Genomic DNA, 68,419 nt, shown 5'->3' on the forward strand with positions numbered 1-68,419 from the left:
TTCATAAATGTGACATCATAGTTAGGTTACCATGCATGTCGAGACATACCCTAATCTAGGCTTATCACATGTTAATACAACGTTGGTTCGCCTTTATGATGGTGCGAACCTACATCGTGTGGTCTCATAGAATTATACGATGTGGGTTCACCTATATAATGGTGCGAAGCTACATCATGTGGTCTCATAGAAGCGTATGTGAACTCAAAGGGAAAACTGTGTAGAGTTTGGGTCAGGACCCAATCGGATAACGGATCAATAATAGTAAGTATCATAACAAATCTCATGTTATTGAGAAAGTTAAAGTGTAATTTTATCATTATACTAATATATCATTTCATAAATTTTTAAGGGGTTAAATTACAAATCTTCCATTTATAAGGGGCTAAGGACATTTCGTAGCCCTTTGCCTTCGTCCGTAACTTAATACAAGATTTATGCTTTTGTCCTTCCAAAAAAAATTTAGTTTTATTTTTACCCCTTTAACAAAAATTCTCTGAAAATTTAGTTAATCCGATTCGACTAATAATAAATTTACTTGTCAATCGAGTAATTAAAATTGTTTAAAAAAGTTTTATGTCATCACTTTAACGTTATCAACTAACAATATCATCGATATGGATCTGCTAATAACATTATAAAATCAAAAGAACAAAATAAAGTAAAAAAAATAGAATGCCGGGACTAAAATCATAATTAAACAGTTATTGTAAAATCTGGCGCCACTTCAACGACTTTCCTTTTTAAGTAATAATTTGCTTCTCTTTTACTTCAACGCCTCTCTGTAATTACTGACACCTATGGAGCCGCCATTTGAGACTCTCCTCGTGCTCTTCCCTTAGTTGAAAATCATGAACTTTCATTCAATTACCTTCATTAAATCATTATTTTTCTAGTGTCTATCATTTTCCTAGTGGAAAGTGAAATTTAACAATCATACCGTTGAAAAACTTGAAAATCCAAGCCAACATTTGCGGTGAACTGTTGTTTTGAAACCCACGAGAAACTGGGTTTTCATTTCTTTAAGCTTAAAAGAAATTCTGGGTTGTTTTTTATTGGCCATTTTGAGTATAGAAAAACATGGCAAAGTTTGAAAATTCGTCATCAATGGCGGTTTCTCTCATTGAAGCATTTCAACAGACAGATGGTGTACAATCGAAGAAGAAAAGAAATCTCCCTGGAATGCCAGGTGAAATTAAATAAACAAAAACACCCGATGTTTAAATTTCCATATATCTTCTTTCTTTGAATCATCTTTTTGAATTTTTGAATTATTTTAGATCCTGAAGCTGAGGTAATATCACTATCACCAAAATCCTTACTAGCCACCAACCGTTTCATTTGCGAGATTTGCAACAAAGGCTTTCAACGTGACCAAAACCTTCAACTCCACCGCCGTGGACATAACTTACCGTGGAAGCTCCGGCAAAGAACCGACGGCAACGAAACACGAAAGAAACGGGTCTACGTTTGCCCAGAAACGAGCTGCGTACACCATAACGCGGCTCGCGCCTTGGGCGATCTTACCGGCATAAAGAAACACTATTGCAGAAAGCACTGCGAGAAGAAATGGAGGTGCGAGCGGTGCTCTAAAACGTACGCCGTTAAGTCCGATTGGACGGCCCATTTAAAGAGTTGTGGCACCAAAGAATATAAATGCAATTGTGGCACTGTTTTTTCGAGGTATCGATGCGTTATTTTCATTTCATAATTGAGTTGTACGAACTTATGATGATGATGGTGGTGGTGGTGGTGGTGGTGGTGGTGTTTGTTGTAGGAGGGATAGTTTCTATACGCATAGAGCATTTTGTGATGCGTTGGCTGAGGAAAACGCCAGGGCTCAAGCGGCGACTTTTTCACCGCCGCCGTTAACACAGTCGACTACGACTATGGTTTCGCCGGGATTGTCAACTCAGAGTTCAGGTCAAATTTTTGTTATCTTATTTTATATGCGTACTTTAATCATTACATGCAGGGTTTCTACTAACGCATACATCGAAATTGAGATAACAGATTGGGTTAATATATCATTTGGTATTTGAGTTTAGTTTTACTATTCAATTTGGTACTTAAGTTTGTTTTAATTTGGTACTTAAGTTTGGCTTCAATGTTCAATCTAGTACCTAGACCAAACGATATCATGTGGCTTGATGAATATTTGACACGTGTTCTAGTAAGAAACATAGATAATTGGGACAAAAAAGAAAAGCTCAAGTACCAAATTGAACAATGAAACCAAACTTAAGTATTTTTCTAAGACAAAAAGACCTAGTATCAAATTAAACATTGAAATCAAAATCAGGCACCAAGTAGTATATTAACACTTGTTTTTTTAACATTAGCATTTTATTGAGTCGCCGAAGATAATTAACGGTGTTAACAATATGGACTAACCAATAATTTTATAAAAGGAAGAGGATCAGATTTGCGTAATTAAAATACAAAGATTAAATTCATAATTTCAGCATAGTAAAGGGACCAAAATCAGAATTTTACTTTTGTTCACTTATTCCACTCCATATATGCTTATACAGAAATGCTTGAAATTCCAATGGGACTTTCACCACCAGATCCACCACCGCCAACCACCAGCATCTCTGCTTCAAACGGCGACGTTTTAGTTACCATATTTGCATCAACACCACCCTTAGAGACCACATCTCTTTCTCTTTCCTCCCCTCTCTACCTCTCCAACAATAGCTCCTCCTCCATCTTCACTGCACCGTCACTTCAACCAGCCATGTCCGCCACCGCGTTGCTACAGAAGGCAGCCCAAATGGGTGCGGCGGCGACATCGAGCCCTTCACTACTTCGTGGTCTAAGCTTTGCAGTACCATCATCATCATCGACAACACCCTCTACGGGACACAAGCCTACGTCGACGCTTGATCTTCTAGGGCTTGGCATTTGCGGAGGCGGAGGCGGAGGCCGCGGTGGAACTTCAAATGGATTATCTGCTTTGTTCACTCAATTTGGAGGAGGCTTCAATGGTGAACCAGCTGCTACGACGTCGTATGGTGCACCCAATAGCTCATCGTTGCTTTAGAGGTACAATTTTAATTTTTAAAAAATTTCGGAGATCCGTACAGTTTCAATATCGGTTTGTATTAATATGCATTCTACAAAATTTTGATATTTTAAATTAATTTTAATATATTTTTTGTTCTTTATCATACTTTTTTTATATTAATATAAAAATAAAATATTAATAAAGTTATCATTTGAGTCTTAGTTCGATTGACATGAGTATTGTTGTTAATGTAGAAAGATTTGAGTTCGAGTGTGTTGAAAGTCATTATCTTCCTATTTATGGGTTAAGAAGAGATTATGAATAATTCTAAGTATATTTTAAATTAATCATTGATCTTCGAAACATTCTAATTAAATCCTTAAACTATCGATATTGTTAAATTACGTTATTGCCTTTAATATATATTATTAACCCAAATCCAAACATAATTATTGAGTCAAGCTCGAGCTTAAATATAAAAATTGGCAAACAAGCTTAATCGAGATTGAGTAGCTCGGTTTTATCTTGAATAGAGCTCGAGCTTAGAAATATATGTTCGATCAAGCTTGAGACATGTATCGAGCTCTGAATTTCGAGTCAAGCTCACTGCATGATTGCACCCCTATGTTAGATCCCATTTATATCTAACATGAATCATAATTTTAAACATGTGGATCAAATTATAAATACGCATATTTATATGAACAATTTGGATCTAACTGTTAAAAACAGTGTAAATAATTTTATATTTGTACAAAATATCGTAATATTTTTTGTTCGGATAACAAATTAAATTAAAATATAATAAAACAAGTAAATTGGTAATTATTGGACCATGCACTTAAAACTCCATTTGTTTGCATTTCTTTTTCTTGGAATCTAATTTGTTTATGCTTACCAGTAGCCTGACTCTTAGTGCATTTGTTTGCTGTCTGAATGTCAATTCATTTAGGCTGTTTTTGTGTATTTTTGTTCGGGTATAAATGAGATACTGATATTCATAAATTATTTGAGTTCAATCTGAAAAGAGTTTGAATTCAATTCGGTAATTATCGAGTTTAGCTTGATGCATCAATCGAGCCAAATTCAAGTTTAGTAATAATTTGTTCAATTAAATTAATCAAATTAATTGAATCATGAACCAGGAGCGACGCCGGGGGGTTGGCGGGGACCTTGCCCCCCTAAAATGGGAAATTTTGACTTTTGACCCTTTACAATTTATAAAATTTTAAGTTGGTATAGGTAAAATTACACTTTGACCCCCAAAATGACAAAATTTTGATTTGATCCTTTACTTTTGGGATTAATATGTATAGATATAATGAACTTAATTAGTGGGATATTTGTGCTTTGACTAATGTATATATTTGGTGTTTTGAACATACATATCTGCCTATGATTATTTTTAATGTATATGTTGTGTGGTTGGAATTGAATCGATTCGGTTGGTTAGATCGGAAATTGGTTAAAAATATCATTTTTAAAATTTTTTAAACACTTAGTTAAAAAGATCATTAGTGTATAGTAATACTATGAATGAACCAATATTGAATATTGGTAATAATATTAGCAAAAGAACGTTCTTCTGTGTTTCCAGACATGCCGAGCTCCACATATTCTTGTAGGGGATCGATTCTGTAAAAGATGGGATCAGTAAACGGGAATTCTTCGAAATTCAATTTTTATGAGATCGTTAATATTGTACCAAATATATTTTTAGAGCATATTGAATCAGTATAGTACCAAAAATCTTGTGTTTTAAAAGTTAAATTTTTTTATATATTTTTAAATTATTAATCTAATTTGACCACTGATCAAGTTAAAAAAACCTTAACGATTAGTATGGGGAACTACATTGTTACTATAATGGCTTTTTTAGAATGCCAATGCGATACAAACATCAATGGATACACGGCATAAGTCATCCAAACGTTGCTTTACACTACAATTAAGAGAAGAAAAAAAGGAGAGGGAAAAAAAAGTTGTCTCGAGTTTGAACTGTAATGGCCTGAATTTTTAGGGGTGTCGGAATGGTGATTTGAGATCACTAAATCCGACAAATGAGTAGAAAATATTATTAATTTAGTGAATATAAGTTAAATGTGAAGTTAGGAAAATTTTTGAAATAGTGAATAGTGCACTAGAAATAAATATTAAAATAATTAGAATAAAAAACGAGGTATCGAGACCTCAAAGATTTTAAACCAAGCCATAAATATTTTTATAAATATTTATGGAGTGTTAAAAATTTAGTATTAAAGTTTCGTCAAGAAATTTTAAAGTTCCGATAATTAATTGAACAAAAAGGACTAAATTGTAACAAATGAAAAATTATGAGAAATGATTAAATAGCTTAAATGATAAAAGAAAGAGGGCTTAAAAGGGAAATAGACCCAAGGTCTATTTGGGCTGGACGGCAAATGCATGAAATCAGCAAGAAAATAAGGAGAATTAATGGAAAAATTGGAATATTGCAAAATTTACTTAATAAAGCTAGGATCAAAGTGGAATTATCTAGATTTCTCTTTATTTTTATGCATTCTCATCAGCAAAAACACCATCGAAGGGTTTTCTTAAGCTGGTTCTTCATATATTTACTACAAGTAAGTTCAATTCTTGATTATTTCTTGAAATTTTTGTGTTTTTGTGACTTTTACAACTAGGCCCACTTGTTGAATTCATTAGTTTTTGATTCTATGAAAGAAATTGAAAGTTGATATGAATATGTGCTGGAAGTATATGATGATTTAGGATGAAATTAGAGCTTTAAATTGTTTATATGCCGATTTTATTGAAAGAATTGAATAGAAAGTGAATGTTTGGGACCTAATAGTAAAAGAGTTTGAAGTTAGAGTTTTATGTGGAAATTCTGAATTTCAATAGTTGTGAAATAAATTATAATGTCTAGCTAAAGTACTAATTGTGAAAAATTAGCTTAATTGAGGGGTTAATTAAACAAGGACTGAATTGTATGAACTGTGAAATTTGGGGCAAAATGGAAATCAACATTTTGCACTAAAATAGTTTTGGACAACAGCATTAGTCCAACTTTGAAAGATCACCAAAAATTGTGGGAATCGAATTAGAGGATCAATAAAATATGAAATTAAAGCTTATTAAGTCTAGTTTATTATAGAAGAAACGGTGTAAGCAATGGAATTGTAAATCATGAGATATAATAAATTTTGTGAGACAATGTCAGAATGATTTCAGGTTCCCCTATTCTGAATTTGGAAAATCATAAAAAATTGAATAAAAAATTATTAGGGGCTTAAATTTATATATTTAAAATTCTGAATGAGTCTATTTTCAAGAGAAACAAACATGAACATCATCCGAATCCCGTACGAGGAGATAATTAATTTTTAATGAAGAAGGGTCAGAACTGTCAGACAGCAGAACAGAGGTGACTTTAAAGAATAAACTGTACTTATTGGCTAAACAAAAAATTCTAAAACTTTTATGGTAAGAAGATATGTGAGTCTAGTTTCATGGAAAATTAGCGGATCCTAATTTGGAGTTCTGTAGCTAAAGATAAAAATAATTTAGTAACTATGACACGGATGGACAACATTGAATATACATAAGTAAATAGTGAAATTATAGATAATGTTGCTTATAAGCGGGTTATAAACATTAAGGATGTGAAATAGAGTGAAGGTGAAGTCAATACTGATAAGTGAATGATTTTACAATGATAGATCAAGAACCCGAAGCAAGTCGAGGAAAAGAAAAAGTAGCTGATTAGTCCCTGAACTTTCACAAATTCTGCAAATCGACTCGGGTAAGTTCATATGGCTGAAATTTAATGGTTAAATGTTAATTTCATGAATTATATAATGTATGATGAGATATATTTGTTGATGAATTGAGAATAAAATAACAATGAGAAAACTGAATAAATGATCAAATTGAGCGGAACGTCGAATTTGAGTACTTCTGATCAGTAACCAGTGACAAGATCTGATCAGTGACAAGTGACAAGTGATAAGTGTGACCCGTGTAAGACCGTGGCAGGGCTATGGCTTCGGAAAGTGATAAGTGATCATACGCAAGACCATAGTTATACTATGGCAAAGTGGAAGTGAAGTACTCAATTTTCTGTAATCGTTTCTTAATTTGATTAAGGATGGTAAGTGACAAATGGACCCAAAAAAATTATAGTAAATGGATAAGTAGTAGTGAGTTTATACTAGGGGACTCACCAGTGATTGTGGTTGACAGGTAAATTTAGTAATGGTGTATAATGTATAAGTGTATGAATGTTTGGTAAGATTTATGTTTTATGCCTATGAACTTACTAAGTTTCTATAAGCTTACTTGAGTGTATTCGATGTCACTTGTAGATTGACGTGAAAATATACGGAGGATCCGATCAACACTGAGGATCACACTATTCAGATTATCTCCGGTAGCTTTTGTAAATTTCCTTTTTGATTTATATGGCATGTATATAGTTTGATGATTATATAAATGCCAAAACTTGTTTAATGAATATGTATTAAAATAAAGAGTGATGAATATGCTAAATGGTATAATTATAATAGAAGTATGATTTGATATCAAATTGATTGAAATGGATTGGTTGGTTTGGATTAGTCTCGGTTTTAAAAAGTTGCAGGGAATGTTGGATATTTATAAAGGGATTATCTTGAGTTCATATAAAAAAGAAATTTGAGATTTTGCGAAAAATTTCCTATGGTTTCGATTAAATCCCGGTTTGGTCCCGAAGTATGTTTTGAGCTTTGGAGACCCATCTAAAGGACGTCATGACATGTTTTAGTAAATGAATAGTAATTAACTCGTAATAACAGAAAATTAATTTAGTAAAATCCGGTAATGCCTCGTACCCTATTCCGACGATGAATACGGGTAGGGGGTGTTACATGAACTTATGACCAAAGTTTTCAGAATCAGATCAACGATCAAATTGGTCTAGTTATTAATTTCATTGATTTGTATAGTTTGATTAAATAAATTATTGAAAAGTTTAAAATAAAAATAAAAATTCCTATTCAACCTGTGTTTTGCCTAGTTCAACCAATTTGTACCCATTCCCATGTCAACTAGTCTAATAACTTTTTTTCGGACCGGTGATCAATTGCTTAGGCTACCAATTCGTTGGTCCAATCAATTCAATTAAATAAATCATTAAAGATAAAACAAAATAAATCCATTCAACCAGTTCAATTGGTTTTTTGCCTGGTATTACTGATCTGTACTGGTTCCCAATTCAATCAGTCTAATAAATTTCTTTTGATCGGTGGTCAAATTGTTCAGTCCACTAGTTTACTGTTCCACTCAATTCGATTAAATAAATAATAAAATACATTAAAAATAAATATCCGATTCAACCACCCAATTCAATCAATTTTTTATTCGATTTAACTGATCCATATCGATCCTCAAATCAACCAATCTAATAACTTCATTCGTTACATCTTAATCAAACATCATTTTTGTTTTTAAATTTAAATCTCGTTATATGTTTTTATTATATCTGCTTTTTTTATACAATTCTAAAATTACCTATAGTCCCTTTTCAACTCTTAAATAGGAAGACTCGAACTTATATCTTTTTATACTGAAAATAATATCGATGCAAATTGTGCTATTCAAATATACTTTTCTATAAGAACCGAAGACTTGAAAAAAGGGCAGTAGGTTAATTGACAATAAATTAGTAACGTTGGTTTTCCGTTAACTTAGTACAGTCAACCAAAGAAAAAGACCGTAGAAAAGTCCTTAATCGTGAAACTCAAGGCGTGTACTTTGTTCAATCTTTTATATGCTTTTCTCTTCTTAGACCAGGAATTTTAACGACTTAAAAAGACTTTGAAAGTTCAAATTCTATTATTAGTCCTAGTAAATTATGGATTTAATCCTTATTTTATTTTTTTATCAATTTTAGTCCTTATATTTTTCGTATTTTAAAATTTCAGTCCTGACTTAAATTGCAGCCTTTACATCGACTAGGTAAAAATTCTACTATTAGTCTTGTTCTATGCATAAACGGTGGATTGAAATTCCAGTAATGGTTAAAAACAACCGTCACTAAATCCAATAACTAAAAATGTGGCTTTTTTGTGTGTGTGAATATTACGTGAAAATAACAATCAGGCATAACGTTGCACATATAATAATATAATTGGTGCATAATATTTTAAAAACAGTAAAATATAACGATTATTGTTTGGCCAAGACTAGAATTTTAAAATTAAAAAGTGAAGGTAAAAACAAGGGTTAAATATCAAATTTATACACGAACTTTGATCCAATATGTAATTTAATACATGAGTATTGATTTAGTGCATTTATACGTATGAAACTTGAATTGTGGTTTATATATATATATATATATATATGAAACTTTAATTTTGATTCAATTGTAAACTTTGATTTTGATTTAATTGTATACATTTTAAAAATGAATACAAACAATTATTTTATATTGGATTAATATAATTATTTGTGTATGTAATATATTAACATAAAATGATGCTAATTCGATAATGTTATTAGTGGTTCGTGAAAGTTAATCAAATTAAATTTTCATGTATATAATCACATAAAAATAATGTTCATGCATCAAATTGTACATTGCATCAAAATTCATGTATGATTTTAATATTTATCTCATCTAAAAAAGTTTAAGTACAAGGACTAAACCGATAATTTAGACTAATCCTCCTAATGCACTATTGACAAGGGATCGCATTTACATTTTTTCCTTACAAGCACAGAAAAAAAAAAAAAAAGGAAAGAAAAAGAAAAACAAGCTTTATCTTCCACTTTAATGGCGTTTCTTGTTCTTCTTCTTCTTTTAAATTTTGTACTTAATGCAACAAATGCTCAATCAACAAGCTCTATTATCAAACCAGGTTCTTCTCTTTCACCCATTAATAATCCATATTTGCTATCGCCGTCCGGCCAGTTCGCTTTCGGTTTCTACCGATACAAAAACGGCTACTCCGTAGGCATATGGTTCGAAAACATCCAGCAGAAAACAATTGTATGGACGGCTAACCGAGATGCCTCGCCGTACCCTAGCGATGTCACATTGGTTTTAACCACCGAAGGTACCCTTATTGTTCGACCAAAGCAAGGTCAAGACGTACTCATTGCCGATACTAGTAGTGATGACGTGTCACGGTTAGCAACTTCGGCCTCGATGCTCGATTCGGGTAACTTTGTTTTGTTGAATTCGAGTGGTGGCATCGTATGGAAGAGTTTTGATTTCCCGACCGATACCATTTTACCAGGACAACGTCTAGCGGTGACCGGTAAGCTCGTTTCGAGTGTTGCCGTGTCGGATCATGGTAGCGGAAAATTTCTAATTCTTATGCAAACTGATGGGAATTTGGTTCAATACCCTGTTGGAGCAGTGGAACTTGGTGCTGGTTATTGGGATACTGAAACATTTAATGCTGGAAATGGTGTGAACTTGAATCTTGATGGTAATGGTCACCTATATTTGTTAAATGATACCGGGTTCAACATCAAAAGTATTAATACGAACTATGTTAATGCCTCAGGTAAGTCCGTGTATCGTGCAACAATCGATACGGATGGTATATTTCGATTGTACTCACATAGTTCTAACCGATTTGATGATTGGTACACCGAATGGTCATCCTCTAATGATAGATGTAATCCTTTGGGCTTGTGCGGTGAGAATAGTTATTGTGTTATGATGGATGAGGAACCCGTTTGTCAATGTCCTCTTCATTTCGATTTTATCAACGAGAAGCGACAGGAATTGGGTTGCCGAAAGAACTATAGTTTAGTTGCTTGTGACACAAGAAATGACCAAACTTTTGATTTTCTTGAGGTGAACGATGTGTCTTGGAAAGATGATGCGTATTTGAGTCTCTCGTCGAAGACAAAGAACAGTTGTAGGGACGAGTGTTATCGAGATTGTAGTTGCGAAGCCGCTGTCTTCAAGAACGAGTTGTGCAAAATGATGAAGTTGCCGTTACGGTTTGGGAGGAGAGGATTAAGTGGTCAAGTTACCACATTTTTAAAGATTGGAGGAGAACTTGCTGGTGTTGAGACAAGGAAAAGGAAAAGGAAGCTAAGAATGGATATGTTAATCATTAGTGTTGCCATGGCATGCTTGACGCTTGGGTTTCTAGTTGTAGCAACGATCGGCGTTCGAAAGCATCGTGCTCATGTTCGAAAATACAAGCGTGTTTTGCGTTTGGTAAACAATCGAGTTGCTGAAGATGTTGCCTTGAAATCATTTTCCTTCGAGGAGCTTAAAGATGCAACCAACAATTTTGTGGACGTGATCGGTAAAGGAGCTTACGGGACGGTTTTCAAAGGGGTGATATTCGATGGCGAAAGAACAGTAGCCGTCAAGAGACTGGAAAAAGTGGTGGCCGAAGGTGAAAGAGATTTCCTGAATGAAATGAAAGCCATCGGGAAAACACATCACAAGAACCTCGTTCGATTGCTCGGTTATTGCTACGACGGGACTAATAGGCTTCTGGTTTACGAGTACATGAAAAACGGTTCTCTTGCAGATTTTCTTTTCAAATCGAGATTAAAGGTAAATTGGGAAGGAAGAGTCGAAGTAGTATTGAGTATAGCGAGAGGACTTTGTTACTTGCATGAAGAATGCGAGACTCAGATTATCCATTGCGATATCAAACCCGAAAACATCCTAATGGACGACAAAGGGTACGCGAAAATTGCAGATTTTGGATTAGCCAAGCTATTGATGCCTAACCAATCTAGGACATACACTGAAATCCGAGGGACGAGGGGATACGTTGCCCCAGAGTGGCATCGAAACTTACCAATAACCGTGAAAGCCGATGTTTATAGCTTCGGAATAATGCTGTTCGAGATCATTTGTTGTAGAAGGAGTGTGGAAGCGGATGTTCCGGAAAACGAACAAGTTCTTGCATACTGGGCACATGATTGTTTCAAGGCTAATGAAGTGGAGAAGCTGGTGCAAAATGAATTTGTGGAGAAGAGTAAATTGGAGAAGATGGTTAAGGTCGGATTATGGTGCACCCAAGATGAAGTATCGTGTCGACCGTCGATGAAAAAGGTTATCTTGATGCTAGAAGGGACGGTTAATATACCCGATCCTCCACTCCTTAGCTCCTTTGTTAGTTCTCCTTAGATCATGTTTGTGTCACAAGTTAAGACTTTAACTTTGCCAAGCGTAAAAACCATAGTATCCATGCTTATATAGTTGTGAATTACACTAATGAATCACAGCAGGTATATACATATTTATATATGTATATATTATCAGCCTGATGAAATTTACAGTGTAATCAATAAATTTTTCTATAATATTAGAACAGAGGAAGATGTTTAGATTTTGAATCTTGAATTTATTGAATCCTTCTTAAGAGGTAAGAATATATCTTCAGTTAATTCGGTTTTATATATCAAGAATCTAATGAACTAACTAAACTAATAAAATTGAATTAACCAAACTGAGTTGAATGATATTATCTTCCTATTTATGGGTGAGGAAGATATTATAAATAATTCTAAGCATATTTTAAATTAATCATTGATCTTCGAAATATTCTAATTAAATCTTTAAACTATCGCTATTGTTTAATTACGTTATTGCCTTTAATATATATTATTAACCCAAATCCAAACATAATTATTGAGTCAAGCTTGAACTTAAGAACAAAAATTGGCAAACAAGCTTAATCGAGCTTGAGTAGCTCGGTTTTATCTTGAATAGAGCTCGAGCTTAGAAATAGATGTTTGATCGAGCTAGAGGCAAGTATCGAGCTCTAAATTTCGAGTCAAGCTCACTGCTTGATTTCACCCCTATGTCAGATCCCATTTTAGATTCAATATGAATTATAATTTTAAACATGTGGATTAAATTATAAATACGTGTATTTATATGAACAATTTGGATCTAATTGTTAAAAACAGTGTAAATAATTTTATATTTGTATAAAATATCGTAATATTTTTTGTTCGGATAACAAATTAAATTAAAATATAATAAAACAAGTCAATTGGTAATTATTTGACCATGCACTTAAAATTCCATTTGTTTGCAGTTCTTTTTCTTGGAATCTGATTTGTTTATGCTTACCAGTAGCCTGACTCTTTGTGCATTTGTTTGCTGTCTGAATGCCAATTCGTTTAGGCTGTTTTTGTGTATTTTTGTTCGGGTGTAAATGAGATACTGGTATTCGTAAATTTTTTGAGTTCAATTTGAAAAGAATTTGAATTCAATTCGGTAATTATCGAGTTTAGCTTGAGGTATCAATCGAGATTTCAAGTTTAGTAATAATTTGTTCAATTAGATTAATCAAATTAATTGAATCATGAACCAGGGGCGACGCCGGGGGGTTGGCAGGGGCCTTGCCCCCCTAAAATGGGAAATTTTGACTTTTGACCCTTTACAATTTATAAAATTTTAAGTTAGTATAGGTAAAATTACACTTTGACGCCCAAAATGACAAAATTTTGATTTAATCCTTTACTTTTGGGATTAATATGTATATATAATGAACTTAATTAGTGGGATATTTGTGCTTTGACTAGTGTATATATTTGGTGTTTTGAACATACATATCTGCCTATGATTATTTTTAATGTATATGTTTTGTGGTTGGAATTGAATCGATTTGGTTGGTTAGATCGGAAATTGGTTAAAATATCATTTTTAAATTTTTTTAAAAAAAATATTTTTAAAAAATAATTTTTATAGATATCCGATCACACTTAGTTAAAAAGATCATTAGTGTATAGTAATACTATGAACGAACTAATATTGAATATTGGTAATAATATTAGCAAAAGAAAGTTCTTCTGTGTTTCCAGACATGCCGAGCTCCACGTATTCTTGTAGGGGATCAATTCTATAAAAGATGGGATCAGTAAATGGGAATTCATCGAAATTCAATTTTTATGAGATCGTTAATATTGTACCAAATGTATTTTTAGAGTATATCGAATCAGTATAGTACCAAAAATCTTGTGTTTTAAAAGTTAAAAATTTTCATATATTTTTAAATTATTAATCTAATTTGACCACTGATCAAGTTAAAAAAACCTTAACGATTAGTATGGGGAACTACATTGTTACTATAATGGCTTTTTTAGAACGCCAATGCGATACAAACATCAATGGATCATAAGTCATCCAAATTTTGCTTTACACTACAATTAAGAGAAGAAAAAAAGGAGAGGGAAAAAAAAGGTTGTCTCGAGTTTGAACTGTAATGGCCAGAATTTTTAGGGTGTCAGAATGATGATTTGAGATCACTAAATCCGGCAAATGAGTAGAAAATATTATTAATTTAGTGAATATAAGTTAAATGTGAAGTTAGGAAAATTTTTGAAATAGTGAATAGTGCACTAGAAATAAATATTAAAATAATTAGAATAAAAAACTAGGTATCGAGACCTCGAAGATTTTAAACCGAGCCATAAATATTTTTATAAATATTTATGGAGTGTTAAAAAGTTAGTATTAAAGTTTCATCTAGAAATTTTAAAGTTCCGATAATTAATTGAACAAAAAGGAGTAAATTGTAACAAATGAAAAATTATGGGAAATGATTAAATAGCTTAAATGATAAAAGAAAGAGGGCTTAAAAGGAAAATAGACCCAAGGTCTATTTGGGCTGGACGGCAAAGGCATGAAATCAACAAGAAAATAAGGAGAATTATGGGCAAAATTGGAATATTGCAAAATTTACTTAATAAAGCTAGGATCAAAGTGGCATTATCTAGATTTCTCTTTATTTTTCTGCATTCTCATCAGCAAAAACACCATAGAAGGGTTTCTTTAAGCTGGTTTTTCATATTTTTATTGCAAGTAAGTTCAATTCTTGATTATTTCTTGAAATTTTTGTGTTTTTGTTACTTTTACAACTTGGCCCACTTGTTGAATTCATTAGTTTTTGATTCTATGAAAGAAATTAAAAGTTAATATGAATATGTGCTGGAAGTATATGATGATTTAGGATGAAATTAGAGATTTAAATTGTTTATATGCCGATTTTTTGAAAGAATTGAATAGAAAGTGAATGTTTGGGACCTAATAGTAAAAGATTTTGAAGTTAGGGTTTTATATGAAAATTCTAAATTTCAATAGTTGTGAAATAACTTATAATGTCTAGGTAAAGTACTAATTGTGAAAAATTAGCTTAATTGAGGGGTTAATTGAGCAATGACTAATTTGTATGAACTATGAAATTTGGGGCAAAATGGAAATCAACATTTTGCACTAAAACAGTTTTGGACAACAGCAGTAGTCTTGAATAAAAATAATTAGGGGCTTAAATTTATATATTTAAAATAATGAATGAGACTATTTTCGAGAGAAAAACGGAAATATCATCCGAATCTCATACGAGGAGATAATTCATTTTTAGTGAAGAAGGGTCAGAACTGTCAGACAACAGAACAAAGGTGATTTTAAAGAATAAACTGTACTTATTGGATAAACCAAAAATTCTGAAAATTTTATGGTAAGAAGATATGTGAGTCTAGTTTCAGGGAAAATTAGGCGGATCCTAATTTGGAGTTCTGTAGCTCAAGATAAAAAAAAATTTAGTGACTATGACATGGATGGACAACATTGAATATACATAAGTAAATAGTGAAATTATAGATAATATTACTTATAAGCGGGTTATAAACATTAAGGATGTGAAATAGAGTGAATGTGAAGTCAATACTGATAAGTGAATGATTTTGTAATGATAGATCGAGAACCCGAAGCAAGTCGAGGAAAAGAAAAAGTAGCTGATTAGTCCTTAAACTTTCACAAATTTTGCAAATCGACCCAGGTAAGTTCATATGGCTGAAATTTAATGATTAAATGTTAATTTTATGAATTATATAATGTATGATGAGATATATTTGTTGATGAATTGAGAATAAAATAACAATGCTAAAACCGAATAAATGATCAAATTGAGCGGAATGTCGGATTTGAGTACTTCTGATCAGTAACAAGTGACAAGTGATAAGTGGTAACTTTAGCTACACTTATTTGATCAGTGACAAGTGACAAGTGATAAGTGTGATCCGTGTAAGACTGTGGCAGGGCTATGGCTTCGGAAAGTGATAAGTGATCATACGCAAGGCCATAGTTATACTATGGCAAAGTGGAAGTGAAGTACTCAATTTTTCGTAACCATTCCCTAATTTGATTAATGATGGTAAGTGACAAATGGGCCTAAAAGAATTATAGTAAATGGATAAGTAGTAGTGAGTTTATACCAAGGGACTCACTAGTGTTTATGGTTGAGAGGTAAACTTAGTAATAGTGTATAATGTATAAGTGTATGAATGTTTGGTAAGATTTATGTTTTATGCCTACGAACTTACTAAGTTTCTATAAGCTTACTTGAGTGTATTCAATGTCACTTGTAGATTGACGTGAAAATATACGGAGGATCGGATCAACACTGAGGATCACACTATCCAGATTATCTCCAGTAGCTTTTGTAAATTTCTTTTTTGATTTATATTGCATGTATATAGTTTGATGATTATATAAATGCCAAAACTTGTTTAATGAATATGTATTAAAGTAAAGTGTAACAGCTCGATTTCGATCCTATTCGGAATAGTGGTTTTGAAACCACAAATCCGAGTCAGAAAAATTTTTAAATATTATTTTCTGTGTCTATAATTCGTGAATTAATATTTCTAAAAATTTCGTGATTTAATTTTACTGTTTGTGTGCTTAATTTGATAAAAGGACTAAATCGCATAAAGTGTAAAAGTTCTATTTTACAAGCTAAAGGTGTCTAAAAGCTATAAAATATTAATTGGAGGTCCCTAATGTGCAACTAAGCCTTGTTTAGGGTGGTGGCCGGCCATAGGGACAAAGAAAAGATTTGGTCAATTGGTTAGGTAAAAATTTGGTGACTAAATTAATTTTTATCATAAAATAAAGAAAAGAATGATATCATCTTTTCTTCTCCACCTTCACCACCGAAAATTAGCAGCAAAATAGGGGTTTGAGAGCCAAAAATTTCGGCAAGCTTTTCTCCTTACAAGTAAGTGTTCTGATGACCATTCTTTGATAATTTTTGTACTTTTGGGAACCCTTGTAGCTTGAGCTAGCTAATGAGGGGACTATTTTGCAAAATGGTTGGAAGTCTAGGGTTTTGCCATGTGAGCCTTTATGTTGGTTGCTGCATTTTTATGGAAAAAAATGAGTCTTAGTTGTTAAATAAACAACTTTTGTGAAAGGTGTTATCATGAAAACACCTAAAAGGACCTTTTTGTAAAGGTTATAAAATAGGTGTTAAATATGTGAAATAAATGACATGTATAGTCTATACTACTTTTTGAAATATATTTTGAATGATGTATATATATATAATGAGCCATGCAAAAATGGCTTGTTTATTTTGATATGTATGGTTTCATGCTTGATTAAATAACATGGTTAATTGTTTGGATTGTGTTTCAAAAAGGTTGAAATAGGGAACTAAAGTTATTTCATAATGATTAGCTATTGAGATGGCTAATTAAGAATATGTTTAGTGTTATGTATGCCTAAATGCTAGTTAATACAAAGAAATTATGAAAGAGTAAAAAATTTGCAATGGAATAGTTTTTTTTCTTGGACAGGAGTAGTGATGTGATTTTCAAAAATTCATGAGGATATTAGAAATGGAATTAGAGAGTGAATTAGGTATGGAATTAAAGTTTATCGAGTCTATTTTCATATGAAAGAAACGGTATAGGCAAATGAATTTTATATTATGAGATATTTGAATTTTAGTGAGATAAGGTCAGAATGATTTTGTAATCCCCTTGCCTAACTTTGGAAAATTATTAAAAATTGTACAGAAAGAATTATGAGTTATAATTTATATTTCCTGATTCCTAAGTGCGTCTATTTTCAGTAGAAACAAGCGGAAGCACCATATAAAATCTGTACAATGAGATAATTAATTTTTAGTGACGAGAGATCAGAACTGTTGAACAGTGAAATATGGGAGATTTAACTAATAAACTGTATTAATTGGCCAACCCAAAAATTCTGAAAATTTTATGATAGTAAGACATATGAGTCTAGTTTTAGGGAAAATTTACGGATTTAAATTTCAATTTTTTTAACTCGAGTTATAATTAATTTAGTGACTACTGCGCAGTTGAACAGTTTTATTGTGAACAGTGAAATAAATTATTTTTAATTTGTTTAAGTATTTGGAAAATTTTTAATGTTCCCTGTTTGGACCCGAACAGTTTTCATTGCATGTTTTAGGGTCTCGATGATCCTTTTTAGGGATATATTGATTGAACGTGAGTGAATTAATTTTAAAAGAAAATTTTTATGCTCCAATTTAGTAAGTTAAGTTAGGTAACGCTTCGTGCTCGATTCCGACAACGGTCTCGGGTAAGGGGTGTTACATAAAGAGTGATGAATATGCTAAATGGTATAATTATAATAGAAATATGATTTGGTATCAAATTGATTGAAATGGATTGGTTGGTTTGGATTGGTCTCAGTTTTAAAAATTTGCAGGGAATGTTGGATATTTATAAAAGGATTATATTGAGTTCATATAAAAAAAATTTGGGATTTTGCAAAAAATTCCCTATGGTTTTGATTAAATTCTGGTTTGGTCCCAAAGTATGTTTTGGGCTTTGGAGAACCATCTAAAGGACGTCATTACATGTTTGAGTAAATGAATAGTAATTAACTCATAATAACGAGAAATTAATTCGGTAAACTCCGGTAATGCCTCGTACCCTATTCCGACGATGAATACGGGTAGGGGGTGTTACATAAACTTATGACCAAAGTTTTCAGAATCGGATCAAATTGATCAAATTGGTCTAATAACTTCCTTCGTTACATCTTAATCAAACATCATTTTTGTTTTTAAATTTAAATCTTGTTATAGGTTTTTATTATATATGTTTTTTTATACAATTCTAAAATTACCTATAGCCCTTTTTCAACTCTTAAATAGGAAGACTCGAATCTATATCTTTTTATACTGTAAATAATATTGATACAAATTGAGCTATTCAAATATACTTATCTATAAGAACCGAAGACTAGAAAAAAGGACTAGTAATAGTACAGTCAACCAAAGAAAAAGACGGTAGAAAAGTCCTTAATCGTGAAACTCAAGGCGTGTACTTTGTTAAATCTTTTATATACTTTTCTCTTCTTAGACCAAGAATTTTAACGACTTAAAAAGACTTAGAAAGTTCAAATTCTATTACTAGTCCTTGTAAATTATGGATTAATCCTTCTTTTATTTTTTTATCAATTTTAGTCCTTATATTTTTCATATTTTAAAATTTCAGTCCTGACTTAAATTGCAGCCTTTACATCGACTAGGTAAAAATTCTGCTATTAGTCTTGCTCTATGCATAAGCGGTGGATTAAAATTTCAATCATGGTTAAAAACAGCCGTCACTAAATCCAATAACTAAAAATGTGGCTTTTTTTGTGTGTGTGAATATTACGTGAAAATAACAATCAGGCATAACGTTGCACATATAATAATATAATTGGCGCATAATATTTTAAAAACAGTAAAATATAACGATTATTGTTTGGCCAAGACTAGAATTTTAAAATTAAAAAAGTGAAGGTAAAAGCAAGGGTTAAATATTAAATTTATACACCCAATATTTAATTTAATACATGAGTATTGATTTAGTGCATTTATACACATGAAACTTGAATTGTGGTTTATATATATGAAACTTTGATTTTGATTCAATTGTATACATTTTAAAAAATGAATACATATAATTATTTTTATATTGGATTAATATAATGATTTGTGTATGTAATATATTAACATAAAATGATGCTAATTCGATAATGTTATTAGTGGTTCGTGAAAATTAATGAAATTAAATTTTCATGTATAAAATCACATAAAAATAATGTTCATGTATCAAATTGTACATTGCATCAAAATTCATGTATGATTTTAATATTTATCTCATCTAAAAAAAAGTTTAAGTACAAGGACTAAATCGATAATTTAGACTAATCCTCCTAATGCACTATCGACAAGGGATCGCATCTACTTTTTTTCCTTACAAGCACTGCAAAAAGAAAAAAAGAAAAAGAAAAACACAAGCTTTATCTTCCACTTTAATGGCGTTTCTTGTTCTCCTTCTTCTTTTAAATTTTGTATTTAATGCAACAAATGCTCAATCAACAAGCTCTATTATCAAACCAGGTTCTTCTCTTTCACCCATCAATAATTCATATTTGCTATCGCCGTCCGGCCAGTTCGCTTTCGGTTTCTACCGATACAAAAACGGCTACTCCGTAGGCATATGGTTCGAAAACATCCAGCAGAAAACAATTGTATGGACGGCTAACCGAGATGCCTTGCCGTTCCCTAGCAATGTCACATTGGTTTTAACCACCGAAGGTACCCTTATTGTTCGACCAAAGCAAGGTCAAGACGTACTCATTGCCGATGCTAGTAGTGATAACGTGTCACGGTTAGCAACTTCGGCCTCGATGCTCGATTCGGGTAACTTTGTTTTGTTGAATTCGAGTGGTGGGATCGTATGGAAGAGTTTTGATTTCCCGACCGATACCATTTTACCAGGACAACGTCTAGCGGTGACCGGTAAGCTCGTTTCGAGTGTTGCCGAGTCGGATCATAGTAGCGGAAAATTTCTAATTCTTATGCAAAGGGATGGGAATTTGGTTCAATACCCTGTTGGAGCATGGAACAGCTTGGTGCTGCTTATTGGGCTACTGATACATTTACTGCTGGATATGGTGTGAGCTTGAATCTTGATGGTGACGGTCACCTATATTTGTTAAATGATACCGGTTTCAACATCAAAAGTATTAATACGAACTACGTTAATGCCTCGGGTAAGTCCGTGTATCGTGCAACAATCGATACGGATGGTATATTTCGATTGTACTCACATAGTTCTAACCAATTTGATGATTGGTACACCGAATGGTCATCCTCTAATTATAGATGTGATCCTTTCGGTTTGTGCGGTGAGAATAGTTATTGTGTTATGATGGGTGGGGAACCCGTTTGTCAATGTCCTCTTCATTTCGATTTTATCAACGAGAAGCGACAGGAATTGGGTTGCCGAAAGAACTATAGTTTAGTTGCTTGTGACACAAGAAATGACCAAACTTTTGATTTTCTTGAGGTGAACGATGTGTCTTGGAAAAATGATGCGTATTTGAGTCTTTCGTTGAAGACAAAGAACAGTTGTAGGGACGAGTGTTATCGAGATTGTAGTTGCGAAGCCGCTGTCTTCGAGAACGAGTTGTGTAAAATGATGAAGTTGCCGTTACGGTTTGGGAGGAGAGTATTAAGTGGTCAAGTTACTACATTTTTAAAGATTGGAGGAGAACTTGCTGGTGTTGGGACAAGGAAAAGGAAAAGGAAGCTAAGAATGGATATGTTAATCATTAGTATTGCCATGGCATGCTTGACGCTTGGGTTTCTAGCTGTAGCAACGATCGGCGTTCGAAAGTATCGTGCTTATGTTCGAAAATACAAGCGTGATTTGCGTTTGGTAAACAATCGAGTTGCTGAAGATGTTTCCTTGAAATCATTTTCCCTCGAGGAACTTAAAGATGCAACCAACAATTTTGTGGACGTGATCGGTAAAGGAGCTTACGGGACGGTTTTCAAAGGGGTGATATTCGATGGCGAAAGAACAGTAGCCGTCAAGAGACTGGAAAAAGTGGTGGCCGAAGGTGAAAGAGATTTCCTGAATGAAATGAAAGCCATCGGGAAAACACATCACAAGAACCTCGTTCGATTGCTCGGTTATTGCTACGACGGGACTAATAGGCTTCTGGTTTACGAGTACATGAAAAACGGTTCTCTTGCAGATTTTCTTTTCAAATCGAGATTAAAGGTAAATTGGGAAGTAAGAGTCGAAATAGTATTGAGTATAGCGAGAGGAATTTGTTACTTGCATGAAGAATGCGAGACTCGGATTATCCATTGCGATATCAAACCCGAAAACATCCTAATGGACGACGAAGGGTACGCGAAAATTGCAGAATTCGGATTAGCCAAGCTATTGATGCCTAACCAATCTAGGACATACACCGAAATCCGAGGGACGAGGGGATACGTTGCCCCAGAGTGGCATCGAAACTTACCAATAACCGTGAAAGCCAATGTTTATAGCTTCGGAATAATGCTGTTCGAGATCATTTGTTGTAGAAGGAGTATGGAAACGGATGTTCCGGAAAACGAACAAGTTCTTGCATACTGGGCACATGATTGTTTCAAGGCTAATGAAGTGGAGAAGCTGGTGCAAAATGAATTTGTGGAGAAGAGTAAATTGGAGAAGATGGTTAAGGTCGGATTATGGTGCACCCAAGATGAAGCATCGTCTCGACCGTCGATGAAAAGGGTTATCTTGATGCTAGAAGGGACGGTTAATATACCCGATCCTCCACCCCTTAGCTCCTTTGTTAGTTCTCCTTAGATCATGTTTGTGGCACAAGTTAAGACTTTTAACTTTGCCAAGCGTAAAAACCATAGTGTCCATGCTTATATAGTTGTGAATTACACTGATGAATCACAGCAGGTATATACATATTTATATATGTATATATTATCAGCCTGATGAAATTTACAGTGTAATCAATAAATTTTTCTATAATATTAGAACAGAGGAAGATGTTTAGATTTTGAATCTTGAATTTATTTAATCCTTCTTAAGAGATAAGAATATATCTTCAGTTAATTCGGTTTTTATATATAAAGAATCTAATGAACCAACTAAACTAATATAATTGAATTAACCAAACTGAGTTGAATGCTATTATTTTCCTATTTATGGGTGAGGAAGAGATTATAAATAATTCTAAGCATATTTTAAATTAATCATTGATCTTCGAAATATTCTAATTAAATCTTTAACCTATCGCAATTGTTAAATTACGTTATTGCCTTTAATATATATTATTAACCCAAATCCAAACATAATTATTGAGTCAAGCTTGAACTTAAGAACAAATATTGGCAAACAAGCTTAATCGAGCTTGAGTAGCTCGGTTTTATCTTGAATAGAGCTCGAGCTTAGAAATAGATGTTCGATCGAGCTTGAGGCATGTATCGAGCTCTGAATTTCGAGTCAAGCTCACTGCTTGATTTCACCCCTATGTCAGATCCCATTTAGATCCAACATGAATCATAATTTTAAACATGTGGATCAAATTATAAATACGTGTATTTATATGAACAATTTGGATCTAATTGTTAAAAACAGTGTAAATAATTTTATATTTGTATAAAATATCGTAATATTTTTTGTTCGGAGAACAAATTAAATTAAAATATAATAAAACAAGTCAATTGGTAATTATTTGACCATGCACTTAAAATTCCATTTGTTTGCATTTCTTTTTCTTGGAATCTAATTTGTTTATGCTTACCAATAGCCTGACTCTTTGTGCATTTGTTTGCTGTCTGAATGTCAATTCATTTAGGCTGTTTTTGTGTATTTTTGTTCGGGTGTAAATGAGATACCGGTATTCGTAAATTATTTGAGTTCAATTTGAAAAAATTCGAATTGAATTCGGCAATTATCGAGTTTAGCTTGAGGTATCAATCGAGCTGAATTCAAGTTTAGTATTAATTTGTTCAATTAGATTAATCTAATTAATTGAATCATGAACCAGGGGCGGCGTCGGGGGGTTGGCAAGGGCCTTGCCCCCCAAAATGGGAAATTTTGACTTTTGACCCTTTACAATTTATAAAATTTTAAGTTAGTATAGGTAAAGTTACACTTTGACACCCAAAATGACAAAATTTTGATTTAATCCTTTAGAATTATAAACATATGGACTATTAAAATGAAAAAAAAAATTACATTTTAACTTTCATAAAAATATACAATTTAATTTCGACTCTTCTAAAAAAAATTTTCTAGCTTCATCTCTACTGTAAATTAATAGTTTAACTGATCTGATTACAAATTCGATTTCGAAAATCTTGATCGTGTGGCATGTAAAGGTTCTCAAAGCATGAAACATGGATAAAAAATGACTTCCATGCATACTTTTGGGATTAATATGTATATATAATGAACTTAATTAGTGGGATATTTGTGCTTTGACTAATGTATATATTTGGTGTTTTGAACATACATATCTGCCTATGATTATTTTTAATGTATATGTTGTGTGGTTGGAATTGAATCGATTCGGTTGGTTAGATCGGAAATTGGTTAAAAATATTATTTTTAAAATTTTTAAAAAAAATATTTTAAAAAAATGATTTTTATAGATATCCGATCACACTTAGTTAAAAAGATCATTAGTGTATAGTAATACTATGAATGAACCAATATTGAATATTGGTAACAATATCAGCAAAAGAACGTTCTTCTGTGTTTCCAGACATGCCGAGCTCCACATATTCTTGTAGGGGATCGATTCTGTAAAAGATGGGATCAGTAAACGGGAATTCATCGAAATTCAATCTTTGTGAGATTGTTAATATTGTACCAAATGTATTTTTAGAGTATACCGAATCAGTATAGCTATCCTTCCTCGGACACAACAACACAATTTCAAATAGTGATAATTGCTTTTTTAATAAAAATCTTGTGTTTTAAAAGTTAAATTGTTCATATATTTTTAAATTATTAATCTAATTTGACCACTGATCAAGATAAGAAAACCTTAACGATTAGTATGGAGAACTACATTGTTACTATAATGGCTTTTTTAGAACGCCAATGCGATACAAACATCAATGGATGCACAGCATAAGTCAGCCAAACGTTGCTTTACACTACAATTAAGAGAAGAAAAAAAGGAGAGGGAAAAAAAAGGCTGTCTCGAGTTTGAACTTATGACCAAAATTTTCAGAATCGGATCAACGATCAAATTGGTCTAGTTATTAATTTTATTGGTTTGTATGGTTTGATTAAATAAATTATTGAAAAATTTAAAATAAAAATAAAAATTCCTATTCAACCTGTGTTTTGCCTAGCTCAACCAATTTGTACCTATTCCCAGGTCAACCAGTCTAATAACTTTTTTCCGGACCGGTGATCAATTGCTTAGGCTACTAGTTCGTTGGTCCAATCAATTCGATTAAATAAATCATTAAAGATAAAACAAAATAAATCCATTCAACCAGTTCAATTGGTTTTTTGCTTGGTATTACTAATCCGTACTGGTTCCCAATTCAACCAGTCTAATAAATTTCTTTCGATCGGTGGTCAAATTGTTCAATCCACTAGTTTACTGTCCACTCAATTCGATTAAATAAATAATAAAAATATTAAAAATAAATATCCGATTCAACCACCCAATTCAATCAATTTTTTATTTGATTTAACTGATCCATATCGATCCTCAAATCAACCAATCTAATAACTTCCTTCGTTACATCTTAATCAAACATCTTTTTTTTTTTAAATTTAAATCTCGTTATAGATTTTTATTATATCTGATTTTTTTATACAATTCTAAAATTACTTATAACCCCTTTTCAACTCTTAAATAGGAAGACTCGAACCTATATCTTTTTATACTGAAAATAATATCGATGCTATTCAAATATACTTGTCTATAAGAACCGAAGACTTGAAAAAAGGGCAGTAGGTTAATTGACAACAAATTAGTACCGTTGGTCAACCAAAGAAAAAGACGGTAGAAAAGTCCTTAATCGTGAACTCAAGGCGTGTATTTTGTAACGACTTAAAAAGACTTTGAAAGTTCAAATTCTATTATTAGTCCTTGTAAATTATGGATTTAATCCTTATTTTATTTTTTTATTAATTTTAGTCTTTATATTTTTCGTATTTTAAAATTTCAGTCCTAACTTAAATTATAGCCTTTACATCGACTAGGTAAAAATTCTGCTATTAGTCTTGTTCTATGCATAAACAGTGGGTTGAAATTCCAGTCATGGTTAAAAACAACCGTCACTAAATTCAATAACTAAAAATGTGGCTTTTTTTGTGTGTGTATGAATATTACGTGAAAATAACAATCAGGCATAACGTTGCACATATACTAATATAATTGGCGCATAATATTTTAAAAATAGTAAAATATAACGATTATTGTTTGGCCAAGACTAGAATTTCAAAATAAAAAAAGTGAAGGTAAAAACAAGGGTTAAATATCAAATTTATACACGAACTTTGATCCAATATGTAATTTAATACATGAGTATTTATTTAGTGCATTTATACACATGAAACTTGAATTGTGGTTTATATATATATGAAACTTTGATTTTGATTCAATTGTATACGTTTTAAAAATGAATATATATAATTATTTTCATTTTGGATTAATATAATTATTTGTGTATGTAATATATTAACATAAAATTATGCTAATTCGATAATGTTATTAGTGGTTCGTGAAAATTAATCAAATTAAATTTTCATGTATAAAATCACAAAAAATAATGTTCATGTATCAAATTGTACATTGCATCAAAATTCATGTATGATTTTAATATTTATCTCATCTAAAAAAAGTTTAAGTACAAGGACTAAATCGATAATTTAGACTAATCCTCCTAATGCACTATTGACAAGGGATCGCATTTACTGTTTTTCCTTACAAGCACTGCAAAAAAAAAAAAGCACAAGCTCTATCTTCCACTTTAATGGCGTATCTTGTTCTTCTTCTTCTTTTGAATTTTGTATTTAATGCAACAAATGCTCAATCAACAAGCTCTATTATCAAACCAGGTTCTTCTCTTTCACCCATTAATAATTCATATTTGCTATCGCCGTCCGGCCAGTTCGCTTTCGGTTTCTACCGATACAAAAACGGCTACTCCGTAGGCATATGGTTCGAAAACATCCAGCAGAAAACAATTGTATGGACGGCTAACCGAGATGCCTCGCCGTTCCCTAGCGATGTCACATTGGTTTTAACCACCGAAGGTACCCTTATTGTTCGACAAAAGCAAGGTCAAGACGTACTCATTGCCGATACTAGCAGTGATAACGTGTCACGGTTAGCAACTTCGGCCTCGATGCTCGATTCGGGTAACTTTGTTTTGTTGAATTCGAGTGGTGGGATCGTATGGAAGAGTTTTGATTTCCCGACCGATACCATTTTACCAGGACAACGTGTAGCGGTGACCGGTAAGCTCGTTTCGAGTGTTGCCGAGTCGGATCATGGTAACGGAAAATTTCTAATTCTTATGCAAAGTGATGGGGATTTGGTTCAATTCCCTGTTGAAGCAGTGGAACTTGGTGCTGCTTATTGGGCTACTAACACATTTAATGCTGGATATGGTGTGAGCTTGAATCTTGATGGTAATGGTCACCTATATTTGTTAAATGATACCGGGTTCAACATCAAAAGTATTAATAAGAACTACGTTAATGCCTCGGGTAAGTCCGTGTATCGTGCAACAATCGATACGGATGGTATATTTCGATTGTACTCACATAGTTCTAACCGATTTGATGATTGGTACACCGAATGGTCATCCTCTAATGATAGATGTAATCCTTTGGGCTTGTGCGGTGAGAATAGTTATTGTGTTATGATGGATGGGGAACCCATTTGTCGATGTCCTCCTCATTTCAATTTTATCAACGAGAAGCGACAGGAATTGGGTTGCCGAAAGAACTATAGTTTAGTTGCTTGTGACACAAGAAATGACCAAACTTTTGATTTTCTTGAGGTGAATGATGTGTCTTGGAAAGATGATGCGTATTTGAGTCTCTCGTCGATGACAAAGAACAGTTGTAGGGTCGAGTGTTATCGAGATTGTAGTTGCGAAGCCGCTGTCTTAGAGAACGAGTCGTGTAAAATGATGAAGTTGCCGTTTAGGTTTGGGAAAAGAGTATTAAGTGGTCAAGTTACTGCATTTTTAAAGATTGGTGGAGAACTTGCTGGTGTTGGGACAAGGAAAAGGAAAAGGAAGCTAAGAATGGATATGTTAATCATTAGTGTTGCCATGGCATGCTTGACGCTTGGGTTTCTAGTTGTAGCAACGATCGGCGTTCGAAAGCATCGTGCTCATGTTCGAAAATACAAGCGTGTTTTGCGTTTGGTAAACAATCGAGTTGCTGAAGATGTTGCCTTGAAATCATTTTCCTTCGAGGAGCTTAAAGATGCAACCAACAATTTTGTGGACGTGATCGGTAAAGGAGCTTACGGGACGGTTTTCAAAGGGGTGATATTCGATGGCGAAAGAACAGTAGCCGTCAAGAGACTGGAAAAAGTGGTGGCCGAAGGTGAAAGAGATTTCCTGAATGAAATGAAAGCCATCGGGAAAACACATCACAAGAACCTCGTTCGATTGCTCGGTTATTGCTACGACGGGACTAATAGGCTTCTGGTTTACGAGTACATGAAAAACGGTTCTCTTGCAGATTTTCTTTTCAAATCGAGATTAAAGGTAAATTGGGAAGGAAGAGTCGAAGTAGTATTGAGTATAGCGAGAGGACTTTGTTACTTGCATGAAGAATGCGAGACTCGGATTATCCATTGCGATATCAAACCCGAAAACATCCTAATGGACGACAAAGGGTACGCGAAAATTGCAGATTTTGGAGTAGCCAAGCTATTGATGCCTAACCAATCTAGGACATACACCGAAATCCGAGGGACGAGGGGATACGTTGCCCCAGAGTGGCTTCGAAACTTACCAATAACCGTGAAAGCCGATGTTTATAGCTTCGGAATCATGCTGTTCGAGATCATTTGTTGTAGAAGGAGTGTGAAAGCGGATGTTCCGGAAAACGAACAAGTTCTTGCATTCTGGGTGAATGATTGTTTCAAGGCTAATGAAGTGGAGAAGCTGGTGCAAAATGAATTTGTGGAGAAGAGTAAATTGGAGAAGATGGTTAAGGTCGGATTATGGTGCACCCAAGATGAAGCATCGTCTCGACCGTCGATGAAAAGGGTTATCTTGATGCTAGAAGGGACGGTTAATATACCCGATCCTCCACCCCTTAGCTCCTTTGTTAGTTCTCCTCCACTCCTTAGCTCCTTTGTTAGTTCTCCTTAGATCATGTTTGTGCCACGAGTCAAGACTTTAACTTTGCCAAGCGTAACAAACATAATGTCCATGCTTATATAGATGTGAATTACACTAATGAATCACGGCAGGTATATACATTTTTATATATGTATATATTATCAGCCTGATAAAATTTACAGTGTAATCAAGAAATTTTTCTATAATACTGAAATAGAGGAAGATGTTTAGATTTTGAATCTTGAATTTATTGAATCTTTTTTAAGAGGTAAGAATATATCTTTAGTTAATTCGGTTTTTATATATCAAGAATCTAATGAACTAACTAAACTAATAAAATTGAATTAACCAAAATGAGTTGAATGATATTTTTTTTTTTAAATTTATTTATAAAATTAATTAATTAATTAACTAAGATGGGTTGGGTTGGGTTGGGTTGGGTTCTATTGGGTAGGGTAGGCTTGTTTTATAGTTGGGCAATTTAATTGGGTTAGGTTATTTACCGAAATTAATTAATTGGGTTATTTTATATTTCACTATTTTTTATAATTAATTAATTAATTAATTATGTGGTTGGAGTTATTTTATATTTGAGTAATTTAATTGGGCTGATTTATTTTATATTTTGGTTGGCTCACATATGTATAGATTTATTTATGAGTAGGACCGATTTAAAAAGTGAGAGGGTTTGAGAAAAATATAAGTTAAAAAAATGGGTTTTAGCAAAAATATAAGGCCTGTTTAAAAAACGGGTCAAGTCTCGGATAAATTTTTTTAATCCATTTAGAAAATGGACTGCTATTTTCCCACTGTTTCGCTATTATGTTGGTACTATTTTATTGTTATTATTTGGATATTGTATAACTTTTGTTTTATTGTTAATTTTGCTATTATTGTAGAGACAATTGCTTGTTAAGTTGTATCCATCTTAGTGTTATTTAAGTATAACTAATTTAATTTAATTTAATTTAATTTCAATTTGTTGGGAAATATTTATCTTAATGTTTTTAGTTTTTTTATGTATTATATTTTTTTATAAATTTTTATATAAAAAATATAAAATTTTTAATAATGGTGGGCAGTAGACTCAGGTTTCAACATTTTTATCCGGGTTAAGCTTGAACAAAATTTTAAGCCCATATTTTGGGTCGGACCTGAACCTATCAAGTAGGCCTAAAAGTTTTGTTAGTGTTCGGCCTAACCCATAGACACGTCTACATATGTATAATTGAGTTTTTTTTTTATTTCAACTTTTTGAATATTGGTTAGATAAATATATTGAGTTGAATTTAATGTTTAATCGATTTATCAATTTAGATATTCATAATTAATAACCAATTTAATAAATTCGGTTTAATTGATATCTTACACACTTCTATCCGAAAATGTTTACATGAACCAAGTTAAATTCAAGTTCGCAACATAAATTTGCAAATAGTTTATCTCGAACTTATGTTACTTAAATTTAAATACGAATATCAAATAGGAGTATCTATAGATACGAATATGATTGAAATTTTAAATAAAATTCATATAAAATTTTCATAAATGTTAGTAAGCGAGATGATGCTCTCCATGTTCAAATCACAACCATTACTGTAAATATTATTAAATGCAATTTTTTTGTCAAAGAAAACAAGACAAAACAAAACTGTCGTAAGTCTTTGTTTCTTTATTGCTTTATTAATGTCATAAAATAAGTCCTATCTAGCAATAGGCATCGGCCTAACTTGCAATTATTATTATCATGGTTTTATTCGTAAATTAGCCCTTAAACTATACTATAATTTTAAATTAATCCTTAACGTTTCTTTTGGTAAGAAATGATCCTTAACTATCAATTTTATCATATTTATTTTGGAACAAAACCATGACGTCCAATAAAAATATGCCATGTGTTATGTTGTTATTGGTTGATATCAGTTTTGAGGTAAATTGAGATAAATTGATAGTTTAGGGCTACTTCTTACTAAAAAAATTTATGAAGCAATCTGAAAATTAAAGTATAATTTAGGGTTCAATTTACTAATAAAACATGACTAAAATAAAGATAAGCTGATAATTTGTTAGAATAAACTAATAAACAAGCTTTTGAATTTTACAATTTTATTTAAATTAAGCTCTAATATCTTTGGTTAAAATATTCCATCGGTCTCTACTCTTTTCAAATTTGAAATTTGGTCATTATATTTTTATTTTTATGAATTTAATCTTGCTACTTTTTAGAATTCAAAATTCAGATCTAATTATTAACAAAATTAAAATTTTTCGTTAAATTTATTGATGTGACATTTTGAAATTAAAAAAACTCATTTAGTAGCGATGCGATTGCAAAAATAATGTTACAATGAACTTTAATTTAATAAAATAATTTTTTAAAATTTTAAAAATAGAGTAATTAAATTACTAAAAATAAAAGTATACAAATTAAATTCTAAATTTAATACATATTTTAACTAATATTTTTTATAAATAAACTTGTTGACTGGGTAAGTGACTTGTTTGTACTAAGTCAAGCTTGGCTAAACTTTTATTCATTTTGGACTGATATGATCCAAATAATAAAAATATTTTATTTAAATTTAATTATAAAATTTATTTATATATAAACTTAATTTTTAATATTGTATTTTTTTTAATAATCTCATTATAGATTTGGATGTTTGCTCTTTTAGACATAATGTTTAGAAGTATCTATCATCCCTTCTCAACCCATTAATAGGAGGATAATGTGTTTCAACGTACTCAAATCACGTCCTACATTAACAATAATACTTATGCCGATTGAACTAAGACTCAATCTGCCAATAATGTAGTATTATATCAACAATGTTAGAGCAAAATTCAGGCATCAGATTAGAATTTTGGTTAAAGGTAAAATAATCCAAATTGTAAATAATAAATTAATATTAATTTTTAAATATCGTATTAATATTTTAGCCAATTTGTTTATTTGGAAATTTTGGATCTAAGATAATCCAATCCCACTCAGCACGCTAATACAGTACCAAAGTCAACGAATCATTTGTAGCCGTCCGATCATTTCCTTGTACCTAACAATTTTAAGTTTTATCAAAGATCAAGGATCCAAATTCCATCTTTTACAGTGGTCGCGAAAGCACCAAATCTAACCTCCTCAATGTTCTCTGCTAAAAAACCAAAAAATATATATATTTAAAAAAAAAATTCAACTTCTCAGCAACGACTAAGCTTATTTGTGTATCTCTCTGAATAAAAATTAAATAAATCCCCAAAAAAATTAAAAATAAAACCCAGAAAAATAGTAGCTTAAATTCGTCAACTTTGCTGTAGATTTTAAGCAAAGACCCATTTTTCTTCTTCATCTCTCTGTTTTCGCCGTTCTGTTTCAGTATTGGGACCAATGGCGGTTGGTCGTAGGGACAAAGCGGCGTCGTTTCGTGGATCCCGAATCGTCGTAGCCATTGTGATCGGCGTTCTCCTCGGCTGTGTCATTGCTTTCCTTTTCCCTTACGGCCTCTTCAATCCCGCCGCCTCAGTTCAAAATCGTCGAATCGGGAAAACGAATTTCCAGGTTTTTTTTTATAAACCCTCCCTTTTAAATTCCGTTTTAAATTGTTCATTTTCTTGGAATTTTATCGATTAATGTTTGATGTTTAGATGATTAATGAGATAGTGTATGAATGGGGCTGAGTTGACTTTCGGATCAATGAGTGTTCTTAACTGTGTTGACTCGTTCTAGAGTGGGAAAAAGGATTTAATTTTAAGATCTGGGTTTTCAATGAAAACCAAATGATTTGAATTAACTTGATCTCTTAGTAGGAATTTTACTTAGCATCTATGTTGATCGGACTTGGGTATAGGTGTCCAATACAGTAGTGTCGGACACGAGTTTAGAGGTCATATCTCTATATCCGTATGTCGAACATAGGTACTACAAGTAAAATGAAGAGTCTGAGCATCATAGCTTAGCATGAACTAAAACTAGGTAATGGCAGTGATAAAATCTTGATCTCTTAGTTGGAATTTTACTTAGCACCTATGTTGCTCCGATTTGGGTGTAGTTGTCCAATACTGGTAGTGTCTGATATGAGTTTAGAGGTTGTATCTCTGTATTTGTGTGTCGGACATGAGGGTCAGACACAGATACTTCAAGAAAAATGAAGAGTCCGAGCATCATAGCTTAGCACGAACCAAAACTAGGTAATGGTAGTGATAAAATCATGTTTTCTTATTTGGAAATTTACTTAGCACCTGTATTACTCGGATTTGGGTGTAGTTGTCTGATAATAGTAGTGTCGGACACGAGTTTAGAGGTTGTATCTCTGTATTGCAGTGTTGGACATGAGTGTCAGGCACAGATACTTCAAGAAAAATGAAGAGTTCGAGCATCATAGCTTAGGACAAACTAAAACTATGTAATGGTAGTGATAAAGTCTTGGAACATAGTTGATGTCTTACATTTCCATTGGTTATGGTAAGCCTAATATCCTTTAGGCTTTAGCCTTGGTTTTTTTTGTTTGATATTTTTGTCTTGATTGAGCTTAGTTTGGCCAACCTTTTGTTACATAAAAATGTCTAATGCGAATTACTAGCTTTGAGATATAAGTTTATAGTATGCATTTGTGTCAACCGAGCCCGTGTTGTAATGGAAAATACTTCTGTTGAATGGAATCTTGGTTGACATCAGGTCCCGGTTTGATCCTTGAACACACCTTAACCCCCTCATTCTTAATGGGATGTCCGAACATTGAAAATTTAGTCATGTTTTTTTCCTTTTTATTAATTATTTGATGGGGGTATGGTTTTGCCTTTTTTCTTTGTCCTGGCTATTTTTTAGATTGGTTCTTCGTCATGTGAATCCTCAGAGCGGAGTAAGATGCTGAAGTCTGAAATCGTATCCCTATCAGAGAAGAACTCCGAATTAAAGAAGCAAGTCAGGGATTTGACGGAAAGGCTGCAACTGGCCGAACAAGGAAAAGATCAAGCTCAGAAGCAGTTTTTGGTGTTGGGTGAGCAGCATAAAGCTGGACCTTTCGGTACTGTCAAAGCTTTACGAACTAACCCGGCTGTTGTTCCCGACGATTCCGTGAACCCAAGGTTGGCTAAGATCTTGGAGAAAGTAGCTGTTCGGAAAGAGCTTATAGTTGCACTCGCCAATTCGAATGTGAAAGAGATGTTGGAGGTTTGGTTTTCTAGCATCAAGAGAGTCGGTATACCTAATTACCTAGTTATAGCTTTAGATGACCACATTGAAGAGTTCTGCAAATCGAATAATGTCCCGGTGTACAAGAGGGATCCAGATGCGGGTATTGATGCCGTTGGGAGATCAGGAGGCAATCATGCTGTCTCTGGATTGAAGTTCCGGATTTTAAGGGAGTTTTTGCAACTGGGTTACAGCGTCCTTCTTTCGGATGTTGATATAATATACTTACAAAACCCATTCAACCATCTTTACCGGGATTCTGACGTAGAGTCCATGACTGATGGTCACAACAATATGACTGCTTATGGATATAACGATGTCTTCGATGAACCTGCGATGGGTTGGGCACGTTATGCTCATACAATGAGAATATGGGTATACAACTCTGGTTTCTTCTTTATAAGACCTACAATCCCTTCAATCGAGCTTTTGGACCGTGTAGCTGATCGGCTAGCTAAACAACTAAACTCATGGGACCAAGCCGTTTTTAATGAGGAACTCTTTTTCCCATCACATCCAGGCTACGAGGGACTACACGCCGCTAAGAGAACCATGGATTTCTACATGTTCATGAACAGCAAGGTCCTATTTAAAACAGTAAGGAAAGATGCTAAACTCAAGAAGTTAAAACCCGTAATTGTTCATGTAAATTACCACCCAGATAAGCTTCGAAGAATGAAAGCAGTGGTAGAATTCTTCGTTAACGGCAAGCAAGATGCATTGGATCCATACCCAGATGGCTCTGAGTGAGATAGCAACAACGCCATCAAGGATCTCATCTCGACCTATGGATGATGGATTGACTCTCCGGTTCTCGCTCGTTCCAAAAGCTACATGATTATGGGTATGTAATTCTGATATTATCTTACGAGAAGAGTGTCTGAATATCTTTCTTTACTCACTTTCTTTTTAACTTAAAGCTTTGTATTACTTGCTGTAACTTTTTTTGTCAAACTTTACAAGCAGTTTAATTAGTACACTTGTGCTATATTATGCATACTAAGGTTTTGGTTGTTTTTTTTTTTTTTTCATTATAATTTGTTTGCTGCATTGTCTTGTCTGCATATTGTATTGCCTGTTTAGTTTTTTTTTTTCCTCAAGACTCTGTTTGTTTCGGTATTCATTCGGTCGTTTCGGTTTTTTATATATCAAGAACCAAATAAATTGACTAAAACTTAATTTGGACTCAGTAATTATCGAGTTAAGTTTAAACTCGAGCTATCAATCAAGTTGAATTCGAGCACTATGATACTTTGTTCAGATGGCTCATTAGTCTTATTGAATTTTTCATTTTAATATATTTTTATATTATGAAATATATTTGCACTTACTAATCGAACTTGGGTAGATTAATTAAGTCTCGAGTCGAGTTCAAGCTTAGAAATTTATGTTCGATTGTGTTCAAATTTCTAATTGAATAGAGCTTGACGTTGTCCCTATTTGAGTTTGATTCAACTTGATTACACGTCTACCCTTTTCTCTCGAATGTAATCTAAAAATGAATTTTGGGTTTTATAATCGAACAGATTAAATTAATTTATTTAATAATCTTATTTTTAATTTATTTTGTTTGATCAATTAAATCGGTTAATCGATTTTTCTTTCCTGTTTTCTTTCGATTTGGTTAGGTTCAGGGGCGGATACAAGGGACCCAAAATTGAAAAATTGCAATTCTAACCTTCAATAAATGATCAAATTATAAATTAATATAGGAGAGAAATATGCTTTGGCGCCTCTAAAAATGAAAAACATTCTTTTTCTTTTGGTATAGAAAATTATTTTATTTAGTCCTTCCGAAAACAATAAATTAATACATAATAAAATCTATATTTTACATTTTAAACATTTATAAATCATTTTGATCTCTTAAAAAATTTGGGTTCACCCTAATTAGGTCAATTAAAACAGTTAGAGGATTATATATAAAAATAAACTAAACCAATTAAAAAAAGATTGGGCCCCTAATTGGATAAGCTTTAATGTTAAGTCACCATTATATTCCTTCTTGAAGAGGAAAAAAACAGATTCGAGGACTAGAAAAGGAAAATCATAATAACAGGCTATGGATATATAACACAGATTTGCAGAAAACGAAGTGAGACAAAACATCGTACCACAAAAATTCATGAACTAATGGCTGCCATGAGATTTTATTAGAATGGTCTCCACTTAATAACAAATAAACCCTTCAATTTTTGGCATTTTTCTACTCTTATCCATAAACAAACTGACAAAATCACTTTAAAGCCTTTGTGGCTTCAAATCTTTGGACAAACAGGTAACAACCCCCCCCCCCCCAACTGTCTTTTTTGGGTCTAATTTGGCCTCAATCCCTTTACTTTTTGGACTTTTGAAATTTAATCCATTCTATTTGCCTGGTTTGAAAATTAATTAATAACATTATTGATTTGAATGTATCTATACTGTTCTTTTAAGTGCTTGACTGAGTTTATGTCACCTGGTTTCAATTCAATTGGAAAATTACCAATAACTCTGTTGAGAAATTACCGAAAACATTATGTTCTTTAATATCTCAACGATCCTAGGGTTATTTGAATCAAAGTTTCATTTGTTTTTTTATCGATTTTTTTATAAATATATTACATCATGGGTGTGCCAATATAGGGGTGAAATCGAGCTGAACCAAGCTTGAATATTGGCAAGCTTAAGCTTGAATTCTATTTGAAATTTGGAGCTCCATACTTAGTTCAAGCTCAATCGAATATCTATTTTTAAGCTAGAACTCGACTTGAGATATAATCGAGGTACTTGAGATCGATCTCAATTAAGGTTGTTTATTAATTTTCGTACTCTAGCTCAAGCTAAGCTCAAGCTCGATTAAAGCTCGTACATATCGAAGCTCAAGCTTAAGCTTAGCTCGATAAGCTTAAGGTTAATAATATATATTAAGGGCAAAAACTGAATTTAATAATATAAAATATTCAAAATATATATTAAAAATAAAAATATCAATAAGACTCACAAGCCAAGTATTACTATGCTTGGAACCGGTTTGATCAATAGCTCTAGTTATTCAAGCTCAAACTTAGGTTAATAATTACTGAATTAAATTTGAGTATTCTCCGAGTCGAACTCAAATAATTTGCGACCACCAATGTCTCATTTACATCCATTGCATACCATAATCTAGTGTTATTAATCGAACTTCAATTTTCAAATTATACAAGCCAAAGGACTAAATTTCAAAAGTCTGAAAAGTACAAATACTAAAGCATATTTAAACCTTTTCCCTTTTTTGGTCCTTATAAAACAATTTTCATTCGTTTCATCAGTTTTCCTCTGCAAAATTTGACAGTTCGTAAAGCATTTGAAGATGCAAGGATTTTCACATAAAGAACAAAACGGTGTCGCTTTAAGCTCAGATATAGACTTTAATGACGTCTTCGGCGGTCCGCCGAAGAGGAGATCGTCGATGCACGAGACACGACGCCGTTTTAGTGAAAACAGGGATTCATCATCTTCATCATCATCTTCATTCGGTTCAAGTGATGAAATATCTTTTTCTGCATCGTCGAAGAATCCATGGTTGTCCGGTTCAAGTGAAAAACCAGTGTTCGGCGGTGAAGAAGGGATGAACCAGCGGAGGCACTCGAATGCTGATTTCTTTAATGATATTTTTGGTGGGAATAATGATCGGTGTTTGAGTTCTTCGCCGAGGAAATATGAAATGAAGGATCCTTTTGCACCACCATCCATGGCGGAGCCTTTTGCTACTTCGTTGCCCAGTCGATTCAGGTTCGGTTCTCACCTTTTCCTTTTTCGGCTTTCATTATGTTATATTGCGAAGCTAGCAGGGGCGAATACAAAATTTTTTTAGTAAATTTTAAAATTTTAAAATTTTTTAAATTTCACCATATATTAACTTACATTTTCATCGTTCATAAAGGGACTAAATTGAATGACTTTCATTTGGAGACCAAGGTCCTTGCCTGCCCCCTAAATTCACCCTTAGAAGCCAGGAAATTTTTGTTGAGGGTTGAAATTATATTAAATTTTTTATGAGAGTTAAAATGTAATTTTTTTATTGTAAGCTTAAAACTTTATGATTTTTAAAAAAGATTAAATCATAATTTTATCATTTTAAAAAGGTTAAAATGTAATTTTATTATGTATTAATTTATAAATTTTTAAATTTTAGTGGAGTTAAAATGTAAATTATTTATTTTAGGGTCAGGTCCTGCTTGTCCCTTCTAATGTTGCCCATGCTTAGGGTGGAGAAAAAAAATCAAAAAATCGAACATCGACTCCAACCATAGTGTTTAGATGATTTTTAGAATAGAAATTAAAAAATTATGATTTTCCATAGCCGAACCTTTTGCTACTTCATTGCTTATTACCAGAGGCTAAAGCTAAAAATATTGTGTTAAAAATATTTAAATTTAATGTTTTATATTTTAGAGGGCTTAAAATAGCAATTGTACCATTTGACCAAGGCCAAAATTAAAATTTGAAAAGTAGAGGGACTAAATTCTTAGAAATGAAAGTATATGAACTAAATTCCAAAATTTGAAAGCGTACAGGGATTTATGACATATTTTAACCTTTTTAAAAAAAATTACAAGGATTAAATTATAAATATGACCATATTAGAGTGACCAAAACCAAATTTAACCTTTTACGATTTTTCAACAAATTTTGACATGAAGCTCGTGCTCTATTTACTCCAATGGCTTACTTTTTTTGCTGCCATTTTGATTTTCCCCAGCCTTTTGAACAAAGGAATTGACCTCCCAACATCTGCCTCTCCACAAAACAAGGTTAAAGCTTCAAATAGCTTAAGCTATTACGCTACCAGGCACGATCATGAAACAAAAAGCAATTCAATCGAAGATTCAAATGGTTCTAAGATCTCCAACAATGGCGACAAATTGCAGAGATGCTCAAGTCTTAAGGGATGGGTGACATGCGATAGCAGATCGGATAATTGGTTCGTCTCCGGTGATAGAACGTCCGTGAATGCTAAATCTTTTAGAATCGATTCGAGAAATGGAGACGGAGAAAGAGTTCGATCTATTAAGGAAGATGATCGATCCCTTTCTCGGCCTCAGCTTAAAACTCTGGAATTGCTTTTACATGAAGACCAACAAGGTACGGATGAATTTGGGTTGGGTCAATTTGAGCTTAAATTCTTTTGAGTATTTTGGGTTCGGATCATTTAAGTTTATCTTAAGTTTTTTAAGTTTGGATTTGACATTATGATTAACTCATTCAAATTATTTCAATTTTATTTGTTTAATGGTAAACTACACCAAATGTTACTAAATTATTAGTAAATTTATATTTTGGTCACTAAATTTTAAAAAAATTATAAAATAATCATTAAATTATTTGAAAGTTTTTATTTAAGTCATTGGATTGTTAAAAGCATTGTTGCATATGCTTCTCTGTTCGCACTGCCTGTACCGATTGAAAGTTCTTATTCCCCTTCTTTCTACAGTTCAATTTTTTTAATGAAATAATTTTGAATATCATGAATCTACGAATCAAAATCTAAACAGTTTTTTTCTTCGATCTCCTACATTGGTCTTCAAATCGACTTGGATCTAAGATATATTCTTCTACTCGTTGATCGGTACTGACCCACCATACCGATCATCGTATCATCACTTAGAACTTGTTAGTCGGACTTTTAAAAAAAATTAACAGTCCAGTGGCTTAAATAAAAATTTTCAAATAGTTCAATGACTTAAATGAAAATTTTCAAATAATTTAGTGACTATTTTGTAATTTTTTAAAACTAAGTAACCAAAACATAAACTTATTAATAATTTAGTGATCTTTAGTATAATTTACTCTTATTTTAATATTTTGGGTTGGGATAGTTAGAATTATAGACTTTCTTCTTCTTTTTTAGTTCATGTCATTTTATTTTGGATTATGATAGATTTAAATAATTTCTATGTTGGTTTTAACGAATTCAATTATTTAAATTTTTTATTAAACTTAATTGAAACAAATTGAATTTAAATTAATTAAATTGAATTTTCAAGTTTAAATTAAAATTGAAATCCCTAATTATACCCATATGATGCATTTTGGTGCTTATGTGCTATTTCTTATACTGTTTTTATTCTACATTGTGCAGGCAATGATGAGATGAATAGATATGATGGAACAAAAGACATTTCTAGGAAGAGTTCAAAGAAGTTATATGAAATTCTAGATGTTGAAAACATCAATATGGAAGCCAATATAACAATAGTAAAAGGTAGTTTTGAGTATTTTGGATTTGATATTTGAGTTTAGGTCATTTTGATTTATTAATTTAAATTATTTTATTTTTATTCTTGTCTTATACTTAAGTTCAATTCATTCGGTTTGGGTCATTGTAGGTTTTAGTCGCCTTAAGTTGATTATTTTGGGTTCCAATCATTTCAGATCTTGGGTTGGTCAATAACAACGGAACATGTTATTATGTTTTGGGATTACTTAAAATTTTCAAAACTTCAAGAGGTCTAATTGAAATTTTGAAAATTTTAGAGTCTTAATAAAAATTTTGGGTTTAACTTTTTAAAATGCTTAATTAAAAATTTTTAAAACTTAATTTTAAAAAATGGGGAGCCTTCTAGCTCCAGCAACGTTCCACCCTTAATTGATATCTTCAAGTTGATACTTTTTATGATGAAACTGGGTTAAATTGAATTTAAATTTAAATTAATTAAACTGATTTTTGAATTTTGGTCAGAATTGATTTTCATATTGTTTTCTTGTAGGTAATGATGAGATGGTCAAGAAATTTCATGATATTCCATATGATGAAAACATCAAGAAACTAAATACTACAAGAAGTGCTAATTCCACCAATATGGAAGCCACTACAAGAGTAAAAGGTCATTTGTTTAAGTAATACATTAGTTCAACTTATTCGGATTTAGATTATTTCGGGTTTTGACCATTTAATTTAAGTTTTTAATATTTTATAATTAAATTAGGTAAAATCGCGTTTGAATTCAAATTCGGATTAGAATTGATTTTCATATTATTTTAGTACATCATGCAGATGAGAAGAACAAGAAATTACATGAAATTCTAGATGATGGAAACATCAAGGAACCAAACACTACAAAAAGGGCCAATTCCAACAATATAGAAGCCATTACAACAAGAGCAAAAGGTTCACCTAGGAACTCATGGGATAATGGGAAAAGCAAAGTTAGAGGAAAGGTCACAGAATTCATCAAAATTTTCAACCAAGATGCTTCACCAAAGCCAGAGAATGGACCAAATCATCTTCAAATGAATGAAAATGAAGTGAAATTTCGTATGCCTACACTGCAAGAGAAGAAACCATTTTCCCAAGTTGCCATTGCAGATCATATGAGTGAAGGTGAAGCACAAAAGAACAACAATGGTTCATTAATAGATCATGGTCAGTTTATCTTATTCTTCTACTACTTTATGCATGTTGGTTTAGGAAAGGTGAATTTGGTTGGCAGATCCCTCTATTATAGCGACCAAATCAAGTTAGTCTTACAAGTAAATGAAACAATTTAGTTCTTATACTATTAATAAGAATGGGTAATTTTACATTAGTAATGACCCAACTATAAAAGTTACAAAATGATCACTCAAGTCATTAATTTTGTCTTTTTGGTCACCCAACTATCGTTAATTTTGGGTGTCTCCATTTTTACATTAGCCACTAGTGACCAAAAAATACAAATTTAAACAGTTGGCGACCATTTTGTAACATTCCATAGTTAGTGATTTTCTTCTTTTTTAGTTCATGTCATTTTATTTTGGATTATGATAGATTTAAATAATTTCTATGTTGGTTTTAACGAATTGAATTATTTAAATTTTTTATTAAACTTAATTGAAACAAATTCGAATTTAAATTAATTAAATTGAATTTTCAAGTTTAAATTAAAATTGAAATCCCTAATTATACCCATATGATGCATTTTGGTGCTTATGTGCTATTTCTTATACTGTTTTTATTCTACATTGTGCAGGCAATGATGAGATGAATAGATATGATGGAACAAAAGACATTTCTAGGAAGAGTTCAAAGAAGTTATATGAAATTCTAGATGTTGAAAACATCAATATGGAAGCCAATATAACAATAGTAAAAGGTAGTTTTGAGTATTTTGGATTTGATATTTGAGTTTAGGTCATTTTGATTTATTAATTTAAATTATTTTATTTTTATTCTTGTCTTATACTTAAGTTCAATTCATTCGGGTTTGGGTCATTGTAGGTTTTAGTCGTCTTAAGTTGATTATTTTGGGTTCCAATCATTTCTGTACTGGGTTGGTCAATAACAACGGAACATGTTATTATGTTTTGGGGACTACTTAAAATTTTCAAAACTTCAAGAGGTCTAATTGAAATTTTGAAAATTTTAGAGTCTTAATAAAAAATTTTGGGTTTAACTTTTTAAAATGCTTAATTAAAAATTTTTAAAACTTAATTTTAAAAATGGGGGAGCCTTCTAGCTCCAGCAACGTTCCACCCTTAATTGATATCTTCAAGTTGATACTTTTTTATGATGAAACTGGGTTAAATTGAATTTAAATTTAAATTAATTAAACTGATTTTTGAATTTTGGTCAGAATTGATTTTCATATTGTTTTCTTGTAGGTAATGATGAGATGGTCAAGAAATTTCATGATATTCCATATGATGAAAACATCAAGAAACTAAATACTACAAGAAGTGCTAATTCCACCAATATGGAAGCCACTACAAGAGTAAAAGGTCATTTGTTTAAGTAATACATTAGTTCAACTTATTCGGATTTAGATTATTTCGGTTTTGACCATTTAATTTAAGTTTTAATATTTTATAATTAAATTAGGTAAAATCGCGTTTGAATTCAAATTCGGATTAGAATTGATTTTTCATATTATTTTAGTACATCATGCAGATGAGAAGAACAAGAAATTACATGAAATTCTAGATGATGGAAACATCAAGGAACCAAACACTACAAAAAGGGCCAATTCCAACAATATAGAAGCCATTACAACAAGAGCAAAAGGTTCACCTAGGAACTCATGGGATAATGGGAAAAGCAAAGTTAGAGGAAAGGTCACAGAATTCATCAAAATTTTCAACCAAGATGCTTCACCAAAGCCAGAGAATGGACCAAATCATCTTCAAATGAATGAAAATGAAGTGAAATTTCGTATGCCTACACTGCAAGAGAAGAAACCATTTTCCCAAGTTGCCATTGCAGATCATATGAGTGAAGGTGAAGCACAAAAGAACAACAATGGTTCATTAATAGATCATGGTCAGTTTATCTTATTCTTCTACTACTTTATGCATGTTGGTTTAGGAAAGGTGAATTTGGTTGGCAGATCCCTCTATTATAGCGACCAAATCAAGTTAGTCTTACAAGTAAATGAAACAATTTAGTTCTTATACTATTAATAAGAATGGGTAATTTTACATTAGTAATGACCCAACTATAAAAGTTACAAAATGATCACTCAAGTCATTAATTTTGTCTTTTTTGGTCACCCAACTATCGTTAATTTTTGGGTGTCTCCATTTTTACATTAGCCAGCTAGTGACCAAAAAAATACAAATTTAAACAGTTGGCCGACCATTTTGTAACATTCCATAGTTAGGTGATTATTTGCACTAAATATCTCTCAATTACTTTTTTATTATTATTAAAAGGATGATTGTCAAAATCGAGCCAAACCAATTAATTAAATTAAAAATTAGTGGTTAAACTGATTTGATTATCAATTTTAGAATTTAATTATCTACTTACTTTATTGGCATCAGTTTCTAATGGCTTCAACACTGTAATCGAAGATCCTGCAAAATCATCCGAGGACAACTTTTTGGTACGTCACCTATCCATTTCCATAGCAATAGTTGAGTTAATGAGTGAGATATATATATATATATATATATATATATATATATATATATATATATAAATTATATAAGAATTTTAATTTAATATGCAATATCGTATATGAATGTTGACATAATGTGTAATGTCATATATGAACTTTGATTTTGTGCGATTTTATACATAAAATTTTGATTTGATTCAATTTTCAGTAATTACTAACAATATTATCAAATTAACACAATTTTATATCGATATATTACATACACAAATTACTATATTAATCCGGTATGAAAATAAACATATGTATCTATTTCTTTAAATGTGTACAATTGAATCAAAATCAAAGTTTCATGTATTCATATGAACCACAATTCAAATTTTATATGTATAATTACAAAGTTTATATATTAAATTGCATATTAAAATAAAATTAATATAAAAATTTGTTATTTATTTTCTTCTTTTTTTTATGTTTGACCCCACTTAACTTGAATATAGTTTCGATCCAACTTGATTTAATCTTAAAAAATTAACAACTCAAACTTGTTCAATCTGAATTCAAATTAATTTGTACCCCGATTAATCCAAACTTGAAATCACCCCGGATTGATGCAACACTTAAAACCTATTCGACCTGTTGAATTGATGAATCTAATTAGCCATTAAAGCATGTAGGTTTTCTTTTTTATATTATGATTTTGGTTTAACCCTAATGAGATGCATATTTTGGTTTAAGAACAGATTGAAGACCAAACACCAGAAGAGAAAATTTTCCCAGATTTTGGTATTGATCCGGAAGAAATCAAGGTAATGTAAAATGCTTTTATAATTAAGGATAACATAATTTTTGGCCCCTGAATTTGATAATTAGTTCCACTTTGATACATGTACTCTTTTTTGGTCCATTATGGCATTTGAACTTGACAACTAGGTCTATTTTGGTCCCTAAACATAAAAAATATAAAAGTTTAATGATGTAGCACAACCCCAGAGTGTTACATTCAGTGTTTTAATAATCTAATTGGTGGTTGAATAGATCACACCATCGGTTCCTTATTCAACTTTAAAATTTTAAAAATTAAAATTAAAATTTTTTATTAAACCGATTCAACTTGTTCAACTATCGATTTTTGTCCCGTTTTTAATTTTTACCAATTTCAAGCAGTTTTCGAGTCAAGTGGTTCATCTCCTTTATTCGGAATGTTATATCAATCAATTCTCGATCCGTCTGATCATGTTCCAATAACATCGATCACATCATCAAATTTTAACAGAATCCAAGTTTAGGGACCAAAATGGATCTAGTTATCAAGTTCAAGGATAAAAAAAAATACAGATACTAAAATGGATCTAATTGTTAAATTCAAGGGAAAAAAATCACATTATTCCTTATAATAATTATATAAAAAATAACTCCCATTTTGCTTCACATTTTTCAGCCTCTTACATTATTTAATGCAGGCCATTGATGCTAAAATACAGCAATGGTCAAATGGAAAACAAGGAAACATCCGTTCACTGTTGTCAACCTTGCAATATGTAAGTAGCAATGGATCCAACTCCAGTTATTATTAGCTCAATTGGCCGTGTCGGATCGGTTATAGATTGGATCAAGTTTAATTTGGATTATAAAATTTTTAGGTTATTTTGAGTTCAGGTTTTATTTTGGGGTTAGGGTCAAGTCATAGTAAGTTGTACTTTTAAGACATTTTAGGTTACATGTTTTAGACCATTTTGAGTTTCAGTTATTTCAAGTTTTGATTGATCGGATAGGATTATTGACTTTTACAGTCAAATGAAATTAGATCATATTCAGATTAATCGGATTAGATTTTTGAATACAAGTAAAAATACTGTCCCAAAGGAATGTTACATACCGTATGAAGCAAATTAAAAGAAATACCTAATAATATAGCTGATAAAGGACAGTCATTCTTAAGGGAACACAAGTTTTGTCAATTAGGCGGGTCAGGTTGGTTTTATAACAGGTCAATTTAGGCCAGTTAAAATTAAAATTTTAAAATTTTCGAGCCATTTTGGGTTCAAGTCATTTTGAGTTTAGACAAGTTTTAGATCTGGATCATTTCAAATTCAAGTTGTTTCAGATTTGTGCTATTTAAGGTTCGATTAGTTTTGGGTCTAGGTCATTCAAGTTTGCTTCTAGGATTTTTTTTTTTTTAAATCATCTTGAGTTTAGGTAATTTCAAGTTATTTTGAGTTTTATTTATTCGAATCGTTCAAGATCTTGAACATTTCCGGTATTGATCATATTCTAAATTTGAGGCAAATCTAAAGAACTTGCCTTTTGCCTTTGAAAGACTAACAATGGTTGCATTGCAAACACACAGGTTCTTTGGCCTAACAGTGGTTGGAAGCCAGTGCCTCTCATGGACATAATTGAAGGACCTGCAGTGAAAAGATCATATCAAAAAGCTTTATTGTGTCTACATCCAGATAAACTACAACAAAAAGGTGCTGCCTCAGATCAAAAATACATTGCACAAATTGTCTTTGATTTTCTACAGGTAATATTATGATTTCCTATTCAAATATTTATCCACGTATTGATACAACTGTCAAATGGACGAGTCGAATTAGGTTTGGATTAGATTTATCAGTGTATGATCAATTTGAGATTTTATAATTTTTGGGTTACTTTGAGTTTGGAAGTTTTAAAGTTCGGTTTGTTTCAGAGAATCATTTAAGTTTAAAAATTAAGTTTTTTTCACGTCGTATAATATCAAGTTTAGGTCATTTTGAATTTTTTATTTAGATCATTTCAAATTTTAATCATTTTGAGTTTGAACTGTTTTAGATTAAAATTATTATTTTTATTATCGGATTGAAATTTTAAATTCTGAATTAAATTTGTGTCAAGAGAAGTAAAGCTTTGGAATTTGGCTATGGTGCAGTTGCTGGCCTACCAAATTTGTCTAATATGATCAATTATTGTACTACAAACAATGTCCAAGCTAAGACAAGTTGAAATTTCATACAATGTTGCTGACCAACATGTCTTCCTATTAGGGCAATGGCATTTAGACTTGCCAATTGTTGGCTCTTCTTAGGCCAGCCCTTGTTTTTTCCCCTAAATTATATCTCATTTCCATATTGATTCTTAAAGTGTTTTTTTATTGAGAAATTGTCTCTAAATTATCAGTTTCATTTTATTTTAGTTAAAAAAGTGTACAAGAATATGTCATGTGTCATGTTTATTCTTATTGGTTAACATAGTTTTAAGAATAAATTGAGATAAAATTAAAAATTTAGATATGGATTTTAAAATTTTTGGATTAGTTCAAGTTTGTATCTTTTAAAGTTCAGATTATGTGAAATTTGGGTAATGTCATTTTAAGTTTTGATCAACTCGAGACTTGTCATTCAAGTTTGATATTCAAATTAAACTATATGAGATTTACTTATTCCGATTAATTTTAAATTCGAATTATTTCAAGTTCAAATCATTTTTGAATTTAAACTGTTATTTTTTTTATGACAAAATCGAATTGAATATGACTTAGATCGGTTTTCGGATTTAACGCAATACAATTATGTGATTTTACCCTCTTTGGAATCTCAGGATGCATGGGCTCATTCCAACTCAATTGGTTTAATGTGATTTTTCACTTGTGCGACGTTCCATCTGCCGACAAAAGGATGCAAAATTAGGTGCTCAATATTGGGGTTAAAGACATAATTTTTTATTCTTTATAGATTGTTTTACTTTAAGTGTAGATTTTCTAACTTAAATATACTTGAATTCTTGTCCCACAACTATGTTTGGAATATATATAAAAACCCTAATAAAGATTACTTCAAATTCTAATATTAGTCTTTGTATTTTGCGAAAATTATGGATTTAATCCTTGTATTTTAATTTGATCATTTTAGTTCTGTATTTTTCAAATTTTAAAATCTATTTTCACCGAATGATGATTGTAAATTCATTGAGTTAAGTTTTGCTATTTTCGAATTCTGATGTGTCAAACATATTATCATATGTGTAGGGACGAATTCAGAAATTTTTTTTAAGGGGGAGGAATTGAATTATATTTTTGTGAGGTTAAAGTGCAATTTTATCTTGTATTAACTTATGATTTCATCACTTTTGAAAGTACTAAATAGAAATCTTTTCATTTTGGGGGTCAAAGTATAATTTTACCACATAATAACTTTTAATTTTGTAATTTATTAGGCGACTAAAAGACAATTTTCCATTTGAGGGGGCCAAGGCCCCTGCTCACCCCTCTAAATTCGCCCCTGCACATGTGTAATACAATGCCAGCTTGTTATTTTCACATATTACTCACTAAAAATCCAATTAATTGATTAACAACTGTCATTTGTGCCAAGGTCGAAATTTCAAAATTCAAAAAATATAGGAACTTAGAATTATCTAATGGATTAAATCTATAACTGTATGTATAGTATAAGACTAATAATTGAATTTAACCAAAAGGATTTAATCGTTTCTATTTAGATAGGACTAAAATCAACTAATTCAAAAGTACAAAGACTAAAATTGATCAAATTAAAATATAGAGACTAAAATTACAACTTTCACAAAGTATAGGAACTAATAATAAAATTTAACCTAAAGATTGAATTTGCCTTTTTTTTTTTTTACAAAGTCCAAAGTTTTTCCACCAAGTTGTTTAATGTTACTTTTAAATTAGGCAAAAGTAGAGATAATTAGTGGGGAGAAAATCTACTTTTGAGGTAATTAGTGTATATATTACTTTTTATGTTAAAATATCTTTCAAGTTTTTATATTTTTCGTAAATTTGAAATTAAGTTTTTATTTCTTTTTAATTTAAAATTTAAGTTTAATTATTAATATTATTAAATTTATTCTTAAATTCATTGGTGGATCATTTTAAAATTAAAAAAAACTCACTTAGTAATCATATAATCAACAAAATGACATAGTAGACAATAATTTAACAAAAGAATTTTATCAATGTTAACAATTAGACTTTGCATTTCTAAATCTAAAAAAAATCGAGGACTAAATTATTAAAAATAAAAATAGGAGGACTAAATTCCAAATAAATGAAGAGCACAATGACTTAGAGCATATTTTATTTTATTTATTATAACTAAACCTATTTAAGGGTCAAACTACTACTCGTCGAAGTTCAAATGTAGGAGAATTTAAACAAAAATATTAATTCCGAAAAACAATTTTAAATACCGGCAAAGCTCGAACTCTAATATTCAAATCCCAAGTTTAGCCTTACTTTTTTTCTCAAGTTTTAATCTTCATCTAAACATAACAATATAATTCCAAAATGTATGATTATATACGATAAAATCACACTTTAGCCTCCAAAAAAATTTAAAAAAAAATGTAATCCTTCAAATTTTTATATTTTTATTTTACCCAAAAATTTAAAATTCACCTCTTCCGATAATCTTACTTTCTATGAATCAAACTAGGTTCTCGTAATATAATCCCAATCAATTTCAAAATTATTGGAAATTCCTTTTTCAAATTAGGGTTTTGGTAGGAATTTATTTTTGAAATTCAAATAGAAGTAATGATTAGAGGGGCATGTGCCACAGTCCACATGATTCAATAACAAAGGCTGGCTTAGTTTGAACAATAATGGGGTAGTCTTAAAAGACTATAAAGGTGAATTTCTTCATCTTGTTTTACCTCTCTGTCTCCTTCTTTGTCCCCCAAAAAAACTTCTTGTTTTTACTTTTTTTTTCTTTTATAAATTTAGTTTTTAGTTTAATTTGACAATTAAATTTTTTAGTTTAAAAGAATTAAATTATCTTTTTTTAATGAAAATGTTGATTAAAATATTAATTTTTCAGTAATTTTTGCGTGACAATTTGTGTGACAAGCCATGGTGCTTCATGTTGACATGATTTTATTTATCTTATATGTCATATCAACAAATAATTTAACAGTTATAAAAATATTCAAATAAAACATAACAAAATAACTCAATGTTCTTTAAAAGAAAAAGCATGAAGTATACGTGGATTGAGATGTAGGCTGTCATGTTTAAAAATTTAACATTTTAGTCAATATTTTTGTTAAAAAATAGCAGTTCGACTTTTTTTGAAAGGTTGATGATCAAATTCGACTCTTTTTAAAAGATTGAGAGCCAAATTTAGCTTAAAAATTAATAAAATTAATAAAAGTTCTGACTTTGGTAAATGCTTGCTTAATTCCATCTCGCCTCATTATAGGTTCTTATTTTACCTGCTCTTTTCGACATAATGTGTAGAACTAACCATAGCCTCTCCCCACCCCTTAAATAGGAAGATAATGCGCTTCAGCCACTTGAGCCCATGTCCTCTTGCACTGACAATAATATCAATATCAATCGAACTAAGACTCAATCGACATAATTTCATAATATTAAAAATTGAAAAATCTTAGTAAAGAGAACGGATATAATTAATGTCCATTTAAGGGCATAACTAATGGTAAGCAGGGGCCTTGATGGCTCTACTTAAGTGAACTAATAATAATTTTAGTCCCTCTTAATTATTAAATATTCAATTTAAAACTTTTTTTTAGGATGAAATTTTTGTTTTCACCCCTCTGAATTTTAAAATTTTATTTCATCTCCCTCAATACTGAATTCTTAGCTTCGCCCCTACATCCATCACCTCTAACTCAGCCTACTCTTGGTAGCTTTGATGCGTTTTGACTAGGACAAACTTGTCGTTTCACATATGTCCTTGCTATGAAAAGAGGGTCTCTTCCCCACTACTATATCTATTGTCCCTTTACAATGGATATATATATATATATATATATATAAAGGAAAAAGGTTAGCAATTGGCATTATAATATTATGCCAATTTATTACCATCAATCATTTGAACTCAAGAAAACAAAATAAAGTGATAATAAAATAAGAATGGTTATACTTGATCAATCTAGTAGAATTAAACCAATTGAGCTTATATTTGAACCAATTTATATATATATATATTTTTTTAATTTTTACTACTTTTAATAATTTAATTAATTAATTTTGAATGGGTAATCAAATGATGGAAGCGAGAATCAATTACTTAACCAATTTGATCGTCAGTCCAATTCTAAAACTGGAATTGTATTTTAAGCAAATAATAATAAAAGAAGTAAACTAATAAATAGAATAAAGGGTAAATTACGTCTAAGGTTACTAAACTATTAGTAACTTTATGTTTTGGTTACTCAATTTAAAAAAGTTACAAAATGGTCACTAAACTATTCAAAAGTTTTCATTAAAGTCACTAGGTTGTTAAAATCACTGTTGTATGGCTTTCTTTGCTCGTACCATTTACGCAAATCGAAAGCTCTCTTTTCCCTTCTCTTTTATAGTTTAATTTTTTTTTCAAGAAACAACTTTGAACGCCACGAATCTGTGAACCAAAATTTAAACATCTTTTTTCTCCAATCTTTAACAGTGATCATCAAACCAACTTGAATCTAATGTATGTTCTTCTACTTGTCAATGGGTATCGACCCACCTTATTGATCATCAAGTCATTGCCTGAAATCCATTAGTCGGACTTTTTCTTAAAAAAAATACTTAAAACCCAATAACTTAGGTAAAAACTTTTGAATAGTTTAGGGACTTAAATAAAAATTTTCAAATAGGTCAGTGTCTATTTTGTAACATTTTAAAGTTAAATGACTAAAATATAAATTTACTAATAATTTAGTGACCTTAGATTGAATTTACCCTAAAATAGAAAAGAAAAGAGAAAGAAATAAACACAGAAAAATTTAAAAAGAAAGAAGAAAGAAATAATATATCTGGCTTTGGCCCCTTCGTCTACTTCTTAATAATGCTTAAAAAAAAGCTTCCAGTTTTGAATATATGCTCTCCAAGCTTAACATTTCGTCTTTTTGTGAACAATCTTTCTTCTTCTTTTGATTTTTTCACCCTAAAAAAATATTGAAGCCTTCTGTTCAATGCAAGCTCGCTTCGATTCTTTAATGGCGAGTTTTCTCTTCATTGGGTCACTGCTTAATGGCCTTTTTTTCTTCTCTAAATCTGTAAGCTCTCTTCCTCTCTCATTTCCCATTCTTTTTCTTTTCCTTTAAAAAAAGATGCATTTTTCTTTATGGGATTATTGATTAAAATTCTGGGTTTAAATCTGTTTGATCTAGTAACACTGTTAATATTTTTGTTTAATTTAATTTCTTTTTTCTCAACATTTTAGTAGATCTGAAGTGAAATTCCTTCTTTATATGCAATTGATTCTTTTTAATTATTATGTTGAAAAGATTAGTGTTTTGTTAAATGAATTTGTAGAATGTAGGACTTGATAGTTAAATTTACTGCTACAGAAAAAAAAAAAGAGTTGCCATTTTGTTTAGATTATGGATCATGCTTTATTGGGTTTCTTTGTTCTTTCTTTTTTCCCCCCTTAATCTCCATTATCTTTATCTGTGTGTTAGTATGGTGGATTTTATTAGGTTAAAATGTGCCTATAATCCCTGTCTTTTCTAAAATTTGGAATTTAACATCTTTACTTCTCAGATTTTAAAATTCAAATTTAACAATTGTTAATTTTTTTTTAACTACTCACTTGGTAGCCATGTGAAACTGAATTTTGAAATCTGAACCTAAAAATACAAGCACAAGGACTAAATTTCTAATTTTTGAAAAGTACAGGGACTATAGGCATGTTTTAACCATTTTTATATATATTTTAGTTTGGTTTTGACTACTTAAATGATTGGAATTTAGGGTTGTTGGTGTTCATTATCTTTTAAATTTGTATAAATATATTTTGTAAAATTAATTTAATAAATTGATGATAAAGAATTAAAGATAGTTGCTAACCATTATGGAAGACTAGTGAAATTAATCTTTTTTTTTTATATCATATGACTTGTTAAATTCCTTCCTTGTAGAGCAAAATCGGTAAAAATCCCATGGAGATCCTATATTAAGTGTCAGATTATATTTTGGTCCCTCTACTTAAAAAATGGACAAATTAATTATTGTATGTTAGATCAAAGAGCAAACTGGTCCTTCTTGTTAAAATTTTCATCCAGTTTTACTGTTAAAAACTGGCATGACTAACAGAATAATCAAACAGTGACAAGTGGTGTATCATGCGTACCTCATGCCGACGTACATAAACCAATTTTTAACCGAAGAAATGGATGTAATTTTTAACAAAAGGATCAATTTACTCTTTGATTTAACATAAAATGATAAATTTGCCCATTTTTTGAGTAGAGGGAGCGAAATGCAATCCGAACTCCTAGTATAAAGACCTCCATGGTACTTTTACCAGCAAAATCCATCCCTTCGAACTCTTGAGAGGATAAATAAACCCTTAGGCAATGAGTTTTTTTTCGGTGTTTCAAACCGTTCCGATCCTTGATATTTGTTGTTGAATGAGGGATTTCATATGCAACTTTTTTTTTTAAGGCTGAGAGTTTGAGACCTCCATTGTATTGTTATGGTGCCTTCACTCAATGAGTTGTCTTAGGTGAAAAAAATACTTTTTCGAAGATGGTATTTGTTGCAATCTTCATTACGAGGACGATGAACGTGTTCAAATGCCAACACGGAATGATTGTGGTTGCTATAATCGGTTGCTATGTTTTTGGTACCCATTGTCGTCTTGTTTTGTTTCTGTGATGATTATGAGATAGTTTTACTTCGAATTAGATAGCTAATATCGGGTAATTTACTCCAGGTTGTATAAGCATTAATCGGAGTCTGGTTTTGTCTCTGAAGAATATATGGATTTCGAGAAAAAGAAGAGATGGAAACTGGTGGTGCCACGTATTTTGAAAAACAAATCAGCATCTCGTTGTTTTTTCCAAAAGGTGAAACCAACTAATTTCAATCCGGGCTGTGCACCAGTGTATCTCAACGTCTATGACTTAACCCCTATGAATGGCTACTTTTATTGGGCAGGCCTCGGTATCTTTCATTCCGGTGTGGAAGGTAAGCTTTGTTTCTGTCCTTATCTCGTTTCCGTCCAATGCAAGCTGGTTTAGCTTTCTCTGATATCCAAACCGGATTCTTGTACAGTTCACGGTGTGGAGTATGCATTTGGAGCTCATGACTACCCAACAAGTGGTGTTTTCGAGGTCGAACCACGACAGTGCCCGGGTTTCCAGTTCCGAAAATCAATATTCATTGGGACAACATCGTTGGATCCTATCAAAGTACGGGAATTCATGGAGCGTAATTCGACAAGGTATCATGGAGATACGTATCACTTGATCGTCAAGAACTGCAACCATTTCTGTAAGGATATTTGTCACAGGTTGACAGGGAAACACATTCCGAAATGGGTAAATCGGCTTGCAAGAATAGGTTCAATGTGCAGTTGCATTCTTCCCGAAGCCCTTAAGACTTCAGTCGTGCGGCACGATCCGAATTATCAACCTTTCGATAGTGAGAAAAGGAGGCTGAGATGCGCATTTAGTTGCCTATCTTCGGTTTCCATGCGGCAAAAGTCCTCGTTACTCCTACAATCACCCTTAAGAGGCTGCTTTCCACCTTGGGATTCGAAGAAATCGAACAATGTGTCATGTTGAAAAGGTAAGACAACCAATCGGGTTTTAACATTCATCTGCAATTAGAGATTTTCTTTCGGTGTTTGTCGTCTTAATTGTGGGATGTATGTTCTCATGTATGTAACACTAATGTGGTGTTAAAATCTTGTTTCAAAGTGTTCTTTTAGTCTCTAAGACAATGTAATTGATTTAATTCGTTGATTCGAGTGAAAGATAAAAGGGGAAGGACGATATGTATCGGCTCGAATTGGTGGTCGGAAACTTGCTGAGCCATAGAATCAACAAAAGTGTTAAGCAATGAATGGATTTCTCTAATATGGTATTGGCAGGACAATGTTAATAATGATACAAACGTTTCTGATACATTGATCTCGTAGCATCATACCTACCTGAAAATCATACATGTAATGTTATATGTTGTGGATATAACGCCCAAAGACCAGAATAACACAGTTGACAGATGATTCAAACCGATGAAAGCCCCCATTGACTTATAAAAATCTCAGCTCCTCGACTGCAAAGGCGATTAAATGACGAAACACTATAGCTTCCTCTACTGACCATAATTAACTCCCTGGATCTATAGCAGCTGAAAATGAATAGACATCAAAGTTCAAAGACATGATTTAAAGAGATGCATGCATGCATACATGCATACATATTAAGACAAATGTAAAAAGAATGGCATGCATGCATACATATTAAGAAAAAAATGTAAAAAAGTGGCATGCATGCATACATACATATATACACACACATGCACATAGATACGTGCATATTAAGACAAAAATGTAAAAGAGTAGCATTTCAGTTCTTTTAAGGAAATTTGAATCTGTATTTATAATCTTTATCTAATGGCAACAAGTACCAAGAATAAAGTTTACAATATAACAGCAAATGGCGACGAGAAACAAACCCTACGGTTTAGTCAGTGCGTTCATGGAAAATACCGGTGTAAACTAAGGAACTTAACTGAGACTCGATATTTGTTTGGGAGCAAGGCCAAGAAATTATCAATCGTCTTTCTGATGCAAAACACTAGGCAGGCGATTATTACCATTGAGAGCAGCATGATATATTCGCTTCTCGGCCAGTCCTATATCAGACATTATCAAATTACCCTGCAACCACAAAATTAAACTGAGAGTTAAAGACTGGCATCAACATGAATGACGATTCGACTAATTGTGTGCCATGTTACCATAAGATTTTATGGTCATTTTACTGCATATCGGTGACTACACGGCACAAGAAATATCAAATGTGGTTCAACGGGCTTACATCCATCATTAGTTGGTTAAGATAGATATTTTCTCAAGGGTCAGTTTAGCTTTAATGGTAACTGTGCAGAGTGATGGTAAGAGAAGTATCTAAGAGCGCCAACAATCAATCAATATGACTAAATATTTGATGATCCGATAAGACGGTTCGATATATGCATACCTCAGTTGCCATCAATCTTCGGACATTATTGGCATATAGTTTCGGATCGTCCTTCTCTTGCTGTGAGGGGTAGTAGGTCGGTAAGTGCATCACTTCCATGTGATTTACGAATTGGCATAGAAGAAAAACAACATGACGCACCTACGGAGAACAATACAGAACATTAGCAGCAGCATGGAAAAAACTGGTAAAGTTATTATGATTTCATTGTTTTCTTGCATGAAGAAATAAATCATGCTATATATTGTCCCTGTAATCTTCCATCTTAATAACAATTTCAATGTATTACATAGCTACTTAATCAAAGGAACAAATAAATTTTGCTCTATTTTAGTAAAATAGAGGGATGAAATTCACAATTAGACCAATAGATTTATTATCAAAATTTATAAAATCTATATTGAATTTGCTCGAGAAATACTCACCCCTGTTATTGAATCCCAGGCTGGACTAAATCGTTGGTATGGATACCTTAATATAACAGGCACCACAGGTGCTCCGGCCAAAAACGCACCGGTCTTGAACGAGAGAAGGTAATCCCCATTGGTTGTAGTTCCTTCTGTTGTCAAAAGAAATACAAATCAAACAACTAGGAAATATCAGCTACGGTCATACATAAATACGTACATACATACAAATGTACATAGCAGATCAAAACGACAGTTAACCTGGAAAGAGCAACATCATTGGAGCAGATCCATTACGATGAGCTTCACGAACTCTGTCAGTCACAACACCTGAAAGAAATACCGTTTATGCATTGTACTTTAGATCAATAGTATGTGACGAAGAGCACGTTTCAAGGTTGATATTTGTTCTACCTGCAACACCTTTGAAGTCTGAGGATTTTGATTCTCGCTGGACGTAGACACAACCAAGGCATTTACTGTAACAAACAAGCCAAAATATCATTCACAATTCTAACAGAACCAAATAAATAGGTAACCGTCAAAAAAAAAATTTGCAAGAATGCAACTCTTTCCGAAACAAAGACATGTATTCGGATAATAACCATAAAAGACTAAATTGTAACAGAGTTAACATTTAATCTCTATACTATTAAAAATGATCAAATAAGGAGGGGATCAAATTAGTCCCCTACTACTAAATGCATCAATTTAATCTCTATATTATTAAAATAATCAAATAAGGCTAAATTGTAACAGAGTTAACATTTATTGTTAAGAAATGACATGAAATTTTTTTTTTTTCCATTTGCAGTTCAACTCCAAACAAAAGATTCCATTTGTAAATCCATAAAAAAACTTTCAAAATATTAACTTTGTTAATAGCAAATGACATTTTTAAAACATTAAATATTATCTGTTGAAATTTGAATTTATTTGATTCTTTTTAATAGTATGGGACTAATTTGATCCAATCCCTATAATAGAGAGATCTGCCAGGTACATTCACCTAAGGTATTGTATTCTCGAGGTGTCTCTGCTCGGTTTTAGCCCTAAGATTTTGCTGAACGGGGTGACTCACATGGTCACGCCGAGAGCTTAGCAAGTTCACATGACCATGCCGAAAGCCAAAAGTAGCTCAAGTGGTACCTAGACACCACGAGAATATAATACCTGACATATTGAGAGGGTCTCCAACCCCTCAGCAAATTCGATAATGAAAAAAACGACTACAACCGAATCACAAACTCACCTGATGAGACCAACTAGAGGAATTTTAGCCACAGATCTCTTCAGAAATAAAATCCAAGGGTTCCAATTGAAAAACAAACAAACAAATAAACCAGAAACAAATCAGTTTAAAGCAGCAAAATTTAAATTTTAACTTTTTATAACATAATCAAAACTATAAAAGAATGACTGATAAGTTAAACAAACCTTAGCAACAAAGCTTGGAAAAGAAGAGGACATATGATATAAGATATCTAAATATGAAACATGATTAGATACAATTGCCCCAGGTTTTTCTTGCTCTTCTAATTGATGGGTACCCTATAAAAAATCACACAAAAAATCATTAAAAATTTGAAGTTTTTTGCATTTAAATCCTCCTTAAAGCTATCAAATTGAACTTGGTATTACCTCAGTTTTTGAGTTCTCTTTGGTATTAGCTGAATCTTTATGAGTTTCAGTAATCCAATAAAATCCTACCACAAATAGCAAAGACCTAGAGAGAAACCGGCCCGACCGGACAATCACGGCCCGCCGCCACCCACCCAAGTGAGCATAACCCTCTTCTTCCTCCTCCTGGTTCGGGGCAGAGAACATAGTACAAATTCTACAAATCATATAATATACAACCACAAGGGACATCCCAAAAACGATTCGAAGGGGAAGCAACGTAACGAGGGAGATCCCAAGCATGATTTTCTCCTTCAATGGGAGCTCTCCACGTCCCATGGTACCGTACACGTCGTTACGAACGTAAGCAGCGAATTTCTTCTCGAGCTCGTGGATGTTGGCGGCGGCGGTGGATGAGGAGTCGGGTTTGAGTAAGGGGCGGTCGTCTTTGGAGGAAGTATCGTCATGGGTCGGATCGGGTTGTTGAATCTTCGCCGGTTTCGAATTCAAGTCCTTGAGTTCGGATTCCATGCTGCTTTCAAAAAAAAAAAGGTACAAATTCGGATCAAATTTTGTGCAAGGAAATTTGGGTTTTGACTATTTGAAGAGATAATCAATGGGTTGGATTTAGAATTTGGATTTGACTAGGGAAGTGAAGTGGATTAAAAGAGAGTTTATGAATGGAAAGGAGAGGTTTATTTGGATCTGAGGAAATAGCCATGGATTCTGTTTTTTTTTTTTTTTTCCAAACACTAAATTTTCGCTATATTCTATCCTAAACCAAGGTTTATGACTGCGGGAAATGGCGAATCAAATGCCCACAAAATAATGCATTTTTTTTTCTCAATATAAAAATATGAAAGAATTCGAGTTCATGAAGGTTCCCCATCTTGGGTTGGTGAGACTAGACAATGAGCCGGTTCATCAGTTCGATTAGGGTAAATTACATCGAAGCTAAGTAAACTATTAGTAAGTTTAAGTTTTGGTCATTTAATTTTAAAAAGTTATGAAATAGTTATTGAACTGTTAAAAAATTTTCATTTAAGTCATTACGTTGCTAAAATCATCAGTGTATATCATTCTCTATTTGCATCGTCTATACCAATTAAAACCTCTTCTTTCCCTTCACTTCTACAACTTAAATTCTTTTCATAAAATAACTTTAAACATCATGAATGTACGAATCAAAATTCAAACAACTTTTTTTTTTGATCTCTAACATTAACTGTCAGATCAACATTAATCAAAGGTATGTTCTTTCACGAGTACTAATACACCAATCGTACTTTTTTTTAAAAAAAACTTATCAACCCAATGATTTAAATAAAAATTTACGAATAGTTCAACGATTTAAATCAAAACTTTTAAATAATTCAATAATCATTTTATAACTTTTTAAATTAAATGATCAAAATGTGAAATTATTAATAATTTAGGGACCTTATTTGGAATTTACCAATTGAATTAATGGATAAAGCAAGAACTTGGTAATTTTTTTCAATTTAGACCTAAATATTTTTTTTCCCTAAATTGGCATTGTAAATTGACAATTTTTTCTCAATTTTGGCTATATGACGACATGGCACTTTGATATTGTTTAATGCCACTGAGGTTAGACTTTAACCTAGCAAATAGTGCGACATTAGGCAATGGCTTCGTTTGTGGGTGGCCCGTGACAATCACATGAACCAACTCTAAAACAATTTGTCAAATATTCAGGGACCAAGTTGAAAATATTACCTTATCCCTTAAATTAGTTAAATTAAAATTTTGCTTCTCTCCCATTCAAATAACACTCATAACTAGAAGTTGACCTATTTTCATTGCTTATAAAATTAAATTAATCATCATAATCAACTTTGACCAAATCTAGTGAATTGAAAATTAAAGAAATGGCTGGTCCGATTAAAAATAAAAATGAAGTTTTGATTAATATTACCATTTAACCCAAACCCATTTTTTTCTATTGTTTCTCAAAGTGTTAGAAATAAAGCACAAATAAAAGTCATTTGGATTGTGATTAAATTTTCATATATTATAAAATTAAAAATAATGTATATGTTAAAATTCGCTAAGTAGTGGACTCTAACTTTATATAATTAACTTTAACTAAATCGATTAAATTAAATATTAAGAGTTAAATTGTATTTTATCTCTCTATTTAAAATAGGTAAATTAGTTCCTATACATTATATCAAAGAATGAATTAGTCGCTTTTGTTAAAAATTTTATCTATGATGTAATGTGCCACATGTATATCAAGTATGATGTACAAAGATCAATTTTAATAGAAGAACTAATTTTCACATTGCTCTAATGTATAAGGATTAATTTACTCATTTTTTGGGCAAATAGTGCAAAATATAATCTAACTCGTATTACAGGAGCTTTATGATACTTTTACCATTAAATTAAATATATGAATGATTAAACCCGGTTCGAACCGAGTTTTAAGATGCAGCTATCAAGTAATACGTTGAGACCAGTTTATAGGATTTGTTCTTTTACGTATTAAATTTTTATTGGATAATCCCAGTTCTAAAACCGTCGACATTACGCCACGTACTTTTAATGAGCTGGCCCATTTGTCCGAATAAGACCCGGCTTGGAGCCGTAACTAATTCGGCTTCCATTTCACAGCATTTTATTTTAATTTTCCAAAAAATTATCATATTTATCAAATAGTAAATCATATTAAGGATAATAAGTCGAAGTTATCAAAATATTACGAAAGTTTTCAAAGTGATAAAATATTATTAAAAGTTAATCTATCGTATCAATTAATTACAAAAATCATTATAAAAGTCAACCAAATAATTAAAACTAGTGTTGTGATACACCCCTTATGCCCCGGAAAAATAAAGAATACAAAATAATATTTAAGTAATGATTTTTTTAATTTTAATAATTAGTAAAAATGCAAACAATTTGATAAAAAGAAAATAATACTAAATTCTAATACACTCACAATATGTTAAAATGATTAAAAATATATTTATAAAAAATTACGTAAAAATCAAATAATTTTGATTGAAATAGTAAAATTGATGATTTAAGAAATTTGATGTCTTAAGTTCACATATTATCATTTGTGAATTTATTTTGAATTTTAATTATTTTTACAAATTTTATATAAAGTTATAATTAAAAAAACAAAACAACATCATAATAATATTCGTTACTTTTAAAACAAAACAAAGATATTTTAATTAATTTTCAATTAAATTTGTGTTGGTTAGCTTGTAAGCAATAGACTAATTATTGAACATACAAAATTTAAGATGGTGATTTTAAATTAAAATTTTTGGGTCAAGTATAGATAAAATTCATCATGTTCATTCTGCTAAAATATTCTTCTTAAATTTTAACTATTTATATACATTCTAAAACATAATTTTTAATAATATATAACATATTATCTAATTTTAAAAATACTTTTTATATATATTTTTATTATTTTTTAAATTTCATAATATATATTTGGCTTAGATTTGTAGAAAAAGAAAATATATCAGGTAGGTTGAGACAAAATCAAAAGTATTATTTCAAGGTCAATTTCATCCTATAATTAATCCATATATTTTAAATATAATCTACTTTAAATCTGAAATGCCCAAACTAACAACTAAACTGTCGGAATGCTCACCTTGCAGACAAAGGACGATATCAAACAAGCTTGGAATGTTCTTTCCCACTGAAGAAAAACAAGAACTGCAAAACCAAATGAGTCCGGGAATAAAATCTCACTATCTTCTTGATATTTTCTCGTACTCCTATCGAGAGTTTTGTCTTACCTAATTGCGTCACATAAACGTAGAAGGACGAAATCTCAATGTCCATGGCCATAAATTCACAAGAGACTCGAAGATGCAAAATGGATACTGGGTCTACCACCTAAAGGAGCTGATTTAGCTACCTGTGATCCAAAAGATGCACACAACGTTAGAAAGAAGCACAACCTTCCTAAAATAATAAAAGTTGCGGTGGTTAGAACAAGAACTAGGAAGATTAGACAAAGGGGACAACTTCAAGGCAAAGTTTGTACTAAATGCATTGAGAATAGGGGTCTAAATGAGAGAATGGAACTCACAAGCTACTCGAGTTCACTTGAAAAAACTTCAAGCTCGATTCAATAATAGCCGAGCCAAGCTCGAGCTATCAATCGAGCTGAATTTGAGCATAGTAATACTCGACTTGAATACTCGCGAGCCTTATCAAGCTTTTCATATTTTTATATTATTAATTTACATTATCACCCTTAATATATATTATTAACCCTAAGCTTAATTATTGAACCGAACTTGAGCTCAAGTAGCTTGATTATATCTCGAGCCAAGCTCAAATTTAAAGTTCAATTGAGCTTGAGCTGAGTATCAAACTCCGAATTTCAAGCTTGAGCTTGACAGTATTTACACTCAGCTCGACTCAATTACATCCCCTAATCGAGAAGATACTATCCCTGTTTTCCATCCGAGACCTTTCAAAACTAAAAGAGATGTACAGAGAGTAGTAGCTACTTATCAACTTCTCAATAAGTTAGATGTAAAAGATTGATTAAATGTTATTGTAATCTATATTAGATAGATGAGACTAACATTGCATCAGCTTTACTTTCAGCCACATTATGTCTCTTTCTTTCGGTATAAACAACCATCACGTGATGTTGCAAAAAATATATATCATACGAACTTTTCTAGTTTTTTCGGATAAGCCAAATTATAGAATCGAGAATCAGGGTGTAACCTTGCCATTGTGAAGACAATTCTGCAACTTACAAATAAACCACAAAATGTCATAAAACAGAAGTGAATTTAACTAAGCAAATATACACAGAGCATGACTTACAGGATCATCGGCAATGCTTCAAATTCCGTGTAACCATCCTGGAATATCACCGGCTATTCTTTAAAATTTTGTGTACTAGATACAGAAGCCCAAGGAATCTGCTGTTCCTTTCTTGCCTAACATAGTAAATCGAAGCAGTCCAACTCAAAGCAAACTGGAGAGGAGAGCAATCACTATGTGCCCCTCAACCTTTTACAAGGCCCAATTAAATTCAGTGTCCCAATCGCTAACATGCCTCCGAAATCTGGATATAAAAATATTCAAAGTTCTCTAATGACAACTAAAAGAAACATATGAGTTCCAGTTTCTGCTTCTTGGTTGCACAATATAGTAATATACAGCTTTTGTCTTCAATTGAAAGGCTCCATTTGCTCATTGTATCTGCCAACCTGTTAATAACAGCCATCCAAGCTAGAATAGTGTGCTTTGGGATTTGACATTAGAACCAAGCAATCTATATGCCAGGTGACCTTAGTATGTAGATTCCAACAAGATGGCATTCCCCTGGAAAATCTATGTATTCACTGTCTCAAAATATCTCGAGTCCTGAAAGTGAAGAGGTTCATTTCCCCAAGAAACCCACCCACCTAACATTTCTCTAGCAAAGAGTTCAATACATCGAGCAGGTTTAACTCCAGGAACGTGGTCCAACAGTAATTCTATAAAGGGAAAGAAAGAAAAGAGTTAATATGAGTTAAAATTCAAGCACTGAGTTGCCATGTAAAAGTTGGTTATCACAATAACAGAGGCATTTACTTCATAAGCATAAAAAAATGAATTAACTCCTTCTCAGATGATATATACGAAAGAAGAAAATAGGTAAAAGACCTCTTCAGTCCCTCTCAATTTCAATATCGAGCAAATTAGTCCCTCTCAAAAAATTCGAAGCAATTTAATCCCTATCAATTTTGAAAGTGAGCAATTAAGGACAATTAATCATAGTGTTCCATCAATTGTACATAATTTTGATTGATATGATAACAAATTTAGCCCTTGATGTTTACATATTTTGTCAATTTAGTCTTGGTTCTAAAAGTTTCAACAAATTTAGTCTCAACATTTGCAAATTTACACAAATTTTGTGGGCTAAATTTGCTAAATCAAAACCAAATTGAAAGAATGTGTAAACTTTGAGGGGTACATTTGATATTATACCAGTCGAAATTATATACAATTAACGCAATGGTTAGTCTTTAGTTGCTCAGTTTAGAAATTGACAGAGATTAAATTGCTCCACTTTTTTTTAGAGGGACCAATTTGCTCAATATCAATATTGAGAGGGCCAGAAAAGATATTTTTTACCAAGAAAATATTAAGAAAATAGTTCATTTTTGGTCAAGAAAATCTCCCATGGCATGGTGTAAGAGTAAAAATGCTTGCAACCATATATTATGGGAACTATTTAAGTAGTCCATCAATAAAATAATACCTCCAATTGGGGGTTTCCTAGAGTAACCTCCAGGAATGCTTATGATAATATGTTCATCTTTTATCGACCTAAATACTGAATGGCAATTTGAATCCATTTCCTGCAAAAGTTCCACAGTGTAAGCAACAAAAATAATCTAGTCAAGAGCAACCAGCAATTAAAAGCATGTATAATGCATAGCTTATGTTTATTACTTTTCCTTGACAGTATCCCAGGAGAAGACATTCATATGGCCGATGATGAAAGAGGTCAAGATCACTGATCAATGAACCGTCTCCTTTCACCTGAAAATCTCAAGCAAAACCCAATCTAAATGATAATTTGCAAATCAGCATTGTTTCAACTTCGTGCAAAACACACACGAAGACAAAAAAGGTGAGAGAGTCACCTTCAACCAGTAAATAGTAGACACATATCTAACTCCCCATGCAGGGAATAGCTCTTTCTCAATGAAGGAACGCAACTTCTCTCTATTTGTCACCCATAAGGCCACAAGTGCACCCCCTCTGTGTGTAAGTTGCTTAATGGGAAGGGATAAGAAATACCGGTTTGGTAATGTTGGGTACCTGAAGCAATCGGGAAATAAAAACACAGGTGAAAATATATTGACAAGAAGAAACTCACAAAAATATGATCAGGAAGGTATAAACTGTCAAAAGCAGTAGTGATGTGTTTGATACATTGAAATATGTGATTACATACACTGATTTCTGACGAGCACTTCCGTTTTCCCATGGAGGATCAATAACCATAAGGTTGAAACCACTATCAGATTCAGCTGCATAAGCACAAAAAAAGGAAGTCGATGTTCATCTTAATTATATGTGTCACTGGTTCTTAGAGCAGCAAAAGAAAAACTTAGCAAATGTAAGGGTAAAGTACCATAGAGGCCCCTGTACTAGGAGTCAAGTTGTATTTTGCCCTCTCTACTCAAAAAATGAGCAAATTAGTCCTTGTACATTAGACCAAAGAGCAAATTAGTCCTTCGTGTTAAAAATTGCATCCATTTGTACTACTAAAAATTAGCATGGTCGATGGAATAACTAGACAGTGACGTAAGGTGTGCCATATGTACATCATGCTTATGTACAAGGACCAATTTTAACAGCAGAAATGGATGAAATTTTTAACAAAAATATCATTTTGCTCTTTGATCTAACGTACAAAGACTAACTTGCCTTTTTCTTAGTAGAGGCAAAATGCAATCTGACTCCTAATACAAAGGCCTCTGTGGTACTTTTACCCAATAATGACGCATGATATCACATAGAATAAAATATAAACACAGAACCAGATAACATGTTGGAATCTCTCAACATGAATTATAGCAATATGATACATGTATATATATATATATAAAGTTGCAGCCTAAAGAGAATGGACTTGATGTGCAATATTTACCGGGTATTATGTTGCGAATCTGCCCCAAATCCGACTTCAACATGATCAAGGACACAACATATAAGAACATATCAGACATTATAAGAAAGAATCTGAGACAATTTGGAGTATAAAATCTACTTTCAACAGAATCAAAACGATATAACAGTTAAACCATTCTCGTGAATTCTAAGTTTCAAATATCTTCCTCTTAAGCATTTTAAGAAAGAAAATCAACACACCATGTAGAAACAACTCATGCTGGGTAATACATAACGCCTGTTCAGAAATTCAGCCTCCACTTCTTCCGGCGTGTCGTTAACCACTAAATTATTAAAAACTGGAAGCACTCTCCGTTCATTGATTCCATTTTCTGAAACAGATATGAAACTAATAACAAAAAAAATCATAAAAAATACAAAACGTTAATCACTAAACCAGTGAACAAGGACTTTTAAACAAACCTCCATTATCAGTCTCGCTTTTCAGTCTACTAAACTTAAAATCAAGAGTTATATCATACAAAGGAGCTTGCCAAACTCTTCCAAGCTCAACGAAAGAATGCTCTTCATCACCACCGCTTAGCTCCGTTGAGGAACAAAAATCACTCCTTATTTTGCTCATAATCGCTGGAAAATCAGCTGATACGAGTAAAGATTCATGCGCCTTTAACAATAAAGGCCTCACCTCCTAAACCGAACATAAAACAAATTAACCGAACAGCAAAAAGAAATTAAAAACAATTTTTTTAAAATTTTACCTGGTGACGCTTATCTGCGGCTTGTTCTTTTTCATTGAGTGAATGAGGTTGTTTCTTCGGTTTTCGTTTTCGCTTCTTAGAATTGGAGGGGAGATTAGGTTCTTGAGCGGAGTGTTTGGATTCAAAGAAACGGGAATAATAGGATGAAGGAGATACGCGAAAACGAGTGTAGGATCGGTTAAGTATTCGAACCGGGTCGATGAAGACGGCATTGGAATTCGGTAGTTCATAAATGCCGGAATCTAAGAATCTGGATAGCTCGTCACTTGGTTTCGATTCGATCTCCATTTTCAGAGCTCTCAACTGAGTCAAGTCAGCTATATGCCTAGGCGCCGTTGTTTTGCTGCTTGCTCGTCGACTCACTGGAGTAGTTCATTGTGGGTGGTTAGTTGAGATTGGGCTGGACCTGAATAATTGGCTGGTTCGCCATTTGTCGGCCTAGTCATACCCTAAATACATAAAAGGTTTTATGCTCGGATTGTATTTTACTCTTTTATTTAAAAATACATAAATTAGTCAATGTACATTAAATTAAAAAATAAATTGATCACTTTGTTAAAGATTTTATCCATTTTTACTATTAAAAATTAGTCTTTATATGTTAGCATGAGGTACAAATGGCACGTCATATTTAACTATTTGGTTATTTTGTCAGTTGCGCCAAGTTTTAACAGTAGAGATGAATGAAAATTTTAATAGAAAATGACCAAATTATTTTTTGATCTAACGTATAGGGACTAATTTACCCATTTTCTAAGAAAATGGACAAATTGTAATTTGACTCCCAGTATAGGGGGCTTTCATGGTAATTTTAACATTTGATAATGGTAGCTAATATTGTATTACTACCATCCTTACTAGTTGGTATATATTGTTTTAGTCCTCAATCGATATCAATTAATCTAAGCTCCGTTTTTGTCAAGATTCCGATGTGTTTCTCTCATTCTGGCATATACCAACTTGTAACTGCCCATACGATTGGTCGGGGAGAGCAATCAGTTTAATTGGTCAATTGTGTCATTTTTAAAACCAACTTTAATATGAAAAAATCAACTTGAATGACTTTAATTGAGAAAACCAACCAAACTAAAGCAATTTTGATTCAATTGGTTCTGTCAGTTTTTTCGATTTACTTGATCTTTGGTTTATGGTTATTAGTTCTGTCAGTTTTTTTCGATTTACTCGATCTTTGGTTTATGGTTATTAGGTTAAGTTTATATGGTTGTATATCTATTATATTTTATAAAATAAAAAACTATTTAAAATAATTTTAAAATAATATAAAAGAAGTCAATTTTTCCAGCTAGTTCAGTTTTGAGATTCAAAATTTGATAATGAACCGAATTAACCGAAGTCAAAACTGGTCAACTCGTCCTACCCAACTAAAACGAAATCGAAAATTTGAATGCGTAGACGTCTTAAGTTAAAACCGAAAATTGCTCTCCCCTATCAATCGGTACAAAATTTTGATATTTTAAATTTAACTTTTTTCTATCTTGAACATTTAAAAAAGATACATTAATTATGTATGTGAAAATAAAAATATTGATACCGAAATAATACATCAAAACACATCGGTGAAGGTACATACTAGACCTATTCACGAGTATGATTGTTCGTACATAATTTAAAAAGATTTGGACAAAAACATTAAAAAAATAAGTTCAGATAAACTTTAGGTTATTTTATATATTATTTAATTTATAACATAAAAGAATAAAGGCCCTACATACGTAAAACCATTAGGTGTAAAATAAAATATATATATTTTATGATTTTACCGTGAATGGAAAAATTGAAAGAAAGGGAAAGTAGCGTGGGAATTGAGAAAGAAAAAGGAAAGTTATAATTTAATCTCAATGACATATTTTTTATATTTAAAATTTTAATAAATGAAAAATATATAAATTATTAAATATTAAGTTAGAAATAATATAAATAATTTTCAACAAGATTATAAAAATAATATGAGTATGTTCAAACCCATATTTTTAACTAAACCAAGTTTAGACAAGTATGAAATGTTTTAATGTCATATTTAAACCGAATTAACTAGACCAATGA

General features: G+C 31.9%; 9 protein-coding genes across 23 annotated transcripts; 7 read left to right on the forward strand and 2 right to left on the reverse strand.

Annotated features, from left to right (window-relative positions):
- Positions 1 to 791: 791 nt before the first annotated feature.
- On the forward strand, positions 792 to 3,170 carry LOC105774676 (zinc finger protein GAI-ASSOCIATED FACTOR 1). The gene is made up of 4 exons (XM_012597236.2): positions 792 to 1,189; positions 1,281 to 1,683; positions 1,778 to 1,923; positions 2,535 to 3,170. Exons 1-4 carry the CDS (start codon positions 1,081 to 1,083, stop codon positions 3,044 to 3,046), a joined length of 1,170 nt encoding a protein of 389 aa, XP_012452690.1. The 5' UTR covers positions 792 to 1,080; the 3' UTR covers positions 3,047 to 3,170.
- Positions 3,171 to 9,759: 6,589 nt separating this feature from the next.
- LOC105771492 (G-type lectin S-receptor-like serine/threonine-protein kinase LECRK3) lies at positions 9,760 to 12,326 on the forward strand. The gene has a single exon (XM_012592951.2). It carries the CDS (start codon positions 9,807 to 9,809, stop codon positions 12,141 to 12,143), a length of 2,337 nt encoding a protein of 778 aa, XP_012448405.2. The 5' UTR covers positions 9,760 to 9,806; the 3' UTR covers positions 12,144 to 12,326.
- Positions 12,327 to 20,108: 7,782 nt separating this feature from the next.
- Positions 20,109 to 22,657, forward strand: LOC128041894 (G-type lectin S-receptor-like serine/threonine-protein kinase LECRK3). The gene is made up of 2 exons (XM_052632613.1): positions 20,109 to 20,531; positions 20,663 to 22,657. The coding sequence occupies exons 1-2, from the start codon at positions 20,109 to 20,111 to the stop codon at positions 22,445 to 22,447; spliced, it is 2,208 nt and encodes a 735-aa protein (XP_052488573.1). The 3' UTR covers positions 22,448 to 22,657.
- Positions 22,658 to 26,433: 3,776 nt separating this feature from the next.
- Positions 26,434 to 29,171, forward strand: LOC105771466 (G-type lectin S-receptor-like serine/threonine-protein kinase LECRK3). The gene has a single exon (XM_012592932.2). It carries the CDS (start codon positions 26,602 to 26,604, stop codon positions 28,966 to 28,968), a length of 2,367 nt encoding a protein of 788 aa, XP_012448386.2. The 5' UTR covers positions 26,434 to 26,601; the 3' UTR covers positions 28,969 to 29,171.
- A 2,958-nt stretch (positions 29,172 to 32,129) lies between these two features.
- LOC105773384 (arabinosyltransferase RRA3) lies at positions 32,130 to 35,120 on the forward strand. Its single transcript, XM_012595219.2, has 2 exons — positions 32,130 to 32,491; positions 33,758 to 35,120. Exons 1-2 carry the CDS (start codon positions 32,321 to 32,323, stop codon positions 34,871 to 34,873), a joined length of 1,287 nt encoding a protein of 428 aa, XP_012450673.1. The 5' UTR covers positions 32,130 to 32,320; the 3' UTR covers positions 34,874 to 35,120.
- Positions 35,121 to 37,411: 2,291 nt separating this feature from the next.
- Positions 37,412 to 47,792, forward strand: LOC105774646 (J domain-containing protein required for chloroplast accumulation response 1). 11 transcript variants are annotated; one of them, XM_052632897.1, is made up of 10 exons: positions 37,412 to 37,879; positions 38,850 to 39,232; positions 40,230 to 40,352; positions 40,858 to 40,974; positions 41,133 to 41,513; positions 43,889 to 43,950; positions 44,706 to 44,771; positions 45,426 to 45,503; positions 46,313 to 46,489; positions 47,545 to 47,792. In XM_052632897.1, the coding sequence occupies exons 1-10, from the start codon at positions 37,458 to 37,460 to the stop codon at positions 47,581 to 47,583; spliced, it is 1,848 nt and encodes a 615-aa protein (XP_052488857.1). In that variant the 5' UTR covers positions 37,412 to 37,457; the 3' UTR covers positions 47,584 to 47,792. The 11 variants fall into 11 exon arrangements, with proteins under 11 accessions (XP_052488857.1, XP_052488861.1, XP_012452659.1 ...); XM_052632901.1 differs by having other exon boundaries at positions 41,145 to 41,513; XM_012597205.2 differs by lacking the exon at positions 41,133 to 41,513 and adding an exon at positions 43,005 to 43,385.
- Positions 47,793 to 51,745: 3,953 nt separating this feature from the next.
- On the forward strand, positions 51,746 to 54,786 carry LOC105772864 (deSI-like protein At4g17486). The gene is made up of 3 exons (XM_012594343.2): positions 51,746 to 51,978; positions 53,640 to 53,893; positions 53,981 to 54,786. Exons 2-3 carry the CDS (start codon positions 53,686 to 53,688, stop codon positions 54,490 to 54,492), a joined length of 720 nt encoding a protein of 239 aa, XP_012449797.1. The 5' UTR covers positions 51,746 to 51,978; positions 53,640 to 53,685; the 3' UTR covers positions 54,493 to 54,786.
- On the reverse strand, positions 54,762 to 58,823 carry LOC105772863 (lysophospholipid acyltransferase LPEAT1). Of its 2 annotated transcripts, none has more exons than XM_012594342.2 (9): positions 57,963 to 58,823; positions 57,759 to 57,872; positions 57,574 to 57,611; positions 56,736 to 56,800; positions 56,583 to 56,651; positions 56,340 to 56,473; positions 55,915 to 56,055; positions 55,529 to 55,592; positions 54,762 to 55,060 (listed from the first exon to the last, which is right to left on the reverse strand). In XM_012594342.2, exons 1-9 carry the CDS (start codon positions 58,470 to 58,472, stop codon positions 55,038 to 55,040), a joined length of 1,158 nt encoding a protein of 385 aa, XP_012449796.1. In that variant the 5' UTR covers positions 58,473 to 58,823; the 3' UTR covers positions 54,762 to 55,037. The 2 variants fall into 2 exon arrangements, with proteins under 2 accessions (XP_012449796.1, XP_012449795.1); XM_012594341.2 differs by having other exon boundaries at positions 55,445 to 55,592; positions 57,963 to 58,821.
- A 2,608-nt stretch (positions 58,824 to 61,431) lies between these two features.
- Positions 61,432 to 66,770, reverse strand: LOC105772862 (methyltransferase-like protein 2). 4 transcript variants are annotated; one of them, XM_052632137.1, is made up of 12 exons: positions 66,356 to 66,770; positions 66,060 to 66,285; positions 65,838 to 65,968; positions 65,617 to 65,650; positions 64,918 to 64,993; positions 64,604 to 64,781; positions 64,410 to 64,499; positions 64,216 to 64,315; positions 62,787 to 63,445; positions 62,537 to 62,705; positions 61,736 to 61,857; positions 61,432 to 61,652 (listed from the first exon to the last, which is right to left on the reverse strand). In XM_052632137.1, exons 1-9 carry the CDS (start codon positions 66,641 to 66,643, stop codon positions 63,300 to 63,302), a joined length of 1,269 nt encoding a protein of 422 aa, XP_052488097.1. In that variant the 5' UTR covers positions 66,644 to 66,770; the 3' UTR covers positions 61,432 to 61,652; positions 61,736 to 61,857; positions 62,537 to 62,705; positions 62,787 to 63,299. The 4 variants fall into 4 exon arrangements, with proteins under 4 accessions (XP_052488097.1, XP_052488098.1, XP_012449792.1 ...); XM_052632138.1 differs by lacking the exon at positions 62,537 to 62,705 and having other exon boundaries at positions 61,432 to 61,635; XM_012594338.2 differs by lacking the exon at positions 62,537 to 62,705.
- Positions 66,771 to 68,419: the final 1,649 nt, after the last annotated feature.

The sequence above is a fragment of the Gossypium raimondii genome, chromosome 6 (assembly GCF_025698545.1).
Source record: "Gossypium raimondii isolate GPD5lz chromosome 6, ASM2569854v1, whole genome shotgun sequence".
NCBI lineage: Eukaryota > Viridiplantae > Streptophyta > Magnoliopsida > Malvales > Malvaceae > Gossypium > Gossypium raimondii.

Excerpts from the sequence above, each read along its gene's own strand:
- LOC105772863 (XM_012594341.2), bottom strand. The coding sequence starts at position 58,472 with ATGGAATCCGAACTCAAGGACTTGAATTCGAAACCGGCGAAGATTCAA. Across the intron at positions 56,652-56,735 it reads AGACTTCAAAGGTGTTGCAG|GTGTTGTGACTGACAGAGTT; the intron begins GTAGAACAAATA and ends TATTTCTTTCAG. Across the intron at positions 56,056-56,339 it reads CCTGGGATTCAATAACAGGG|GTGCGTCATGTTGTTTTTCT; the intron begins GTGAGTATTTCT and ends TGTTCTCCGTAG.
- LOC105772862 (XM_052632138.1), bottom strand. The coding sequence starts at position 66,643 with ATGGAGATCGAATCGAAACCAAGTGACGAGCTATCCAGATTCTTAGAT. Across the intron at positions 65,651-65,837 it reads GCATGAGTTGTTTCTACATG|TCGGATTTGGGGCAGATTCG; the intron begins GTGTGTTGATTT and ends ATCATGTTGAAG. Across the intron at positions 64,782-64,917 it reads AGTGCTCGTCAGAAATCAGT|GTACCCAACATTACCAAACC; the intron begins GTATGTAATCAC and ends CGATTGCTTCAG.
- LOC105774676 (XM_012597236.2), top strand. The coding sequence starts at position 1,081 with ATGGCAAAGTTTGAAAATTCGTCATCAATGGCGGTTTCTCTCATTGAA. Across the intron at positions 1,190-1,280 it reads AAATCTCCCTGGAATGCCAG|ATCCTGAAGCTGAGGTAATA; the intron begins GTGAAATTAAAT and ends GAATTATTTTAG. Across the intron at positions 1,924-2,534 it reads ATTGTCAACTCAGAGTTCAG|AAATGCTTGAAATTCCAATG; the intron begins GTCAAATTTTTG and ends ATGCTTATACAG.
- LOC105774646 (XM_052632897.1), top strand. The coding sequence starts at position 37,458 with ATGCAAGGATTTTCACATAAAGAACAAAACGGTGTCGCTTTAAGCTCA. Across the intron at positions 40,975-41,132 it reads AGCCACTACAAGAGTAAAAG|TACATCATGCAGATGAGAAG; the intron begins GTCATTTGTTTA and ends ATATTATTTTAG. Across the intron at positions 46,490-47,544 it reads TTGTCTTTGATTTTCTACAG|GATGCATGGGCTCATTCCAA; the intron begins GTAATATTATGA and ends TTGGAATCTCAG.
- LOC105772864 (XM_012594343.2), top strand. The coding sequence starts at position 53,686 with ATGGATTTCGAGAAAAAGAAGAGATGGAAACTGGTGGTGCCACGTATT. Across the intron at positions 53,894-53,980 it reads CTTTCATTCCGGTGTGGAAG|TTCACGGTGTGGAGTATGCA; the intron begins GTAAGCTTTGTT and ends ATTCTTGTACAG.
- LOC105773384 (XM_012595219.2), top strand. The coding sequence starts at position 32,321 with ATGGCGGTTGGTCGTAGGGACAAAGCGGCGTCGTTTCGTGGATCCCGA. Across the intron at positions 32,492-33,757 it reads TCGGGAAAACGAATTTCCAG|ATTGGTTCTTCGTCATGTGA; the intron begins GTTTTTTTTTAT and ends GCTATTTTTTAG.
- LOC105771492 (XM_012592951.2), top strand. The coding sequence starts at position 9,807 with ATGGCGTTTCTTGTTCTTCTTCTTCTTTTAAATTTTGTACTTAATGCA.
- LOC105771466 (XM_012592932.2), top strand. The coding sequence starts at position 26,602 with ATGGCGTATCTTGTTCTTCTTCTTCTTTTGAATTTTGTATTTAATGCA.
- LOC128041894 (XM_052632613.1), top strand. The coding sequence starts at position 20,109 with ATGGCGTTTCTTGTTCTCCTTCTTCTTTTAAATTTTGTATTTAATGCA. Across the intron at positions 20,532-20,662 it reads TGAATTCGAGTGGTGGGATC|GGATGGGAATTTGGTTCAAT; the intron begins GTATGGAAGAGT and ends TCTTATGCAAAG.